The 72,089-nt window shown below is 41.3% G+C and overlaps 2 protein-coding genes across 2 annotated transcripts; one reads left to right on the top strand and one right to left on the bottom strand.

Annotated features, from left to right (window-relative positions):
• The first annotated feature begins 25,288 nt into the window (after positions 1–25,288).
• LOC306868858 (protein NLRC3-like) lies at positions 25,289–28,063 on the top strand. The gene has a single exon (XM_079415274.1). It carries the CDS (start codon positions 26,196–26,198, stop codon positions 27,681–27,683), a length of 1,488 nt encoding a protein of 495 aa, XP_079271400.1. The 5' UTR covers positions 25,289–26,195; the 3' UTR covers positions 27,684–28,063.
• Positions 28,064–38,925: 10,862 nt separating this feature from the next.
• On the bottom strand, positions 38,926–53,072 carry LOC306868856 (SEC14-like protein 1). Its single transcript, XM_079415272.1, has 16 exons — positions 52,928–53,072; positions 52,054–52,140; positions 47,266–47,415; positions 46,860–46,991; positions 46,632–46,760; positions 45,112–45,283; positions 44,614–44,723; positions 44,108–44,297; positions 43,796–43,884; positions 42,025–42,095; positions 41,623–41,794; positions 41,193–41,327; positions 40,658–40,792; positions 40,043–40,294; positions 39,775–39,953; positions 38,926–39,614 (listed from the first exon to the last, which is right to left on the bottom strand). Exons 2-16 carry the CDS (start codon positions 52,114–52,116, stop codon positions 39,518–39,520), a joined length of 2,076 nt encoding a protein of 691 aa, XP_079271398.1. The 5' UTR covers positions 52,117–52,140; positions 52,928–53,072; the 3' UTR covers positions 38,926–39,517.
• Positions 53,073–72,089: the final 19,017 nt, after the last annotated feature.

The following is a 72,089-nucleotide window of genomic DNA, read 5'->3' as shown; positions in this document are numbered from 1 at the left end:
GCCATCAGGCTCCTAAACTCTAACTCTGTCATAACATCACATGACTCCATGTAAATATCACCATATCAATAAGCTATTCATAATTTTTTCTACCTCATATTGCTGATATTTAAAAATGCTGTACAACTTTTTGCACATTCCTCTTTATTACTATCTAAGTGAACAACATACTGACCTGCACATTTATATTTATATTTTTATCTTTTATTTTATTATTTAATTTTTTCTACTTTTCTTTTTCTTTATATTTGTATACTTTATAATTGCACTGTCCTTGGAGTGGACCTGACCTACATTTCACAGCTGGTTATACTCTGTATAATTGTGTATGTGACAAATCAAAAACTTGAATCTTGAAACTAGTTGGGTGAGAGCAGAAGATTTCAAAAGTTCAAAAATAATGGCCACCATACTCTGTATATACTGTATATTTTTGTGTATGATGGACTGATCTGTGGAGTTCTGCATATGTGTAGGCCTAGTCACAGGAGGTGGTGTGAGTAGTGGACTACATGTGACTAATCAGGCTTCAGCTGATGTCCAATTGCCAGTGATCAGTCTTTAGTAGCCTTTGGCTCTGTTTCAGTGCCTTTTAATCAGAGCCAACATGCTGTGATATCATCCATTGATCACACCTAGATATCTGATTGTCAGTATCAGTGCTGGCCATTAAAAAAAAAAGAAAAAAAAGAAAAACATATTGGGCAACTAATTGGATGCTAATTGCTTACAAAAAAATACACACACAAACATGACAGATTGTACAGGGTGTTGTTGAAAATAACTAGTTTTCACTGATAGATGATGAAGCTCTCATGGAACACTGGACTAATCAGGCTATGAGCGATTTGCTTTCATCCCTGTTTATCCTCTTTTTCCTCTCTTTGTAGATGTGATAGCTAGAGGAGCAAATCCTTCATGGTTAATTACAAACAAATGACAGGAATAAGACTGTTGCATCTTCCATGCACATTCTTTTGCCTAAAATTTCTTGTAAATCATGCTGCAAGCTGTCATGTAGAATAAGAGCACAACAATAATACAAAGGCTTTAGTTGTTTAATTTTTCTGGAAGAAATGCTAAAACTTGCTCATGTTCATAGCTCAACCCAAAAGGCAATACTATGAACTTTAATATACCGTATATGTAAAATAACGCCTGACTCCACATGAAACTCAGTCGGAACTAAAATAAACCTAAATGGTTTGCTTAGCACTGTGTGAAGAAGAGACACATGACTTGCTTGAATATTGGAGAAAGAGCTCATACGATTACAAACGCAGGACTGAGCCGTCGCAGCTCTCCAAAAGTAGTTACGGAAAAATTACATTTGAGGTGTGCTGTATCCCTTTCGGAAATATTACAATGAAATTTGGGACATTTTTCACCTACGCCTTAGGCAGCACAAATAATTAATTTTTATTGTTCTGCACAGACAATCCGCTCTGAATCTAGTGGAGGCTGGAAGCTTTTTAATCTCCATCTTCATTTCCTATCGCAGTAACCATTTAGAAAAGTTCCTCACAGCTTTGTGATCACGTTACAACCCCGGGGAAGCGAGCAAGCGATAGCGCTGCGCTGTAATAATGAATTATTATTTCAAGACTGTGCATTTCTACACAGCAAGTGGACTTTTTCAGGGTAACAAAGGGGTTTTTACATCAGATAATTTGGTTTTCCTCTCTCCTCGGCTTTGGAAAACGTTCCCCAGACTAATCAGGTTAAGCAAGGAAAATCCCCGCCTTGGCAACACCTACAACCTCTGATCCTTCTTGAAAACATTCTTGAACCGCTGAGCCACAGTCACTGGCCTTTGATCTGCAGCGTAAACTGCAAATGCAATCTGAAATTTAGATTCCTCCAGTGTTTGATCTGATTCCAGCAGCTACTGATGTGACTGACACTATGATAAATGTGATATCGGCGCAAGAGGTCCTTAGATTTGCCCTCATAGGTTAAGAAGGGAGCAGCGGTGTTGATACAATTGGTTTGATTCCCTAGAGAAAATGAGAACTAGTTGATGAGCTAGTTTTGCCCCACTAAAGGGTTCCAGTAAAGAACATCCCACTGTCCAACTTTTGATCCTTGGTTTTGAACCAACCTACCATGTATGCTGAAATCTTGTTCTCTTCTCTCAGTGATATTTCACTCATCAATGAAGAAAGAAAGATAGATGACAGACTGAACAGCTGCCTCTGACTTTTCTCTCTCATTCCCTGTCACAGATTACAATGGCTCAATTGTCAGCAAATCAATATGAAACCCACCAAAATAAGAACAAGAGCCCTGTGCATAAATAACTGTAATAGACTGAAAAATATGTGATTTATTAAGTAACTTTATTGTCAAAAGAGTTTCAGAGCTTTAGTGAACAAGACCAAAATAAACAGACAGTTCTGCCTCTGAAAACCGACTAGTACAACACCGAATTATAAACAACGATAATTAGATATTTTTGTTCAAATCATGATTCTAAACTGATGCAGGACATAACTTGACGACATACCTTTGCCATCGCAAGTCTTAAGGTGTTTCAGAGAAGACTTAAAATCAACATTATTTACAACCCATTTTACTTATGTACATAATGCATATTTCAGAGTGAAAAAAACTTTTATCCATCAGTTCAATTCCAGAAGTCAGTTGTATGTAATGGAGTGCACTGAGCAGCCGCCCATTTGTACATAGTGTATACTGTACAGTGAAACAGTGCAGCCAGGTGGCAGGAGCTTATCCTACATGCATTAAGCTAATTACATGTACTGGTTAAAAACTGTCAATATATCTAAGGGTTAAATTAATGTCATTAAACTTATGTCATTTCAAAGCTGTATGACTGGATCATGAAAAAAAGACTCTTTACATGTCTTTCAAGCTTTAAAAAGACTGCATTCCAAATCAGTTTCATCAAAATAATTTTATTAGCTAAATCAAGTTTCATTAAATATATTTGACTCAAAAGGTCAAAGGTGAGCCAAGCCAGACGTCAAGATTTCCAGTTACAGACTATATAAATTTAAATTAATTCCTGATTGTAATGGAACGGGTCGGACACAGAAGGTAAGTGAAATCACAAGGTGTTTATTTACAAGGTGAACAGCAATCAGCAATCGTGCAGATTCTTCGGACTTGGTGAGTATCAATTCGTGAGGTTGAAGTAAGAGGAATGTCAGTCACAATCAGTCTCTCTGTCTTGACAGATCCTGGAGATTGGCAGCGTCAGAGCGGCAGAGACATACGAGGATTCAACCAAGCCACCGGGGACAGACGAGGAGGGTGACTGGAAGAGGACAAGGCAGAAGGTAAATAAGGACAGGTAAGTATTCACAGGTATCTATACTCAGCTTATAGGGAAGCAGAGACGGCCCATGTAGCAATCCTGAGATCGGACAACTGGTGACTCTGGTGACTGAGCTTATATGTGGCTGGTGATAATGAGGTGCAGGTGCAGGTGATTAAAACTCAGGTGAAGTGGATCGGGGTAACTGGCTCTGGGAGGAGCCTGGTCCTTCTGTTACACTGATATTGTTATAATATGACTTCAAAAGACTTGACATACAGAGTCATATGGATTATTTATGATACTTTTTTATGATTATATTAAATCCTTTTTAAAATTGAAACCTATAGCATGCATCAGTTGCATGGTGACCGGTGACTGAACTATAAGAGCATTTTATAGTGGAAATGATTTATTCCTTTAAGATTTCGAAGACTGGGATATTCATATGTTTGGAGGTGATCATGATTCTGCAGTGAACTGACTGGATCATTTACATACAGAATGAAGTGATGGATAAACAAAGTGCTGCTGATATTTCCTTCTTTAAATCAAAGGTATCAAAACGCTGTTCCAGCCCAATTTCACTCTTGCATATTTAGGATTACCATCATTGCTTTTCAGTGAATAAGACTCTGTGAGTCAGATTCATTTTATATTCTGCTCACAAGTTGAATAAAGACCACTGCTATTTGCTGAATACCAATTCTGATCGATGTGCTCTGTATGCAAATGATATGACTAATGCAACTGGTTTTGCTTCAAGACACCGATTTTACATTGGATGCCAAGTGGCAACCCAATCCAATACCATAATTGTTGTACAAAACTGAACAAAATGTTTTTGAAATCAAAGATTGAGACACAGCTTTACATTGATCCAACGTTGTTGTTTCTTCCCCTCAAATTACACTGAATATTACGGTGGCCGAGAGAGCTCAACGCGCTGCAACTTCAGAAAACACATGAAAATAGACAAAACACCAGCAAATCAAGAAAACATCTTCATCATTTTGACAACACATGCGCACCAAATGCTCACAACACATGCAAATTGAGAAACGCTGCAAATGCTCACAACACATGCAAATTGAGAAACGCTGCAAATCCTAACAACACATGCAAATTGAGAAACGCTGCAAATCCTCACAACACATGCAAATTGAGAAACGCTGCAAATGCTCACAACACATGCAAATTGACAAACGCTGCAAATGCTCACAACACATGCAAATTGAGAAACGCTGCAAATCCTCACAACACATGCAAATTGAGAAACACTGCAAATCCTCACAACAGTAAGAATAATATTTTAAAATTCATTCAGGCCCTTTTAGTAGGCTAATGAAAGAAAGGACATTTGCATGTGTTGTGAGGATTTGCAGCGTTTCTGAATTTGCATGTGTTGTGAGGATTTGCAGCGTTTCTCAATTTGCATGTGTTGTGAGGATTTGCAGCGTTTCTCAATTTGCATGTGTTGTGAGCATTTGCAGCGTTTCTCAATTTGCATGTGTTGTGAGCATTTGCAGCGTTTCTCAATTTGCATGTGTTGTGAGGATTTGCAGCGTTTCTCAATTTGCATGTGTTGTGAGCATTTGCAGCGTTTCTCAATTTGCATGTGTTGTGAGCATTTGCAGCGTTTCTCAATTTGCATGTGTTGTGAGCATTTGCAGCGTTTCTCAATTTGCATGTGTTGTGAGCATTTGCAGCGTATGTGTTGTCAAAATGATGAAGATGTTTTCTTGATTTGCTGGTGTCTTGTCTATTTGCATGTGTTTTCTGAAGTTGCAGCGCGTTGAGCTCTCTCGGCCACCGTAGAATATGGAATTTTGATGGTTTAATTCTCCCGGTAGCCAATTATTCAGGACCCAAACAATGCAAAACAACCAAAAAACGATTTAGTTGTATTTTCCTTTATGTTCATGGTTTTAGAGTATGAAGATATGTCAATCAACATATACATGTTAGCATATGCCTGGTTTGACTAGCTATAGTCACAGATGAATTTCGGCCTAAATACCATCAGGTTTGTTTGGACAAACAACTTTTGTACAGTATGTCATTGAAAGGGAGTGTTTTCTCCACCAGTTTTGGGTCGTGACCCACCAAGTCTAATGGAGACTGTTTAATCGCATATAGCTGATGATTTTCTGTTTATTGACAGGATACAAAGCAATAGCTACAAAGTGTTTCCATTCTCAAGGTCAGTTCAGTGCTTCCCACATCTGAGTTTAATATGGCTTTAAATGGAAACATTGAATCAGTATCCCTCCTCTGAATGTATAAATCAGATGTTAGACTATGCATTTGCACTGCCATCATCCCCCAAATCCTGAAAATGGTTGGCTGGCTGTAAATCGGGTCAAATAAAAGGTCTATATTCTGAATGACAACAAGGCACAGAGAGTTACAGCCATTTGGTTAATGAACTCCGTTCAGAGTGTGCTTCTGTGTCATACTGACGATGATAGAGAGAAAGAAATCTGCTTCTTTCCTCTGAAACTTCCCACGTTTCAAGGGTGTGGAATGAAATTAGATTTTAATTGAATGGCAATAAAAAGAGGAAACGTAGTTAATGTAAATTACTCATCCCTTGCTCACCAAGTGCTTGTTGCTGCTAATATGGCTGTGAAGTGGTCGAATGATTGGAGTGACTCTAGCAACAGTTAAGTGAAGCTGTAACATTTGATCACCCTCAAATCTTACTTTACTTTATTTTGAGGCTTTTGCATCATTCCAAAGACAGCCAAAATAAAGAATGACATGAATGGAAATTGTTTGGGAGAGAGGAGGAAAATGGGATTAGGACATATCACAAAATCAGATTTGACCCTGTGTTACCCATATGAGCACCACAGCTCAATATGTCAGTACCACACACATTAAAAAGAACAGTAGTTCTGCACTTCACAATGACCATGGCTGCTAAAATGGCTCTACAATATAAAAACATCATTAATAATGGTTAATATGGCAATACGATAACTTGAAATAAAAATCAAGTTCATTGCAGTTACCTATCAATGGTTGCTGCTGCAGGTATGAAATTATTTTTCAAGTAACACACAGCTAAAGTAGTTTCACACAGGTCTTGACCCATTACAGTTCAAATAGTTTAGTTATTTCAAAGACACTTGAACAACCAAACCAGCAATCAACCAAAAGACACTGAACAAGAAAACAACTCAAATCACTCAAGTGATTAGCTCAAAAAGTGTTTCCAGATCTGGGCACTCATGTGCAACACCCGGTAGCACACTTTCAGGGTTGTTTGCATGGTAATGAATGGGAATGCTAACAGCTAGCCCTCTCCAGGTACTAGAGATCATCTCTGAAAGTGTTGCTAAGGTTGTTTCAGGTCAGGGTTTTTTTTTTTCTTTTTTTTTTCATCCAGTACATTTCCCAAGACCCCTTAATCCGTCATGATTACGTCATGATCATATAAATCTGATCATGTAAGTCTATGTGTTTATGTAAGCATGTCTTCACCTGACATGACACCAATGCAGAAGTTCATTTAAGGACGGCAAAGCCATTTTCTGTGGTACAAGTATACTTACCCATGTAACTATCAGAGAGGATTGTCGAGAAGCGTCTCGCTGCAGCCTACAAGATCCAGGGGTCGTGGTTGGATCCATATCCAACTCCTCCCACCTTACATATAACTAAACCTACCCATCTCCACCCCCTGATCCCTAAACCCACCCCATCTACACCCCTAAACCTACCCATCTCCACCCCTAAACCTACCAATCTCCACCCCTTAGATGTGGATCCAACCACGCCCCCTGGATGTTGTGGACTGCAGCGAGCCCTACTTGGGATTGTCTAGCACATAACAAGTGCATAACGGGATTAGAAGATCTACACAACTTAACGATCGCAGATCCATGGTCTTATCCTTCTCTTAGGGGCTAATGCTTGGGCCCATTTAGACAAACACAAATCGGCCTATCCATGACATTCCGACCATGTGGGTGTCCACAATCCTTGAATGAAACGGTTTCACATCCAGTTCAACTTTTGTGGCTAGTGTCTTTTTTCACTTTTTTCAATGACAGTGATTTATTCCCACTTGTCTGTACGTTACCATGGCAACCACTATTTGAAGGTTGCTGGAAAAGCATGTTACAAAACACTCCTGCAATGTCACACAAGACCAGGGTTATGGAGACCAGCTATTTTGGCCAAAATAGAACAACTAGTTTGACACTGTACAGAGATAATCATGTTACGATGTGTCCCTGAATTTCTAAGAATGTTTGGGAACTATATGCAAATTAATTATGGAAGACTTATTATCCATGTGTTATGAATGTTATGATCTTTTTGTTTGTGTTGGTTTGTGAATAGAAAATAAATAATAAAATGAGATTAACTATTTTCTAATTGTAAACTACTAAATTCACTGAACTGTTAATGAATGAAAATTTGCTGAAAATTATTCACCCTCAGGCCGTCCAAGATGTAGATGAGTCTGTTTCTTCATTAGATTTGGAAACATCTTTTAAATGTAAAGTCGGCAACACCAAATCTCCAAAAGTATCAAAAAATGTATTTAAAAAACTTTCGCATAGTGTGTGACGTTTCGAGCGCGCAGGCTATTCATCAGAAAAATGAACAACACTTATGTGCCACTCTTTATACCTCCAGGTGATCAAATGTCACATCTCCAGTCCACTTTAAATTTAAAAGATGTTTCTACTTTTTTTTAGTTGAGCACCCATTTGAGATCGATGTGCATGCTGTTGCTTGCACTTCATCAGATTTGGAGAAATGTAGCATCACATCACTTGCTCACAAATGGATCCTCTGCAGTGAATGGGTGCTGTCAGAATGAGTCCAAACAGCTGATAAAACATCACAATAATCTAATCCACACCACTCCAGTCCATTCATTAACATCAGTGAACAAGCAGCATGTTTGTAAGAAACAAATCCACAATTGAAGCATTTTATCTTGTTCAGCTGTGCTTTTTTAAGAAATGTTCAACCGTTTTTTAATAGTGAACTTATTTTTGGATCATTAGTCATCAAAACTCGATAAACACTGCAGGAGTCACGGAGATGTACCTTTATTTTAACCAAACTGACTGCTCACAAAAAACAAACAAAAAAAAAAACACCTACATACGTCATGTTTTGTAGTCATTTCAGGTTTGAATGTGACAGATATTAAGTTGTGATATCTAAGTGGGTGAGTTGTTTACTTATCTTTTAATTAGTCTTTCCATTTACACCATTCATTAATTCAAACCACTTTGCGGATGTGGAATGTGCACAAACATGAGAGGTGAGAATTATCACATGAACATCATGATAGGCCAGTCATAGTACAATGGAGGCACGGCCTCCTCTCACATAATTTCCCTCTATTCATTCTCAATTACCTCCAACTAAAACCATGGCTTGCTTTAGGGGGCCTGTTAAAACTCAATGGGCTCAGTGGAGGCTTCTACTTGAACTTCAACCGCTGATGTCACTTTAGAAAAACAAACATTTTATACACACTCTAATGCTTTATTTAATAATATTTGAATTGTTTTATTTTTATACTGTAGATTATTTTAATTGTCAATGAAGTCATTGGAGGAAATGGCCTTGCTATTTACTTATATACATTTATTCATACATACAGTGACTCTCTAACAAACGTTTTTATCATATTGCCCACCCGTACTCTCCACGGTGAATCAAAATCTTTTTTTTCTTCTTCTTTTTTCTTATCTATCCATTTCCCAAACCATTTATCCAATGTAGCGTTGTGGGAAGGAAAACCCTGTTTAATTATTTGGTTTTCATGAATGTATTACCGATAAATGACTTTTGAGATGTGTCGTACTTTCCTGCACAGACTGAGAGAATAAGAAAAACCCAAGTCACTGGAGCAGGACCTGGGAGCACTGCGGACGGTGATTCGCATAGGGATTGCTCCAGGCACAGTCATTACCTGAGGCTATGACAGCGAGAGCGACTCACTAGAGACTGGCTTCGGTTTCATCACACTCAGAAACTCCAAAGGGTTCATGTTCCAGAGGGAACAGCAGCAGCCTCTACTCAATCGTTAAACTCTTCCTCTCCGTTAATTTGTCATCATCTCTGTCATCTCAAAACTGTGCTTTGCAGCTGTAGTTTTAGCTAAGGGTGCTAATACTTAAGAGTGGACGATATACTGGTTAAATATACTGGTAAGTTAGTAATTCAGGAAATTAAATGGTCAAATCAGTCGAAACAAAGTTTCCACTACTGGACTATGACAAAATAAATTAAATTTTATTCAAGTTAGCACTTTAATTTACTTATGTAACAAAAAAACAAAATGTATTTTGTTATAAATTGAGTACATATTCTAAACTCCATAAAGAGTTTACATATTGTAATAACATAAAGTAATGTTTACATAAAGTATGGAGTGCCACAAGAATCTGTACAAGGTCCTCTGCTATTTTCAATATATATGTTACCCCTTGGTAATATTATTAAAAAATACAGGATGGTTTAGTTTTCATTGTTATGCTGATGATACTCAACTATATATCTCAACAAGACCTTCTAACTTCTAAATTATCTAAGATAACAGAGTGTGTTAAAACTGTAAAAGATTGGATGACCAATATTTTTCTCCTATTACAATTTGCAACTAGACGGATGCACTGCTACTTCCTTTACAGTCAAACATTTGAGTGTTATATTAGACAGCAACTTGTCCTTTGAAAATCACATTTCCCATGTTACAAAAACAGCATTCTTCCATCTTAGAAACATTGCCAAGCTTCGAACCATGTTACCTGTTTCTGATGCAGAAAAGCTAGTTCATGCATTCATGACCTCTAGACTGGACTATTGTAATGCACTGCTAGGTGGTTGTCTTGGATCTTCAATAAACAAGCTACAGGTGGACCAAAATGCGAAAATATGATCATATTACCCCAATTTTACAGTCTCTGCACTGCTAACTATTAAGTTCCATATCAGTTAAAAAATATTATTACTTACCTATAAGGCCCTTAATGGTTTAGCTCCTGCGTACTTAATCTAGTCTTCTAGTTCGCTACAATCCATCACACTCCCTAAGGTCGCAAAACGTCTCGGTTACGTATGTAACCCCGGTTCCCTGGAGGGAACGAGACGCTGCGTCGAAGCGCTAGGGGAACGCCCACAGCGTGACCGCGCTCTGAATCAAAGTGTAACGTGTCCAATGGAAGGGCGAGACGTCATAGGCGGGTGACGTCACTGACCGGAAAGCATATAAGCACATGCGGTGGAGCCGGCGTTTGCTTCCAGGAATGAAGCAACCGCCCGCAGGGATACAGGAAGTATGGCTTCGAGATGCAGCGTCTCGTTCCCTTCAGGGAACCGGGGTTACATACGTAACCGAGATGTTCCCTTCCAGGAACTCGAGCTGCGTCAAAGCGCTAGGGGAACGAGATGCCCACGCCTCCAGACTTCCAAAATACCTGCCCTGTGTGTATCACTGGGAGCACAGCGAGGGCGAGAAAGAAGAGCCGAGAGTGGCCGTAAGATCAAGGTGATAGAACCGAACAAAGGTGAGGGGCGTGGACCAACCCGCAGCATTGCAGATATCCTGCATCGAAACCCCTGCCAGAAAGGCCTTGGAGGCCGCCATACTCCTAGTTGAATGGGCCTTAAGCCCCAGAGGCGAAGGGATGCCTGAAGATTCATAGGCCAAGGAAATAGTATAACAGACCCCGCTTAGGAGGACCGAAGCAAACTAGCAATTGGTCCGTCCTTCTCCACAAGGCAGCTCTGTGGACGTATGCGTCCAGTGCTCGCACTGGACACACACAGTTATGCTTTCGCTGGTCAGGCTCCCGAAAGGGAGGAGGACTGAGGGCCTGCAGCATGACAGGCCGTGGTATAGAAGAGGGGATCTAGGAAATAACCCGCTCGAGGGTAGAAAAACGCTTTGGCCAGACCAGGGGCAAAGACGAGATAAGAAGGGGCCATGAAAGGCCTAGAAATCCCCACTCTCTTAAGAGACCACAGCCAGGTCCCTGTAGGGACACGTCGTACAGGAGGCCTCAGCCTCAGCGCACCGTGGAGGAAACCTGTAAGCAGGGGGTGTCGACCCACTGTAAGGCCACCGAGAAGGGCGTGGTAGGCCGATAAAGCCGCCATGTAAACCTTCAGGGTGGAGTGAGTTACCCCTGCGGAGAAACGGGCCTGCAGGACCTGCAGCACTGTACCAAACGGGCAGTTAACTGGGTCAAGGTGGCGGTCTCCGCACCAAGAAGTGAAATATTTTCACTTCAGGGCATACAGTTTCCTCGTAGAGGGAGCTCTGGATTGGAAGATGGTCTCAGCAACCTTGGTTGAGAGACCGGAAGCTATGAGCTGCGCCCCCTCAGAGGCCAGAACTTCCACACGTAATGCGCGCGTCGCCTCGGCAACGTGCGCTGCAACAGCGAGCACTCACTCAGAGGGGGAAGAACCGCACACGCGGGCTTCCACGAGCGAGAGCGCTAGATCTGGGGAATGCAGGAGGAGATAGGGCGAACCCGTCTCCAACCTGTTCACCAGATCCCTGTTGCCATCCAGAACTCCTGGGAGCAGAGTGATCGGGGAAAAACCGTACAGACAAAGCCTCGGCCAGGTCTGTACCAAGCGTCCAGTCCAAAGGAGCTGGAGGAACTAGAGGGGCATAGCGCTGACTCTCGAGTCGCACAGCCAAAAACCTCCATATCTGCTTCACCACCTCGGAGGCATCCATTCCCCGGGCCTCAGCCCCTGCCTCGACAGGATGTCTGCTCCCACATTGAGATACCCAGGGATATCGATGGCTCTGAGCGAGCGAAGTTTGCCCTGGGACCACACAAGGATCTGGTGCGCCAACTTGTACAAGGGGCGCGAACCCAGACCTCCCTGGTGGTTGATGTAAGAGACCACCGCTGTGCTGTCGGTGCGCACCAACACATGGTGATCTCTTAGGTCCGGGAGAAAGTGCTTGAGTGCACAAAACACGGCCAACATTTCCAAACAATTGCTATGCCACATTAGATGGCGACCGCTCCACAGACCGCGGGCAGGGTGGCCACTCATGACCGCTCCCCAACCGGTGAGGGATGCGTCCGTCGCTAGCATTACGCGGCGACAGGAGGCTCCCAGCACCGGGCCCTGAGACAAGAACCAAGCTTGGCTCCACATGTCTAAGGCACGTAGGCATCGCCGCGTGACCTTGATCATGCGAAGCGGGTTTCCCCTCGGGGAGAACCCCTTGGTCTTGAGCCACCACTGTAGGAGTCTCATGTACAGGAGGCCAAAAGTAATCACGTTGGACGCAGCTGCCATGAGCCCCAGCAGTTTCTGAAACTGCCTGACAGTGAGTGACTGGCCCTCTTTCACTCTCTTGACTGAGGTGAGGATCGACTCGCTCCGAGCAGGAGACATACGTGCCTGCATCGTGGTCGAATCCCACACCACGCCTAGATAAGTGGTTCTCTATACTGGAGAAATCACACTTTCTTGGCGTTCAGTCTCAACCCCTTCATGTGCGCGAGAACGACATCTCGATGCCGAGTCGCCACCTGCTCTGATCGAGCTAGAATCAACTAATCGTTGATGTAAAATGCGGGGTACGAGTGCAGGGCCAACGGGAAGAACCCAATATCGGTAAGCTTTGCCCCTAAAAGCAAACCTGAGGGACTTCCCTTGAGAGGGAAGGATGGAGACGTGAAATCTGCGTCCTTAGATCCATCGTGACAAACCAGTCCTCGGACTTGGTCTGAGACACGACTGATGAGTGTAAGCACCCTGAACTTCAGTCACATGACTGAGCGGTTCAACTGACGCAGATCTACCATCCATCCTTGGAACAATGAAGTACCGGCTGTAGAACCCGGACTCTCTTCCGTGAGGAGGGACCACCTCGATGGCCTCCTTCCCCAAGAGAGTCTACTTCCTGTTCCATGATCAGAGCCTGCTGGGGGCCCACGCACGTGGGAATCACCCCGTTGAAAGGCGGTGGCGGAGCGCCGAACTGAATACAAAAGGCCTTTCTCTACAGTACGCAGGACCCAATGAGATCCATTTGGCAGTAGTTTCCACGCTGCCTAAATGGTCTACTAAGGGAACCAGTCTCTCGAGACTGGCCTCTGATGTACCCAGAGCTGCTGGCACGGTGCCCTGAAGCGGAGGACCGGCAGGAGACGGCCGAACCAGGAGCTCTAGGGACCCCCGCAGGGGTGGCGAGCTTCTCAGCTCCGCTACACTTCGGGGCGGAAGAAACTGAGAACACCGCTCGCTGGAGACAGCTGCGCCCTGGAACTCTGGCAGGGTTGGCAGACTGCTCTCCCGAGGGCACTGGGGGAGACGGACACCCGATCTGCCCCAGAGGGGTCTGCCCTCGTAAGTCCTGGGCACAGCACCAGGACTGCCTCAGCCTCAGCCTCCTAATGAACGACGGTCCTCAGACCCGCGTCATTTCTAGGAAGACCAAGCTGAAGAACCAGACCCTGCAAGGCAGGACCCAAAGAGACACATCGGCAGTAGTTCCCACGCTGCCCGATGGTCTCCTAAGGGAACCAGTCTCTCGAGACTGGCCTCTGGCGTGCCTAGAGCTGCTGGCTCGGTGCCCTGAAGCGGAGGACCGGCAGGAGACGGCCGAACCAGAAGCTCTAGAGACCCCCGCAGGGGTGGCGAGCTTCTCAGCTCCGCTACACTTCGGGGCGGACGAACTGAGAACATTGCTCGCTGGAGCCAGCTGCGCCCTGGAACTCTGGCAGGGTTGGCAGACTGATCTCCCACGCCCGTAGGCTTCTTGGCCGAGAACCCCCTTAGACTTAAGAACGGTCCGCAGATCCGGCTTAGCCTTAGAGGTCCCCGACCCAGAGGGTTAGCCGCCACAGCCCCACCTCGTTGGGGTGCGAGTAGCCACGCTCTGTTTTGCACCTCTCTAAAGAGGGGCTGGCACGTGGCGAGGGCTGCTCCCGCCCAGCAGCCCCCTGAGCTAGAGACTGGTGAGGGAGAAACCGCTGAAACGCCGCCGCTTGTCTACGAGCCTCCTGGTACCGGTTGACGACGTAATTGACGGCGTCGCCGAACAGGCCAGAAGGCGCAAGCGCGGCGTCCATGAGGAAAACCCTATCTTCTCCTTCATGTCAGATAGGGTCGACCACAGACAGCGTTTCTAGGGAGCTCAGAGATCAACTTATATTTCAATCAAGTTGAGCCCCAATCCCTCATCCAGCTCTCTAAGCAGGTACGTCAGCTTGGTGCGCCTGCTACACTCTCTTTCTTTTTTTTTTTCTTTTTTTCGGTGTGCAGACACGCACCAGCCTGACCTGCAGCCGCGAGCCTTCAGAGACAACGCCACGCAAGGGGACAGATAGCTTGCGAGCGTCTGTTCCACTCGGGGCATCGCTCTGATATGAATGAGAATACGTAACGCACGCGTCGTCTCGGCAACGCGCGCTGCGATCCCTGCACTCACACTCGCCGCCGTGCCTCAGCAGCGGCGGGAATGCGAGATGTACAGCGGAGAGAAACACAATCAGCCCCCTTTCTCCTTTTGTTAGAGCTGACTGCGCGCCGTTCTCATTCATAATATGCTTGTGCAAGCACTGTTTCATTGATGCGTCCACCTCCTCGGAGGAAGACAGGTCTAGGGAAGGGAAGAGGATAGGGGCTCGCCCGCCTTCCTACAGCGCTAGTGAAACTCACTCCTCTCTTTTTTCTTTTTTTTTTTAAGAGAGCCTTCAGAGAGCGGGCGTAAGAAATGAAAAAAGCTCACAAACGGGCAGTCAGCTCCCTCGAGAGCTGAATCTGCGCGCTCTGCTCTCAAGCAGACCACACACAGACTGCGTGTATCCCAAGCAGTAATATAATGTGTGCAGGGAGGAACACACAGCCCGAATGCGATCTGCTATCGCCCCAGTGCTTGCACATAGTGCTGGAGCCTATTCAAGTGATTGTGCAGGACAAACAACACTAAATAAGACTCACAACATGCAAAGACAGTACACACAGACAGAGAAGCGGTTGCTGAATGACGAAAAGTAAACGCCGGCTCCACCGCACGTGCTTATATGCTTTCCGGTCAGTGACGTCACCCGCCTATGACGTCTCGCCCTTCCATTGGACACGTTACACTTTGATTCAGAGCGCGGTCACGCTGTGGGCGTTCCCCTAGCGCTTCGACGCAGCTCGAGTTCCTGGAAGGGAACTCTGGACTTTTGGTAGTACCTAGAATAGCAAAGTCCACTAAAGGAGGTAGAGCTTTTTGGCACTTGTCTCCAAAACTCTGGAATAGCCTTCCTGATAACGTTCGGGGTTCAGACACACTCTCTCTGTTTAAATCTAGATTAGAGACACATCTCTTTAGTCAAGCATTCACATAATGCATCTCATAATCTTGTACTGCAGTTATATCTGATCAAATGTACATTTATTATTATTCTTTAGCTTAGGTTGAACAAATCATTTTTACTTGGTTGGAACAGCAGCTACAATAATTATGTCTCTATTTGTTTCTCTGTTTCTGCTTAGGAATTACACAAGCTTCAGTCTGGATCCAACCCTTAAATGATCTGAGATGACCGAACACATGAGAAGAGATGATGCCAACCACTCAGAGGATCTCAGATGATGCTAACCCTGAAACAACACATAGAACTACCAAATTTTGCTATAGGTTTGATTGCAACATGTAATCATTGCTGTTAATAGTGTTCATTGTCTTTTTGATTACGTCATTAACCGAGTTTTACCGTACATTTCTGCCATATGTACATCAACTTGACATAGACACCACTGATAAGCTACTACTAAATATATTGGAGAAACTCAATTTCTTGTAAAGCTGCTTTGCAATGATTTGTATCGTGAAAAGCCTTATACAAATAAACTTGAATTTAATTGAATTGAATTGAATACATATCAACCACTCACTCTTCAACATTACTGTCACAAACACAGGCACGTGACCAAAATGAATAGAGGGTGGAATTTTCTTGGGCGCACGACAGAAAATAACAAAGAGAAACTGAAAAACTATTAAAATGAGGATTGCAATAATATATAAACAGAGATACAGTATATTAGTGAGTAAAAATGACGAAATGAGCAAATGAGTGATCCTCTGCAGCCATCTTCTGGTTATAGTGCTTATATAATGTCATTTTAATTTTAAAAGTGTTTATTTATCACTAGGTGGCACAATCTTCCACTTAACCATGAATTTTCATGAATTTTTCACATTTTTCATGAATAGTCTCCATGAACTAATTGAAAAATCCTGATCTTCTTTAAAGTGAATTTTACATATAATGTTCCCATTTTCTATACAAATATACAAAATGTGAATAATTTTGAGGCAAATAATTATAATAATAATAAATGTTCTACTGTCTGGGGTCAACAGCCAGGTTAAAGGGGTGTTTTACAACATATTTTTTTATTTTAATTTAACAGTATTTTAATGTAAAATTAACCATAGTAAAGGAACTTTCCGCTAACCAATTAACATATTTTTACTGTACCATTTTCATAGCCTCTATGAATTGTAATATAGTTTCATAACATCACAATTTTACCCACTTATATTCTTGCTAATCTCTATAATCTTCAGCTGGCAGTAATGGAGGTCTGCAAGGTAACTGCTGCAAGCTCTTTGAATGGCACAGTCCACGATTACAATTGAAACGTGGATAATTGAAATGTGTCTGAATAGCAGTTAGGGTAAAACTTATGCCCTCTTTGTTATTCAAGTGTCAAGGTATGGGAGGAATTTTCAATTAAACTTTGTGGATTGTGGCCAACAAACGGGAGAAGACTTCAAGGCTAACTACAGGCCTGACACTTGTCTGAGGTGGGAAGATTGATGGCGGCACTTTTAACATTTTAGAAGGGGCTCACCCTCCGTTAAAAAGGGGGCACTGACGGAAATGTCACCGAATGAAAGCAGTCAGCTCAGAAATTCTCAATGGAACAACAGCAACGTCGATCCTACAAACTCAGGAAAACAAGAGTGGGCATAGAAAAGCCAAAGATAAACACAAGGGACCCTAAGTCTCTGGAATTAAATCGAGGCTCAAATAATAATGCTTTTACAGCCTTAAACACAGAGCCATTAGCAACATCACAGCTCTAATCCAAAACCTGCTCTTGTGTAGCCAGACCTTTGACTAAACAGCAAAAGGACTGGTCAACTTTGCAGCTTATTTTGGCCAAGAACCGCCCACTTAAACAGGAAGAGATGGTCTATAAAGCAAAAAAAAAAAAAGAGATGGTCTATAAAGCAAATATCCACACTGCATTTGTTTTTTGTTTTTTACCAGCTATGTAGATGTGCCCTTGTGAAAAAGAAATACACTTTTGGAATAGACTTTGCATCACATCAGCCTGCTAAATCTGCTAATTCTGAACCAGGAGCAAGTCATGTTAAAGCCAAAGGATGAAAGTACAATTTTCAAATCAATAACAGCTCTAGAAACCAGATAGTAGGCTACAAAACTAGATCACTTCCATTATAATTAATTAATCAATACATTTAACTCTTCAAAAACCCAATGCCCCTATATGGAGGTTTAGATCCTGCGGCCGAGCAGCACTAACAGCACTGTTTTGGAGGTAAAAGGGTAATTGTGTTTCTGTAACAGGGCGACAGTGCAGAGGTGCTGTTTACAAGCATCTGAGGAGCTGAACTACATCCTCAAGACAGATCAGATATACAGACTACAGCAGCAGAGACAAGTGCATGATCCAGCATCATTCTCCTCTCAGCACAACACTCATTAAACATCCACAAATCAATAGCAATGGCTTCTGGAGGTTTGTCTGGAGACCAGGGTCATCCTGTGTGTCAGGGGCAGTCTTCCTCAATTACCTGCTCTTTAATTCATTCATGTTATATGTCATCTCCTATATCCCACTGCCAATGCAACTGTGTCGTTTTACTAGTCACAATTACTATTACTAGCCAGTGATATCGTTTCTGTCAAACTCCATGTTTAGATATACCAAGGTATAAGCATCCTTCAGCCGATGAGTTTATGGAAATGACTCTCATTGCTATATGGAGATGAGAGACATGCAGAACAACACATTTGAGCACAAGTGAACTCACAGATGCCATAAGAGATGACTTCATTATCATAACTTATTAGTTTATCTTTGCACATAATTCACAAAGAGTGTAAACTAGAGGTGAAAAGTGGATATTTATGCAGTCACCATAAGAAGATTATCTGAGATATGCTTTTATCTGCATCCACATTGTATATTAAGGAAGTAATTTGATAATATTCGGCACAGTCCAAAGCTCATGTTTTTTGAAACCTGCTACACTCACTTCTGTGATTTTATGGTTGTGCCGTGAATCCCAAGCAACGTGGCGCTATCTAGTGGAAAATGCGAATAAGAACACTTTGGCAACACAAGAACTAGTTCACACAAAACTGATCATTCTGTCATTATTTACACCATAGCGTTGTTCCAACACATTATTCTTTTGTGAAGAATCTAAACATAGCATAGAAAGACGTTAAATCATCTGTGCTCTTCTCATAAAACAATAGAATCATTTAGAGATGTAGGGTTCGCAGAGGTCATTAGTGTATCTTACTGAGCACAGTGTCTACATTTATTTATGGATGTATGGATTTATTTAACAGCAGCAGCAGTACATGATACTAAATTTTACTTCACTTTGAGACATATTTCACTCAACCAAGTGAACATTCATTTATTGTAGGAAATTAAATGAAACTTGGAAACATCTGTTGAAAATAGGTTTGGCACTGAACTCACCTCAGTTTTAATAACTTCACTCAACATAAATTAGATTAAAAATAATAATGGGCACCAGTTTTCCAATCATAATATATTATATATGTAAACTTTCTGCTAAATTGCTAAGATAGATAGATAGATAGATAGTTAGATAGGCAGAACAAAAGTAACATCCACATACTAAACAGTTAAATCCTTGCTGCAAACCAAATAAATGCATCTTTTGTATTGAGCTGACACCAGACCAGAAAACCTCCAGTGTCCCCCAGTGGTAAGGATTGTAATAACAAGCGAGAAAGCAATTGCACACTCAAATTGTTTTAATAATACCTTTAAATGTGTTTCACTTCAATTATTTTACCCTCATTGTTAACCCTCAAGCATCCTTCATTTATTAGCCCTTAATTTGTCCTTCGTGGAGAAATTTGGGCACAAAGGTCTCAGGTGTGATCCAATTTATTTATTTATTTATTTATTTTAAATAAATGTCAAGTAATATCACTAGCTTTAATAAAAAAAAAAAAAAAAACATGCAATTTTTGGTGTTTTTATTTTATTTATTAACCTCCAAAAGTACCATATTTTATTTAATGTACTTAAAAAAATAATAATAATAATAATAATAATTTCAGACTACAGAGCCCGGCACGTCACCTGTAGGAGAAAAAAAAACAAAAAAACAAAACAATCCGTGGCGATGGTTTTGCAATCCGTCCCTCAGTTTATAAACCATACTCACGAATTGCAAAAGCAATAGCAGGCAAATAAGCTAATAACCAGCTGCTGTGATGTCTATTAATCCAAGAACAAAAGAAAAAAGAGGAAATCAATAACTTTTATAGCTTTAATGGTTCATATATAATTAATTTATAATTTAGTGTTTGGTAACTATTTATTTTCTGTATATTTCCGCTGAAGGCCACAGGTAGCTAAATATGTCATTTATTATAATGGGTTCGTGTGAAGATTGTTTTAAGTTCACTTAAATTAGAAGTTAAATCTAATAAATGTTAAAATTGATAGCTCTCAATTATACTGTAATGCTGGGATGGCTATAGTCAATAGTTAAATATTCAGGGGGAAAAACTATTTTATAGAGACATAGTATTGATATCAGTGATGCTGGCCTTCAATCATAAAAAGATGCAATTAAAAAATATTAAACATATACACTCTTTATGTTGTTTGTACATTTGAAGATTGAATGTGAAATTATTGCAATATGAAAGTATATTTAAAAACTTTAATATTAGGTGGGATTAATCGCGATTAATTTTAGAAAAATGTGCAATTAATTAGTTAATTTTATTTAATCGATTGACAGCACTAATTAATATTAATATTTAGTATTCATACTGTTTTACGGGGCAGCAGAGTTGCACCCTGACGGTAAAGAGCAATCACAGAAGATTGCTGAATAGTAATTTAACATAAATTATAGGAAGTTGTAGTCTGACCAGTCTGAAGGATTTGTGAGATATCGTTAACTTGTAGAGCCTTCTTACTGTATTATCAACACAAGGAAGACACAAGTGTAAAGGGATTTTATTAACAAAGGGATAGACAAGAGTAACTAACAACTACTAAATAATGGATAAAGTGCAAAAGATTGTTAAATGCAAGTGACTGAGTTGGATGTTACTATATCTTAAGGAAAGATAAACTAAAGTTTCCTGGAAGTTATAGGCCTACGTTCATTTCGTTCATCCTACATTCATCAATTGAGAGATTATTTGTTATTAACTGAACACCAAGCACTGGTGCAGGAGAAAGGATTGCTGACTGCTGCTTTTTGAAAAGGCTTTAAATAAAGAAAGAGCTCATGTCAAAATGATAATTGATTAATAAATGATTACATGTATTTTATCTGTTACGGTACATGTAGAGTTCAGCAACATCATATTTGGTGTAATTTGTTGTGGCACTGTTTGTTTTTAGTGGGACTCACCTGTTTGTCTCATAAAGTACCTGCACGTGAAGAAATAAAGGGTAGAATAAAGTAATCAAAAACTAGCTAAACGGGCAATAACACATATTAATATTGAAGTTCAAAATCCATTGGATAAAACAAAGATAAAAGGAAAAACGATTAATCATTTACTGAGGTATCTTATTCTTAAAATCAGACATTAGTAAATTACTGTATAAAGAAAAGCCGGGAGACAATTTTGTAAAAATATTCAATGCTGTACTGTGTCCCAGTAAAATTATTTAATGATCAGAGGAAGTTGGTAGATTTATGCAAATGCCCAAGATAGAGCTAATTCAGAGATTTCTAGAGCTGTTTTGTCATATGAATTAACATTCTTGCTAATAATAATAATAATAAAAGATTACTAGTTAAACTCGCAGATGCCTGCTGGCAAACACCCACAATTGCCTCCTGGCAAACACCCGTTCCAATCCCAAGACTTAATCTTCAAATTACATACAGTAAGATATTTTTAAAGAAACTGTTCTGTCCCTTCATTGAAAGTCCACACAACCAAGACTTTGAATATCTAAAAACATAAAAGGGCATTAAATGGAGGTGAACTGTCCTTTAAGGACTTCTGAGCAGCATTCACATAATACCCATATTTTGGTGCTGCACGAGCTTCATTAGTCCATTGGGACATCTTTAGAAGAGCCTGATGAGAGCATCTTAAAACTTGTTTACACCAGCAACATTTAGAAGTTTTGCACTCTGTGGCGGGAGGAGCAAACGAAAATTCTTCATACATACATGATTCTGTTGTATTTCTAATTGTTTAATTATTTTAACTATTTGGTATATTAATGTATTTGGTTTATAAACATTATTTTAAACATTATGCAGTTTTTTCAAAGAGTTATTTTATTGCTTTGAATAAATGTGCATTAGTAATATTTTGCTCAATGCTACCTCTTGTGGCCTCAGGAGAGAAGCCAAAAGCTTTTTTCCCCCTAATTGAAATGATGTCCTGTAAAGAGGTTGTCAACTGTTGCATGTAGCGCCCCAGCCCATGCTGGAGGCATCTGTTGTGACAACAACATGCCGGGACACTTGTCCTAAGAGCAACCCTGCCCGTAGGAACGCAAGGTCCGACCAGGGGCTGAAAGAGCGGCGACACGACTGCGTGATGGTCTGTCGACAGACACAGTGGGCGTGGCATCAGGCCTCGGAGAGGTTTTTATTAAACAAAAAGATATTAAAATAAAGTGTCCAAAGGGGGAAAAGTGTCCAAAATAAACAGGGATCTGGTGTCCTCGTTGTCCTGCGGGGCTTGTGAAGGAGGACAGTGTTCAGGAGCGAAGGGTCCAGGTAAGGGGCGGAGTCCGGTGACCCTCCTGGTCCGGGGCGCGAGGGGCGGCGGCTTCTGCTCGAGGCTTCGTCCTCTGCTGGCTGCGGCACTTCTGGGGGACTCTACGGCCCGGCATCCTGGCCCGTCGGCCGTATCACGAGTGCGGCGTCATCTGGACTGCGGGTCCGGCGGCTCGCGTCTCTGGCGGCGGCAGGAAATCCCTCAACGCTCCCTTCCTGGACCCACGAGGACACCAGTGTGCATGTACGGGGGAAGAGACCGGTCTCCCGAGGAGAGGCGCGCTCGGCATTTAAACGGCGGCGGTGATGAGGCTCTATTCTGTGGATGCTGAAGCCATGTAACCTAACATCTTTTGGTACTGACGAACAGTGCGATCTTGACCTAGCCTGACTTTGCTCATGGTCTGCCGAATGGTCTCGATACGAGCGGGAGACAGTTGTGCCCGCATCGTGATCGAATCCGAAATGATCCCGAGATAAGTCGTTCTCTGGGTAGGAGAAAGAACACTTTTCTTGGTGTTGAGTCTCAACCCTAGAGAAACTAGATGAGCTAACACGATGTCTCTGTGTTGGAGCGCCATCTCTCGCGATTGTGCTAATATTAACCAATCGTCGATGTAATTCGAAATGCGAATGCCCTGGAGTCGTAATGGAGCCAGTGCTGCATCCATGCATTTTGTGTATGTGCGGGGTGACAAGGCTAGGCCGAATGGAAGAACCCGAAATTGGTATGCTTCACCCCCGAAAGCGAACCTCAGGAATTTCCTGTGTTGTGACAATATTTCTATGTGAAAATATGCGTCCTCCAGATCGATCGTGACGAACCAAACGTGAATTTGCGTCACGACCGTCTTGACGGTTAACATCTTGAACTTGAGCGCTTTGACTGCACGGTTTAAGCCTTGAAGAACTAAGATTGGACGCACCCCCCCATCCTTTTTGGGAACCAGGAAGTATCTGCTGTAATAGCCCAACTCTCTCTCTGGAAGAGGAACATGTTCTATGGCCTCTTTGCTCAGAAGAGTTTGCAGCTCTTGTGACAGTACGTGCATCAGCTCCGGTTTCACAGAAGTGAAAACCACGCCGTTGAAACGGGGAGGACGACGAATAAAGTGGATTCTGTATCCTATCTGCACTGTACTTAATACCCACGCAGAAATGCCTGGCAGAAGTTTCCACGCTGCCAGACTCTCTGAGAGTGGTATTAATTTTAATACTTCCTTTTGAGGGGATGTTAGATGTTCCGCGTCCGGAATGACAGCCGGAAACAACGGAACATCTAACATTTCGCTGGAAACCGCTGCCCCCTGAAGCATGTGAGGTGGCGGGGATGGAGTGGTTTTGTGAGGGTAGCGGGAAGGGGCGAAGAGATCTTGAACGCGCCCCATCCCGCGGGGGACTACCCCCACCAGATTGGGCGCCAGACCATCAGGACTTTCGCTTCTTGTTAATAATAGTCCTGAGGTCTGGCTTGGGAGGTTGCTGAGCGCGGCGAGCCTGTCCCCAGTCTCTACGAGGGGGAGCACGCTCCGCCACACTCTGCTTTTTAACCTCCCTAGCTTTTGAAGGTGCGGGGCTGGGTGGCAGACGGCCCCTCCCCTTGAGTGCGGCGAGGAAGGAACTGAACGAATGCTTCTTCGTGCTTCTTCACCTCTTTAAATCTGGCCACTACGGTGTTCACGGAGTCGCCAAACAAACCAGAGGGAGAAACAGGGGAGTCTAACAGAAACAAACAATCTTTCTCTTTAATATCTGTCAGATTCAGCCACAGGTGCCTCTCCGTGCTGACTAAAGCACTCATTGAACGGCCGATGGCACGGGCCGTTTGCTTGGTCGCAAGGAGAGACAGATCTGTGGCTCGACGAAGCTCAGAGAACGCCTCCTCGTCGATGGTACTGCCCATACTCAAATCCTTCCCACCGGACAGAAACCTATCCTCTAGCTTACTACGTTTGGGGGTCTCTTGTTCACGTGGCCAGTCAATCTGTAACCTGGCCACCGCGCGAGTAACCACCTCTAGCAATTCCTCAACAGATTTCTTTTCGCGAGAGAAATGCTCAGAGGCTGGCTGCTCGTGATCTGAAGAACCAAGAGATCTATCATCCCCCTCCTGAACCGAAGAAGCACCGGAGCGCACTTCGAGATCACGAGAAGGGATGTTAGGATCTGGTGACGCAGCAAGCGAAAGGGACGGACCCGTCTCTTGCTCGTCATGCAGATCCATATGAGAGCCCCGCGATGGTAATGCGGGTGCGGACTGGAAATAGCTCAGACGGGAGCGAAGCATCTTAACTGTGAGCTGGTCACAATGCTCGCACCCGCCTTTCTCTATAGCCAGAACCGCGTGCTCTTCCCCCAAACAAACAAAACAATAATCGTGTGTATCCAGCTCAGACATGGGAGGGGAGCATGGAGGAACACAACGCTTACTGATTTGTTGGCTCATTTCTCTTTGTTGTAACATGAGAGAAAAAAGATTTGCAAACCTGCCAGAATGTTTCTTCGACGCACACATGCACTGAATGGTCTGAAGACAAAAGACCTGATGATGCACCTGTGGCTCATCTTTTTATAGCCTCGTGTTGCGGGCGTGCGCCGATGACGTCATCGACCGAGGCTATATTACCTCCGGATCAATTCTATCGACGTGTTACACACACATATTCACAGCTGGTCACGACTGAAGGCGTTACCAATGCGCTGAGCAGCGCAGCATCGATTGTAGCTTTCGAAAGGGAACAAAAACAGTTGCAGGATGATGTTTAAATTTTTTTTTTTTTATCTGACTAGAATGTAATTAATCTCTCTCTATTAAAAATGTTGTGGTTGATACAAATAATTACATTGAATTCTGATAGGGTAGCGTGGGATTTAACCTGAGCACTCAGATAACATTGTGCATAAATAATGTACCAGAGCCTCTGTGTTTTGCCAAGCAGAAGATACCTCAGAGTTTTAGAGTTGAACAGACAAGGGTCTAAATGTGTTTATTTGTAATTGACTTCTACAGTGATTATGATTAATGAGCGAACATAAGTTACAATCACTTTAGCTTATAACACTTATCAACAACAAAACAAAAATGATTACAATGTATTTAAGCAAGAAGAGAAAAAATATGTATTAAATTACCACCAAGTAACGACAAAAAAAGTTACAAACATTACCCTGCAAATTTTTCATTTTATACCCTTGGCATAGTATTGATATTCATCAAAGACTGGGCCATCATAACAGGATCATAAACACCAAATGGGTCATTCTGTTTGTCCTCAGTGTGCATAGCAAAGAGTCCTTTGTTGGCATGCAATGCAGATAAGGAGCATTGTTCTATTTTTACTATATGTGTGCTGTCTCAATGTCCTGTTTTACCATGTGTACGGTATTCAGATGTTCAATAATCATTTAAATACAATGCAGGTCATTATCTGCCTTCAAATACATGCTGTACATTAATAAACTACAATGCATATAAAACAATATTGGTACTTCAACAGAACACTGAGGAACTCCATTTGTGATGTCCGAAAGTAAACTGGCCACAATAGACAGACATTGTGTTATAATTACAAGGAGTCTATTAAATGATCAATTGTAAATGTAGTATACATTTTTAAATAAAATAATTTAATATTAGAGGCATTTAAATATTTTATCTATTTTGATAAAGGTATTTTATGGTTGTTTTTGAGTTTCTATTCTTCTAAATGTCTTTTCAGTCGTGGGAGAGCTGACCAGATCAGATATGTGTCCTGTCAGACCAGCACATCCTCCTACAGTCAGACACACATCAGTCATCATGACACAGAAGCAGCTCTGCAGCTCGATTCTCACCAAGCAGTGTATGATGATCTGCAGAGAGTCAAAGACCAGCACAAAACCAGCATGAAGAACAAGTATGAGAGCTTATTTGAGGGAATCAAACTACAAGAGAATCAAACCCTCCTGAACCAGATTTACTCACAGCTGTACATCATAGAGGGAGAGAGTGAAGGGGTGAATGAAGAACATGAGGTGCTACAGATGGAGAAAAGTTACAGGACACTCCAAGACACTCCAATCAACTGCAATGACATCTTTAATCCTTTATCTGAACCAGGATATGAGGAGAAGAGAACAGAGAAGAAAGACAAAATAAAGACAGTTCTTACTAAAGGCATCGCTGGAATCGGAAAAACTGTCTCTGTGCAGAAGTTCATTCTGGACTGGGCCGAGGGAAAAGCCAATCAGGATGTAGATTTCATGTTTGTGCTTACATTTCGAGAGCTGAACTTGATTAAAGATCATCAGTACAGTCTTCACAGACTTCTGCTTGACTTTCATCCTGAACTTCAACATCTGGACTCAAATATTTATGATAAATGTAAAGTTGTGTTCATCTTTGATGGTCTGGATGAAAACAGAATTTCACTGATGTTTTCAGACAGTCAGAAAGTTTCTGATGTGACTGAGATTTCATCAGTGATGATGTCAAACCTCCTGAGACGAGATCTGCTTCCCTCTACTCTAATCTGGATCACCACCAGACCAGCAGCAGCCAATCAGATCCCCTCTAACTACATCAACCGTGTGACAGAAATTCAGGGATTCAATGACCCTCAGAAGGAGGAATATTTCAGGAAGAGAATCAGTGACGAGCATCAAGCCAGCAGAATCATCTCACACATCAGAAGAGCAAGAAGCCTCCACATCATGTGCCACATACCCGTCTTCTGCTGGATCTCAGCCACTGTGCTTCAGAACATCCTGAAACAAGATCTCAGTGCAGAAATCCCTCAAACGCTGACTGAAATGTTCATCTACTTCTTGCTCATTCAAACAAATATGAGAAACCAGAAATATGAGGAGAGATATCCAGAGAAACTCCTGCAGTCCAACAGAGAAGTGATTGTGAAACTTGCTGAACTGGCTTTCAATCAGCTGATGAAGGGCAATGTGATGTTTTATGAGGAGGACCTGAGAGAGAGCGGCATAGACGTCACTGATGCCTCAGTGTATTCTGGGATTTGCACTGAGATCTTTGAGGAATCTGTGATTCATCACAGGAAGGTTTACAGCTTTGTACATCTGAGCTTTCAGGAGTTTTTTGCAGCACTGCATGTGTTTTACTGCTGTTTACACAAGAACAGTGAGGCTCTGAAAATGTTCCTGACAGGAAAGTCCAGAACTCAGTGTGAGAATGTTACTCTGGATGTGTTTCTGAAAGGAGCAATGAATAAAGCCTTGAAGAGTAAAAACGGACACCTGGATCTTTTCCTTCGATTTCTTCATGGCATCTCACTGGAGTCCAATCAGAGACTCTTACAGGATGTACTGATACACACAGAAAACAACCCAGAGAGCATCAAGAATATAATCCACAACCTCAAATGAGGTCAAAAAAACAATGTCAGTCCTGACAGATGGATAAATCTGTCACACTGCTTGATTGAGATGAAGGATAATTCTGTTGTTAAAGAAATGCAGGCATTTTTAAATTCTAAAACAAAAAGAAAAACGCTATCTCTTGCACAATGCTCAACTTTGGCAAACATAATCCTGATGTCAGAGGAGGTGCTGGATGAGTTTGATCTAAAAAAATTCACCACCAAATCAAAAGATGGGAGACGGAGACTGTTACCTGCTGTGAGGAACTGCAGAAAAGTAAGTGTGAAAATACGAACATACAGTAGTTACATTTGACAAAAATTGATGGTGGTGAATAGGATATTCAGAGTTCCCTATCAAGGGAACGAGACACTGCGTCCTCTAGAGGTCGCTATGGGGAACTCCATCTACGTGACCCGTGTCTGAAGCATATATACAAAAACACCAAATATTGGCCGGCGACAGCCTATGACGTCACTCCCGGTGCGCCACAGTATAAAGGGGCGCCGGGAGAAAGCATCGTCCTCTTCTTCGTCTTCAATGACTGTTTTGTTTGAAGCGTGCATCTTACGAGGTAAGTATGCTTTACCTTTGTAATGGCGAGCACTAGCAAGGCGTTTGAGAGATGTGTGCATCCGTGTCCACGTTATCGGATGCTTGATGACTCACATGATCTTTGCGTCTTTGGTTTGCGCGCTGCATGTACTGCGAGCGTTTTTCTAAAAGCTCCGCTCTCGTCTGTCTCTCTTTCCGAGGAGAAAGGGGCAGCCGTCTGCTTCCCGCGGTTCAGGACCCTCCGCTGCTGAAGCACGGAGGAAAATGAGCTCATGGGGTTTGCAGGTGGTTCTCGCCAACGAGTTATAGAAGGGATTTTCCTTCTCGCGCTCGTCTGCCGCGAGCGAGGGCGAGCTGTCGGATGACAATGACGCGATTTTGCTGACGTCATCTGAGGAAAAGAAAAACGCTGGAATGTGATACATACGCAGCAGCAGGTCAGGCTGTCGCCTCATTACACACTATGGCAGTGTTTCAGGCTGATCTGTTGAAAGACCTGGATAAAAGTCAGGGTTTGTAAAAAAATTTTAATTTTTACCTGACGAGGTTGCTGAGCTGTGCCGCACCACTGATTTAGCTCTTTGAACCATTTAAGCATAGATTAATTCTATGGCGACCATGGTGGTCACGAAGAGACATCGGTGGGTGAACCTGGCAGATATTGAGAAGAGAGAGAGAGAGAAAAAAAAAGGGCTTTCTTCTCAGTGCCCCGGTTTCGCCTTCCGTACTTTTTGGTACCTCCGTCGAGTCGGTGGTTGAAAGGTTTAGGGAGGCGAAGGCGCATTCAGCGGCTTTTTAAACCTTCATTTAAACGAGAAGGTCCAGGTCTGAGTTCAAACAGCGCAGGGGTCCTGGCCCATCCCGATCTGAGGATCAGAAATGGGCACAGAAGGCTAGTGTCGCGACTCGCGCCCTTCCCCGCCTGCGGGTAGGGCTTCAGGGTGGCGCGGGTCAAAGAGAGGTAGCAAGACCTGAGGGAGGTGGTCCGGACGAGGCGTTGTGATGCTCTCGCCCAGGCCAGGGTAGAGTTGAACATCTCTCCTTCCCTCAGGGGGCCTGTAAAGCCCTCATCTTCCCCTCTCTAATTCCCCTGAAACCTCGGTTTTCTTTTTCTACCACCTGGCCGAGGTTAGGTGAGCACCTCCTGCGCTCTTATTCACTGGTCCCTACACTGGACCGTTCTTCTGCGCGGGATCCATGGATGGGTGAGTACGATCCAATTTTATCAGATTCGCTGGTATGTGTGTTTTATACCATTCGAACTAACCTAAAATAAACCAGTACTACAGGCTGGTATCAGGTGTAGTGCTGAGCAACTTTATGACAATGCTTTGGTTCTGAGGAGCAGCATTCTCTAGTCTGGCCCTTTTGTTCTTCAAACGAGGCCATGATGGGTGCATAGAGGTTTAGGTTAGAACTGCTCACCCTTATTAGGGTTTTAAGTAGCAGTTTCCCTGACCCCTTGTTGCCTTCTGTTCAGCTACCTTACCCTGATACTATTTCCAGCAGCCTGTTCGGGTTGTTAGGTATCCCTAAAACTGTTTGTAGGTCGAGCTAGCTTTGCTCCCCTCGCCTAGAATGTGGAGGGTTATTTATGAGCATGCCGCTCCCTCCTGAGTGTTTGAAACCCTTTTGCTGTAAGTAGAGTTTCCGCTCCCAGAGCTTTGTTACTTAACAACCTGATCCTGGTTGCTGCTGTACTCCTCCAAGCTCTACCCTGTTGGTCGAGTTGGCACTGCTCCCCTCACTTAGAGGGTTGCCTATGAGCATGCCGCTCCCTGCTGAGCGTCAGAGTTTCCTCTCATATGAGAGTCGAGTCTCCGCCCTCAGAGCTCCGTTATTCAGAAACTTCAGCCCGTCAGGCTTTTCTCTAGGCCTCCTTGTCAGGTTGCTCTCATAGTTGGTCGAGCTAGCATTGCTCTCCTCACTTTAGAGGGTTATTTATGAGCATGTTGCTCCCTTTCTGAGCTCTCTTTGTTGGGTGAGCTGGCATCGCTCCCCTTATTCTAGAGGGTCTCTTATGAGCGTGTTGCTCCCTTCTGAGTGTCTGAGTTCCCTCTCATGTTGAGAGTTGAGTTCTCCGCTCTCCAGAGCTCTTTCTTGGTAGAGTTAGCATTGTTCCCCTCACTTAGAGGGTCATCTATGAACATGCTGCTCCCTCCAGAGAGCATCTGACAATACGGTTTCTGAAATCCATATTTGGTAAGTGCGCACGCTAGTCTCTGTGCACTTTTCTAAAAACCACGCTGTGGTAAGATCGCACACCGAGTGTCTTGTGGTCTTTCTAAAAATCCTGTATGGTATGGGTTACGCGCTGAGGCTTCGTCCCATTCTTTGAGTCGGTTAGGCCCCGGTTTTCACCTTGGGCCCCACTCTACTTATATATGTGCTGAGTATCCTCTCTGTCTTGGTAGAGCTAGCATTGCTCCCCTCATTTAGAGGGTCGCCTATGAGCATGCTGCTCCCTCAGGAGCTCTCTTTGCTGGTCGAGATAGCATTGCTCCCCTCTCTTAGAGGGTCACTTTGACTACGAGCATGCTGCTCCCTCCAGAGAGCATCTGATAGAGAGTAACGTTGTTTAAAGCTAGAGCATTTGGAGAATAGAAATCTCAAATCCATCATGATGGTAAGTGCGCACGCTAGTCTCTGGGCACTTTCTGAAATCCACGATGTGGTAAGATCGCACACCGAGTGTCTTGTGGTCTTTCTAAAAATCCTGTATGGTATGGGGTACGCGCTGAGGCTTCGTCCCATTCTTTGAGTTGGTTAGGCCCCGGTCTCCTTGGGCCCCACTCTACTCATGTATGTGCTAATATCCTCTCATGAACTGAGAGTTAAGTTCTCCGCTCGCTGGAGCTCGGTCTGGGTAGAGCTGGCATTGCTGCCTATGAGCATGCCGCTCCCTGCTGAGCGTCTGAGTTTTCCCCTCTTATGTGAATCGAGTCTCCGCTCTCAGAGCTCCGTTATTCAGGAATTTCAGCACGTCAGGCCTTTCTTTAGGCCTCCTTGTCATCTGACAATACGGTTTTTAAAATCCATATTTGGTAAGTGCGCACGCTAGTCTCTGTGCACTTTCTAAAAACCACGCTGTGGTAAGATCGCACACCGAGTGTCTTGTGGTCTTTTCTAAAAATCCTGGATGGTATGGGTTACGCGCTGAGGCTTCGTCCCATTCTTTGAGTTGGTTAGGCCCCGGTCTCCTTGGGCCCCACTCTACTCATGTGCGTGCTAGTATCCTCTCATGAACTGAGAGTTAAGTTCTCTGCTCTCTGGAGCTCTGTCTTGGTAGAGCTGGCATTGGTCCCCTCGTTAGAGGGTTGCCTATAAGCATGCCGCTCCCTGCTGAGCGTCTGAGTTTCCCCTCTTATGAGAGTCAAGTCTCCGCTCTCAGAGCTCCGTTATTCAGAAATTTCAGCACGTCAGGCCTTTCTTTAGGCCTCCTTGTCATCTGACAGTACGATTTCTAAAATCCATGTTTGGTAAGTGCGCACGCTAGTCTCTGTGCACTTTTCTAAAAACCACGCTGTGGTAAGATCGCACACCGAGTGTCTTGTGGTCTTTTCTAAAAATCCTGTATGGTATGGGTTACGCGCCGAGGCTTCGTCCCATTCTTTGAGTTGGTTAGGCCCCGGTCTCCTTGGGCCCCACTCTACTCATGTACGTGCTAGTATCCTCTCATGAACTGAGAGTTAAGTTCTCCGCTCTCTGGAGCTCTGTCGTGGTAGAGCTGGCATTGCTCCCCTCGCTATAGAGGGTTATCGATGAGCTTGCTGCTCCCTCACGAGCTCTCCTGGTTGGTCGAGCCGGCACTGCTCCCCTCGCTATAGAGGGTTATCTATGAGCTTGCTGCTCCCTCCAGAGCATATGAAAAGAACGATGTCTAAATCCATGTTATGGTAAGTGCGCACGCTAGTCTTTGTTCACTTTCTGAAAGCCACGCTGTGGTAAGATCGCACACCGAGTGTCTTGTGGTCTTTTCTAAAAATCCTGTATGGTATGGGTTACGCGCTGAGGCTTCGTCCCATTCTTTGAGTCGGTTAGGCCCCGGTCTCCTTGGGCCCCACTCTACCTATGTATCCCCAGTGATACCATTTGCACGGGGGCTACTACTAAGGATCTGTTGATACAGTTCCTTCAGCGAGCTCCTGTAGGAGCAAGCAGTAGCCCCTGGGTGACAGGCCAGGCTTAGTTACTATCCTAAGCGCTTGGTCGTATCCCCTTAAAGGAATCCTTCTTTCTGATTCCAAGCCTTGAGTTTTACCCTAGGTCCACGAGGTCCGGCCTCTGTCAGGTAAGTCCGGGGTATGAAACTCAGGCCTTTGGCCGAAGGGGATAATGTCACTGACAGCCATCAATTCATCCCAGGGACAACTCCTTTATCATTGATAAGAGTTGATGCTTAGTGCTCGCCTTTGGAATGGCATGCACTTCCCTCAGCATGGCGGCGTGGGTATATCGTTCCCCATAGCGACCTCTAGAGGACGCAGTTCGAAGTTCCCTTGATAGGGAACGTCTCAGGTTACGTATGTAACCATGGTTCCCTGAGAGGGAACGAGACACTGCGTCCTCTAGACTTCAGGCCATGCTTCGGATGCAGCTTCAGACGAAGAAGCGGACGATGCTTTCTCCCGGCGCCCCTTTATACTGTGGCGCACCGGGAGTGACGTCATAGGCTGTCGCCGGCCAATATTTGGTGTTTTTGTATATATGCTTCAGACACGGGTCACGTAGATGGAGTTCCCCATAGCGACCTCTAGAGGACGCAGTGTCTCGTTCCCTCTCAGGGAACCATGGTTACATACGTAACCTGAGACGTTTTTTCACAAGCATACAATGTAAATTATTGCAGTTAAGTGTTGTTGTTTTTTGTTCTTTACCAAATTAATACAATAAATATATTTTATAAATAAATGATACAAAGTTTAGACTTTGTAAACATAGTCAAGCTATGAGTAGAACTATTACAATTGTAAGGCAGCTGTTAATGTGAATAAATAAATGACCCCCCCCCCCCAAATAAATATAAAAAATATATATAATTATAAGCAAACATTTATTACAGATTGTTTTGGCATATCATTTATGCAGAAAAAGGCCCAAAATGAGCATTTTGCTGATATGTTTTGTCAGGAAGATGAAACAATCAATCAATTTGCTGCCAAAAATGCAGAGATGCTTATTTTTGTTTTACCTACCTGCTTTATAAGAACTAGACCATTGTTAGTTTTTTAGCAATGCTCATTAGTTTTATTTTTACAGTTTAAAGAAGCTACAGTATGACTTTGTTTTTGAATTGATTTAGTTAATATCCTTAAATCAGAAAATAAGGTTGTCCAATAGCCAGACAAGTTTCAATCCTTCCTCTCCGGCAACCTGTCACTCATGAAACGGTCACATTAATCAGTAAATATCAATGATAAAATCAAATCACTTCCCAAAGGACAAAACCAAGTCCCACATTTTTCTCATTCAATAAGCTGTTTCACTCAGGTGTGTCACAATAGGGAGGACAATCACAATTTCTGCTGCATGCAGACTTTGAAGTTAAAATTACAGTGTTTTTGGGGATTCTGTGCATCTTGGCCAAGTCAGCTCATTCATTCTTTAAGTTTGTCCAGCCTTGGCTTATGATTCTCTAAATATATATATTCAGCTGAAGTGCTGAATGTCACTGAACTAGTCAGTAAAAATATTTACATTTGTTTAAAAAAATCTATCCAAAGTATTTATTTTGAAATATATAAATAAACACCCAGACTACACAACTCCATAGAGAGCCAAAACAAGGGCACATTATCTGAAATTGTATAATCATATAATATGTATTGACACATAAGGTCTGCTACACAAGGAAATTTGACAGTCTTGCAATCTCATGGAAACACCAGCTCACCAACATGTGCTCCCTGTTTTCAGATTGACAGACTGTGATCTCACTGATCAGCACTGTGAAATTGTAGCTTCAGTTTTACAAACACCAAACTCCCTGAGAGAACTGGATCTGAGTAACAATCATCTGCTGCATTCAGGAGTGGAGTTACTCTGTACTGGATTGAAGAGTCCAAACTGTCAACTCAACATGCTGAGGTTTTACACTGATTCAGATTTTAATAAAAAATGATGTGTGATTTTATATATATATATATATATATATATATATATATATATATATATATATATATATATATATATATATATATATATATTTGAGTTTTATATATACAGCTAGCATACTGAAAGCTAACTATTGAAAGACATGAATAAAACAGTATGATAATGTGGTCATTGTTCATGCAATTCTATTGTATATGTGCAACAGCATGTCTGTAGATGTATTGGCAATAGTAAGTCAGGCCATGACTTATTCAGTTGCAGAACGTCTTTACGAGCACATCAAACAGGAGACGTTTTAGACGCACACTTCAACTTCACTTCAGCATCAGGAGTCAAACGAGAGCGGAAACTGTACCAAGGTGCCGGCGCATGCATAGCCTGTATCATTTCATATCAAATTGCGAAAGAAACTATCGTGGTCAGTTAAGTCATGAAGTTACCAAAAAGGCGATTAAAGCTGCCATAAAACTGTGCGTGCATGAGTTACATGTCTCTGAAATGGTTTTCAAAACTGTCCTGGAGCATCCTAGCACTGTCTCCCTCACCTAACACACCCGATTCAACTCGACAGTTCATTGGTAGAGACTGAAATGGGTCTGAAAAGGTAGAGTTGAGAGAAAATACGATGCGTGTCAGATCCGTATCATGTTCGGTAGCGGCAGCTCGTAAAGAAATAGAAGCCAAAAACAACCTAATAACCAGCTGCTGTGATGTTTGCTCATCAAGAAAAAAAATGTAAAATAGGAAATCAATAACTTTTATAGTTTTAAGGATTCATTTGCATTTAATTTAGAATTTAGTGTTTGATAACTTTATTCAATTTCTGTATATTTCTTCTGAGGGGCACAGGTAGATACATATGACATTTATTATAATGGATTTATGTGAAGATTGTTTTAAGTTCGCTTAAATTAGAAGATATTTTTAAAGTCTAATAAATGTTAAAATTGATAGCTCTAAATGATAATATAATGTTGAATGGCTATAGTCAATGGTTAATTGTTAGGGGGGGACATTTTTTATAGGGAAATCAGTATTAATTGGTATTAGTGATACTGGCCTTCAGTCATAAAAATAAAGATGCCATTAAATAATAATCAATTACTCCACATATGAGTTTCATAATTCCTTTCATACAATATAAGTGAGAATCACAATGGGATGTAACCTTCACATTCATGTTCATGGGACGGAGTCCAGGGAGTGAATTTCAAAGGGGAATGGCGCTCCACTTCCAACTGGTTAGATTTTTTTTTTTTTAACTAAATAAATTTCTATATTGTATCCATTCATAGCCTAAGAAAGCGATCCAAGTTTCACACATAAATGTGGTAAAACATAGTGGGATATTTTTGTCTATGGTTAGCTGCGCAATGTCGGCTTTTGTGATTGGCCATAATACCTGCAGGTTGCAGCCAATGGAAATGCTTCTCTTTCAGTATGCTTTCTACTCCTAATAGAAGAGATAACGAAAGCAGACTGCTTCAGGTAAATTATGAACTATGATTTTTGCCAAACATCTGAACAACAGATGAGATAATTTGATATAAAGCTGCAATTAACGTACCTGAAATGATCCAGGTTTTTATGTAAAATCTGTCTAAAAATAATGTTGTCTAGCAAAAAAGAGCTTGCATGAACTTAGATAGTCACATCTTTGAATGATTATAAAGAGAGTTTATGTGATGTTGCTTTTATACAGCAGTTCAATAAACAAGAAGTTAGTATTAAAGGGGTCCTATGCCTTTTCACTTTTTGAATTTTAGTCAGTATTAATTGGTATTAGTATGTTTGGGCATAAAATGATCTACAAAGTTACAAATCTCAAAGTCCACTCCAAAGGGAGATATTTGTTTTTAAAAAATCCTTTTTCAAAAACTACAACGAATGGCTCGTTTGGACTACAAAGTTGTTTTCCTGTATTTATGACATCACAAATTCTAAATCCCGCCTACAGAAATTTGAATGATTGGGGGCTGAGGAGCACTGCACGTTTCAAAATCAAAATCCAGTGCGGGTGTTTTTATATCATCGTATTTCTGATGGAAACCAACTATTTTCAGAAAATTTTGGATGTCATTTTCATTTAATGTTGCATATAATGTCTGATAAAGCAGCGTTTGTGAGCGGAGCTCTGTTTTGTGCACAGCGTTACTGGGGAAACCTCGCTCTCTTCCATTCCAACAGCGCCTCCCGCTTGCAGAGAATTAATTTGCATATATATGCAACCACAAATAGTCTGTGGAACTATGGTATAAATAAATTCAGCTGTATAACAGTTTCAGTGCAATTCATGTTATAATATTAGAATTAAAGAACAATAAACATAATACATATTACCGTTGCACTGTACATAGTCAATGCAGTAATTTTTAAGCTGTTGTTGACATCCTATCTAAAACGTGATTTAGCCAAAAAAAAAAACAACAACAACAACAATAACATTACCACTTTAATATGTCTTGCAATGTCTGTGCGTGCAAAGGTTCTGCGCTATCCTCAATATTCTCAGAGTCTAAACTGATATGGCAATATTGACGAACTTGCTGTTTTGGCAAGGGGCGGGGCAATACTGAAACGCCGTCTAAGCTGTTTACCAATCACAACTCACTGGGACAGCTAACCAATCTCAACACATTTCGTTTTTCGGAAGGCGGGACTTCATCAAACCCGGAACTAATCGAGTCGTTTGTGGCAGGTTGGGGAGAAAGGTATTGTAATAATGTAAATTATGTGAAAAAATGCGATTTTCGAACCACCAAGCATGAGAGCATGTTCTAGTACACCCCCAAAACAAAATCAAGACTTTGTAAAAGAGCATAATAGGACCCCTTTAAATGACTTACATTTTAGGAATACTATTGTCTGATTTTGCTCGATTTCGTCAATGGAAATAGCTACAAACAAAGTCACAACTAAACCGCTGCTCATTTCCATGCAAATACAGTGGTGTTTCAATTATGAATAAAATGTGTGTTTTTGAACAAATCTAGTGAGTAAGTGATTTAATCACCCATTTACAAGGACAATCACTTGCTTCATTCCAGAATGAATCAGCCGTTTAAATTCATAACAGTGAATAAAACTGAATTAAGCAAAATAATTACAAGTAGAAACGTAAATTTAACTCCAATCTCTTGGAAAGAACTGCACTAGCAAATAAATTATCACTGCATCAGCAACTCCACAGTTATTGCCTTTAAATAAAGCAACAAACAGCATAATATCAACATTTCTCTGCTCCTCCTTGACTTAAACACAGGCTCTATTCTTCAGTACAAACGTAACCCACAAAACTCAGACAAACTGAAACCATTTAAATCCCATCAGAACAGAACATTAAACACTAAAAGATGTCCCCTTTATCATTATGTGCAAACACATAATGAAATAACATTTGATTTTATCATTTACTCTCCTTTAATTGAGTTCACTTTTTTTCTATTATGTGCAATGTGAATTCACAATAATGTTACAGTAAACCACTGGCAGCAGCTTTACCAATATAACACTGTTTTGATCTCAGCATAGGATTAAACAACTCCACAAACAGCATTACCAGCTTCACACGTTACTAACCAGGGGTTTGTTTCTCAAAAGCATTGTTGGCAAACTGTGGTCGCGAGTTCCATTGAACTCAATTGGCAACAACAGAACTTGTGACCACAGTTGGCTCTGGGAAATGCACCCCCACTTTATTTCTGTCAGACATCTACAGAAGCTCTTAGAATGCATTTGCACTGGCACAAAAAAATAAATTTTTTTGCTCACATCTAGAAATCAGTGGTTAAGTTGTATTTACAACACTGTTCCAGAACAGTACATCACAAATATTCGAGTGTGTGCAGCACATTTTACGGAGGACTATTTCCAGAACTTGGAAGATACAATGTACAAAGGCTGTTTCTATAAAGTGGGGCAATGTTGATAAACATAAACACACACGCACACACACACACACACACACACACACACACACACACACACACACACACACACACACACACACACACACACACACACACACACACACACACACACACACACACACACACACACAGAGTTTAGTTGTTAGTAGTTTAGTGTGTAATGTGTGTGTGTTGTGTTCAGATGGCTGTGATCTCACTCTGGATCCAAACACAACACAACACAACACACACACACACACACACACACACCTGACTGACTGACTGACACACACACACACACACACATTAGTGCACACAGTCTGTAATGATGTGAAAGTGTGTGTTTTAATCTGAATCTCAGGAAGTTGAATCTCATCAGTTTCCTGTTTCAGATCATCAGGAGGAAGATGTTTCAGAGACACTTTCTGTGCTTCTGTCAGTCACACAATAATCACACACTAACAGACAAATATACTAGTGTTTGTGTCAAATAATGCCATATTTACTCTCTACATAATATTAAGAGTGTTTATGTATTTGAACTTTAGACTGTATTTGAGTGTATTTTGACTCCTGAAGCACAAACATTATTAACCCTCTGAGCCTCTTCATATTTGGGTCAATTTTCATTAGTTATTTTTACCATTAAAATTAATTAATATATTTTTGTTCAATAATATTTTCTGATTGTTATTTTGAATTCTGAGCAGATTTTATGATACTATGCAATATTTATGCAGTTTGTATTAGTTATTTTTACCATTAAAATTAATTAAACTCTGAGAAACTTCATTTTTGGGTCACACTTGGTTCTTGAAATGAAAGTTTTTACTTTTTTCCAGGAAAATCATAATAATATACTTTTGTTCAATAATATTTATTTATTATTACTTACAATTCTGAGGAGATTTTATGATACTATGCAATATTTATGCCATTCTCTTTAGTTATTTTTACCATTAAAATTAATTAAACTGAGAAACTTCATTTTTGGGTCAAACTTGGTTCTTGAAATGTAAGGTTTTTTTTGTTTGTTTATTTGTTTTTTTTAACAACATTTACAAATGTATTTGTACCAATATACAGAAAACTTGCATATAATTTACAGAAAGCCTGCAGTTTATGATGAAAATGTTTAGCACTCATACAGACGTTTGTTGTGGTTTGATGTGCACCCCTGTTTTACTGTGTCACATGATCATTCGTCATTTCCTGCCGAGCTAAAGTCACAGAAGAGTCTTGTTTTCCGTCTGGATGAAGGTGCTATCTTGAGATGGCTGACTCTGTCTGTGATTGGTTGGATGAGGTGGTGAGCAGAGAGAAACCGCTTTGACTCGACTCCAGGCTGCTCATGGAGCCCCTGATACAAACACAACCACACACACCTTTAGAGAAAACATTTGGATGTCCAGATGGTATTTTTTAATTTAGTAACAACATTCAGATGGTGTGCTTTTTAAGTTTACCATGTTTCATTCATATTTTTTAAGATAAGCACTTTGCCATGTAATCATACAGACCTGAAGTCAGTGGAGTGCAGCACCTCTGTGAAATACATGACTCTGCATTTGTGTGAGGAGACCTGCAGAGAGGCCAGAACATCATCTACACGCGGCCGGCTAGATGAAGTGCATGATGGGCTGCTGTAAAGACGCCACTGCAGGACGTAGAATCCAGGCCAGCGCGTCACATGAGATCCCTGACGGGACAGCAGAAAGAAGTTTGTCTCATCTTCTGATCAGCGTGTTTTGTAGTAAAATATGATCTATGCATGCACGATTCTCTCACCTGTACGCTCTCTCCCTCTCGGCAGGTCAGGGCCGTCTCCACCATGCTGTAGTCTTGTCCGAGCATCCAGGATCTGTCGATTAGCTGGACGTTGTTTCCGGCGGGACAGGCGAGGTTGTGTGCGCTCAGACCGTCTCTTTTAATTGGCTGAGGAGCTCTTCTCGAGTGATAGATATTGAAGATCACGTCGCCTTTACACACATCAAAGTCCCACGTAATGACAGACGATACTTCTGTAATCTCTATCAGCACCTGGAAATTAATAGTGATTTATCTATATTTCATAATTCATAACACACAGCACTGAGCTCAATTCAGAATTTGATTTCAAACAGGATGCAAAACTATATTTAAAACAAGAAGTTACATGAGGAACACTAGATGATATTATTATTCAGTATTTGAAGTGCCACAGATACTTGTTTAAATGGGCATCATTAACTAAACGACTAAGCAGAACTAGGCTAACAGTATGTGACTTTCACGCTGCATGGCTTCTTATAACCAACAGATGGCGCTAATCATCAACATACAGTGTGTGTAATGAACTTTGAACAGCTGAAGTAAACAGCAGCAGCTGTGTGTTGTTGAGTATTGTCTGTGGATGAGCTGTACCTCATGTGGAGCTCCCTTCAGTACACTCGCGCTCTTGTAGATGGTTTCATTCCACAGTTTAACCTCCTCATTTTCCAGCTCCTCAGCCGTACGGTACAGAGACTTGGGAACCAGACCACCCTCAGGAACATCACACTGAATTAAACAAGAGAAACACAGTTAGATTAGAGCGACATTAGATTGTTTTCATGTCTGTCTGAATACATATTGTACAGCCACATGTGTCCTGAAAGTATATTCTTTTACAATATATAATTTGCATAATAAGTACTCTTTTTAAAATTAAAACACAAACTACTATGTGGTTTCCATGACAAATATGCACACTCAAAACAATATTTAAATATAATTATGCAAGCAATTGTTTGAGAATGACTTGCTGGTCTAAGAAAGTCACGTGATATGTCCTATCACTTTAAACAAATGATGCACAGATCTGCCTGACGTTCCAGCTTGGTGACCCCACTGGTATCAGAACCTGTCTCAACCAATCAAAGAGTTTAAACATGTCAGATCGCACCAACAACAGACTCACCAGAGCATCTCCTCCTAAGAAGTCAGGGATGAAGTCTCTGTTAATGTAGTCCACCAGACCTCCAGGCCCCTGGTAGTCATTCCCAGCATAGATGAGAAACTTCTTCCGTGTGTTTTCGTCGATGAATGGACTCACCTGACAGCAGAACAGGGTGCAACAGAAATCAGCGGGTCATTTTTCATTAGCACTGCTAACAAAGGCCCAGGCAAGCATGACATTTGCAGAAGGATGGCAATTAAGAAAGGCACCACGCTAACATGACATTTAACTCTGATGGGTCAATGTGTAGATAGAACAATTTACAACCATAAAATGAATACTGAGTGTGTGCTTATCTCAGTCTTTCCCAATATTGGGAACTATTTGTTAACTTTCTTTTATGTCCCAAGTGTGTCACAATGTGAAATCCTATGTTTGTGTGTGTGTTTACCAAAGTCCAGAGTACAGGAAACACTCTGGGTGCTCTTAGTATGAGGAGACGGCCCAGTGTTTCAGGGTAGTTGGCTTCTACAAGCTCTATCGTCCTCAGCAAGGCTTTGATTCCTGGTCTCCACAGATGCCTCATATTTAACCCCTCAAGATCCACCAGACACGTCCAACAACTTCAGAACACAAACACAGAAGCAATTATTACTTATCAGAGTAGATGCATCACATAAAACACATAATATGTGTGACCACCAAGAACTGATTCTTATTCACATCAGTTCCATTTAGAAGTTTGATAAGTGGAGTTGGGATTGGAACCAAAGTCATAAAATTCATTTTGATCCCATTCTTTATACCAACGGTACATACATGACTGGTTTGGACATGTAATTGATATAAGTACCTGATTGGTTTTCCAAATATTTTGGTGTTCTCTTCACAGTGTCTGAGACCTTCCTCATTGATGGACAGCACCTGAAGGTTGAACCAAAGGTAAAGGGGGTCAGTGAATATAATAATTATATTTAGCCAGATGTTAACTGGCTTCATTGGTGTAGTCGCCGCCTTTACTTCTATAGTGCTTCATACAATAAGGATTGATTCAAAGTAGCGTTACAGTGATATACAAGAAAATAGCAATTCAACGTCACAAACAGAACAATTCGGTCACACTTTATTTTAAAGGGTTAGTTCACCGCAAAATGAAAATTCTGTCATTAATTACTCACCCTCACGTCGTTCCAAACCCGTAAAAGCTTCGTTCATATTTTTGAGGAAATCTGAGCTCTCAGACCCTCCATAGACAGCAACTCAACTGAAATGTTCCCAGGTCCAGAAACGTAGTAAATACGTTGGTAAAACAGTCCATGTGACATCAGTGGCTCAACTTCAGTTTTGCGACGCTACGAGAATACTTTTTCTTGCGCAAAGAAAACAAAAATAGCATAATTTACGTCAAATGCGTTCTTGGATACTCTCCAAAATGGCGGAAGACGTAGCTCGGGGGAGAAGAACGGTTGAGGAAATAGTTATTTTTGTTTTCTTTGCGCAAAAAAAGGATCTTAATTTGTGTTCTGAAGAAGAACAAAGGTCTTATGGGTTTGGAATGAGGGTGAGTTATTAATGACAGAATTTTCATTTTGGGGTGAACTAACCATTTAAGGTCCAATTCTTGCTATTAACAAACCATTAACTACAACTTTTGCCTCAAACTCAAAATTTGTAATTAATAGTTAGTAAGGTAGTTGTTAAATTTAGGTACTGGGTAGGATTAGGGATATAGAATATGGTCATGCAGAATATGTGTTTTATAAGTATTAATAAACAGCCAATATGTTAATAATAGGCATGCTAATAAGCAACTAGTTAATAGTGAGAATTGGTCCTTATACTAAAGTGTTACCATCAATTTTGCTGTAAAGCAGCTCTAAAAATACAATAGTAAACAGTCCGTTTGTGTAGTATGGTTTCTCCCGAGGTTTCACCAAATTTGAATTTTTCATTCCTTGCAACAATCGCCCAGGCTTGCTCACTGTGGGATTAAAGCATTATGTATTGACTTTCAATCACAGAAAGTAACAATATAATACGTCTGTCTAAAATTGGAGATGTTACTAAGTGAGATTAAAGCCATACATTACTGAACATTGTCAGTTAAATGACTAATAAAACTGGGAAAATGTTAAACTCATCAAATGACAACAGCCTATTTTTCACCTAAGACAACGACTGAATCTTCACTGGTGCTTTTTGAGAATTGATTGTGCTGGCTTAGAAACTTTAGAAACAAAACTAACCTATATTTCAGTCTGTTTGCCTTCAAATGCTCAGGTGTGTGCCCGATCTTCAGACTTTTCAACAAATCATATCATCATTAATGCTTTTAAGAATTTGTTTTACTCTTGCTTAGAACAAAACAGACCAACATTTACATCTCTTAATTGCCTTTGAACGTTCAGATGTGTGCCTTAGAACCTGTGGCACTGATATGTTGGACAACACTAGCTGGATCTAATTTCGAAGGATTACTTGTATGGTTGTTATATATTGTCATATCGCCCTGAGCTAAGACTTGCTCTATGGTAAAGCACTAAGGCGTTACAAACATAACAGTATGACTTTCTGTATAGCTGCTTTGTATTGTAAAGAGTGATATGAATTAGTCAAACTCTTACATGTCTCAGAAGTCTCTCTTCTCCCAGCACCCGCACTAAACCTTTGGTGTCCATTTGTCCAAGTCGAAGGATATAAAGAGGACGTCCATCTACAAAATACATACAAAAGCAAGCACATAACCACACAGATTTCTGCTTCTTTAATATTAATACATCCTTGTTGAAAACACCTCCCTCAGATACATTTTTGATCAGTTTCAAATTGTTCAAAGCACAGGACTAACACAGATCCTGGATTAAGAGGCTCTCCATTAGTTCTATGTCACACACAGCCATGTTTAAATTCAATTTAAACATATAGTAAAGACAGACCTTTATCATGGTGGTGCCAGCCTCCTGTGTAGTAGTCCTGCAGTAGCTGTGGACACTGCCATGTGTCCAACAGGAAGTCTATTTGATACTGCTTCCTCCACGTCAGTGTCTGGCACAAAGCCTCTTTGGCCTTTTCCAGATTAAAGTCCCGTGAACGCAGGAAACGCAGCACATGCTGGTCTTTAGGGATCTAAATATAATTAAGTAATATATCCATTAAAACCCTCTATCGGTTTGGTAATTTGTGTTTTTTTAAAAGTCAAATGTAATCTATTCTATCACTCCAGTCTTCAGTGTCACATGATCCTTCAGAAATCAGTCTAATATGCTGATTAGCAGCTCAAGAAACACTTATTATTCTTATCAATGTTGAAAACAGTTGTGCTCCTTGAGTTTTACAACAGTGTAAAATAGAAATATTTTGTAACTTTTGATAAATTTAATGCATCCTTGCTGAATAAAAAAATATGAATTTCTTTCCGTTTCATTTTAGATATTGCACTTACTTTGCCTTTGTGTGTTTCCTGCAGCCACTGTCGTAGGCGAATGAGACAGCTCTCTTGGAAAGGGGTCAGCTTTCCCAGATAACGGGAGATGTAGTCTGCATCTAACTTATCTGTGAACAACACACAACCAACACAGTTGAGAAACGTGTCAGAGATCACTGGCTCTGTTACAAAACTCTGTTATTTTTTATGCTTGGTGTATAAGGGAATTAGATTAGCAACATGCTAACACAAATCTATTTTGAAATCAATAGTGATTTGATTCCCCTGTGCGGTTTGTGTGAGGATTACGGTGTAGAGCTGCAAATAAGTCATAATAACCTAAGAGGTTTCTTTCAGGGTGCAGTTAGGGCACTGCTTTTGAAAGTGGCCTACTTTGAAAGGCAGTAGACAGCAAGGCAGCTCACTAGATTTTGTTGATGCACAATATCTTTTCATTCCTCCTCCACATTATTATATTTATGAGCACATGCTAGTGAGCACTATGATTCATCTCACCATCCGGAGAGCCTGGCAGGACGTCCGTGGAGCCGGAGTGAGCTCTGCTGCTGCATGCTGGGATAGCTCTGGCGTGTGATGGGGTGGGGGCAGGAGGAGGTGCCCAGCGGGGCACTTGGGTAATGCCCTCCTCCTCCAGCTGTTTGAGGTGAAATTCAATAATCTCTTTTCCCTATGGAGAGAGAGAGGGAGAGAGAGAGAGAGAAACAAGCAAATATTGGCTTTAGCTACACAAACGCATGAAAACACATTCTTACACGCAAGCCAGCTACAACTAGTGCACTACAGCAAAACTGATCCTGATAATAATCATAAAGCAATCAGGAAGCAGGAAGGGGAGCCTTGAAAATAAAGCAGTAAGAAATTTGGCAGTCCAGTTACTGACTGTCTGGATGTAGATTAAGTAAATATTTATTCAGTGAAATAATAAAAAAAAGAATGTTCCAAATGTTTAAGTGTTAACGCTTACTTGTTCTTGACTAAACTGCTCAAGCTGTCCAGATCTTTTTGTACAAAGAGAATAGGGTGATGGAAAAGATTTTGCAATTCTTTTTTTTCCTCACTGCTTTTGCGTTTGCTTGCAAAATTTTACAGTGATGTAAATACTATGAAATGGGTAAAAGTATATTCCAATGCTTTTTCAGGGGTTTCTCAGGGGTATGAAAACTTTTGCAATTGAACGCAAAGTTTCTGGAATATATTACTATGGGAAATATATAATAAATATATATATTTAGATGCAAAAGCATTGGAAGTTTATCAGGGAACAGAATACTTTTGTGAAAGAACACAAAAGTTTTGTGAGTGGATGCAAAGTTTCTCAGGGGAATGCAAAAGCTTTGCAAGTGAACGCTTATTTACTTGTTCTTGACAAAGCTGTTTTGTTTTGTATGGAGACCCTGAAAGGTCAAGGTAATGGAACACAATGCTATGGGGTAAAAAAAAATAATAATAATAAAATAAAAAATATGTTTTTGCAATTCTTTTTTTTTTTCAATGCTTTTGCATTCGCTTGCAAAAGTTTTGCATTCCTCAGAGTAACTTTTGAACTCTTGCAAAACTTTTTGCAAGATGTAAAGAACTTCATTCCACTTACACAGTTTCTCAAAGAATGCGATGTTTTTTAGAACACAATTTTTCTTTGTGAGACACAAAACATAGCAAACCAGGAGAAAATTGAGGTGTGGACATCAAAATAAGAGTTTTTGGGAACAGAGACGTGACACAGAAACGTTTTGCAAGTGAACACAAAGTTTCTCTGGCGAATGCAATAGTTTTGCAAGTAAATTTTCTGGTGGGAAATGCAAAAGCATTGATTTTTTCATGTATATTTGTCATGTTTTTCCATCACCTTGGTCCAGGGGTTCCATATTTTTATTGCTCAAAGAAAATGAAGCATATTTTTTGAACCATTACTTTTTGTGTTTGTGTATTTTGTCTTTGCTATTGTGATAATTGTGAAACATTTTTTACTAACAAAATGTATCTTCATTTGAAAAAAAAAAAAAATGTACACACACCTTTTTAATACTGGTGGCGTATTGCTTCATTGCAATTTTCTCTGCTGTGCTTTCAAACCCGAAAAAGGATTTGATGTCCATGCTGGAAGACTGTTCAAAACAGGTCCAGTCTTCATTCTCCGGGTGAACCTGAAGAGGGAATGTATAAATATCAGGATCCCTCGTAAACCAGCTAACACATAAACGTGTCCATAAGTGAGAGAGAAATAGCAGCATATGGCTTCAGACCGTGTAGCAGCAGTGCTCATAGACATTGACTCTGCTGGAGAAGGACTCATTATAGGCCTCTATGTGCAGAGTTCTCTCTCTTCGGTTCAACGAGTTCTTCTGGATGAAATACATGTACTCCACTCCTGCCATCTGAACACAGAGTCATGTGTCATAATCATCACAAAGTACCTAATATTGGTAAGTTTTAATGGCTTATTGTGCTAGTTCATGCAAAAATGATAATTCTGTCATCATTTACTCCATCTCATGTTGTCCCAAACCCATGAGACTTTTGTTTCTTCTTCAGAACAAAACTGAAGATAGTTTGATCCATTTAAAGTCTAAATAATCAACGTTTTTAAGTACAGCAAATGATGGAATTTGGCATTAATATGGTATTTTGGGTTTGTAAAAGATGTAATACCCTCTTTAGAAGCCGAGGGGCCTCAACATCCACGGTACATCTGCGCTCAATCACTTGGGTCGCCCCATCCTCACTATGACAGTCCCTGATAATGACACTGTTCACAAACATGGGTATCAGCGGACAGTTTGGGAATCTTCTCTCATAGGCCTATAGAAGAAAAAAGATGAGACGCATGTAAGTGTGAGAAAGGAAAAAAACGGTGAAAGAAATTCAAATTACATGTACACATGTAAACAATTTTTGCACACAATGCAGTGTTCTTGAAAATATGGTTTTTCCATTTCACCTTGTGTAAATTACCCTCATATAGCTTATGTGTGTTCTTGAAAACAGTACACAGGTCTTGTGATATGTTATTGTTTTAGTTGACTCAGCAGCTCACATGACCGGATTACCAAGTACAATATATCACATGAAGTCTTAAGTCAACAGTACAAATTAACCACAGGTACGTCTGTCAATATTTACTCCTTAATCTCTCACTTTGTGAGGTTCTCACTGTGAGAAGTCATAGGACATTATACTAAAACATATACAAATGATCTATATTGAAAGGTTTGCATCTTATTGTTAAATTGGGAAGGATTCATACCTCCAGAACAATTCTATTGTGCTCTGTTTAATTTAGAGTCACATTACACACTTTAAATTGCATCTACGTCAGTGCATTAGCCATCAGTGCAAATATGCTGAGCAGTGATCCAGCGCTTTCCAGTATATTTGTTTTAGTATGTTCTCTGCTATTCCAGAGAGAGAGAGCGAGAGTCACGTAGATTAAATAGCAACAAGATCCTGCCAAAAGTCAAACAACACTATATACACAAGTGCAAAATGTAAATGATCTATAGAATGTCTTCAGAATAGTAAATGGAGTGCCTTAACGGACTGAAATGGAATACATTATGAAACAGAATATATTATAGAATAGTAGTATGCTACATTTTTGTCACGTGATCTGACAAAAAAATTAATCTGTAATGCATTTTGGCACAAAGAGTTGTCACGCTGGAATGAAAGATCATGTCGAGCATAATGCACAGCTGGATACAATATTCCATGCAGTGTTGTTTACTGCACATTCTGATCAGTGTAGTAGGTCATATAAAGAAACCCTACAAACTGTGTACAGTACACAAACAAGTGCTTTACTCTAAAAGTATGGTAGCCTCTTTAAAATGCCGGCAATATCTCAACCTTTGTGTTAAATCAATAAAGGGATGATGTCCATAGACGTCATCCATTAAAGCGATTGATCAAACAATGAAATGTTTTCTCTGGACTGTACACAATAACAGAGTTTATGTAAGAGATGAAGCATTATACATTATTTTCTGCTCTCAGGAACAGAAAAGGCTACAGCAGTTATCTTTAACTAAAAAGCCCTTTAATATTCATATTTAATTACTGAATTTCAATAGAATTATAATGAAACTGAACTGAATTATAATTAAATAACAATTCTGCCCAATGTACAAAATTATGGTAATTTGAATTTAAGAATAATTAGAATTAGAATAAAATTCAAAGAAATATACACAACTGCTTTCAGTGTTTAATGCAATTTAATGTAATATCTATTTAATGAGCTAAACTAAATTTATATTGCATTTGATGTATTTTTATATCCTAAAATGTCCACATCAGCGGAACAATATGCATTCACAAGCAGTAAAAATAATCAGAATATTGCTCTTCATGTGATCATAAAAATCAACTTTGGTAACACTTTATTTTTAGACATTCTACTAATAGTTAGTAACTTTGCAACTACATGTCAACTAGCAGTCATTAGAGTATTAGTAGACTGTCTGCTTAATAACTTCAGACTTTATTTTGATGGGTCCACAACATACAACATGAGAAACTTTGCAAGTACATGTCAACTTTTTCTACTAACCCTAAACCTACCCTAACAGTCTACTCTTGAGAGTTAGTAGACATGTAGTTGCAAATGAATGAGAATTAGTTGACATATAGTTGACATGTACTTACAAAGTTATTTACAGTTTGTAGAATGTCTAAAGTGGACTATCAAAATAAAGTGTAACCTAAACTTTTCATGAGACGTGTGACCAATTCAATTCAAATTCGAATTAAACTGAATGCCAATGCTTAAATTGTACATTTTACTCAAACCCAAAATCTAAAACAATCCCTGAAGTTTTTCCCTATTCTAACATGATTACTTGTTGAAGTGGGTTTTATATTGTGTGCAACAAGCCTTTTATAAAATCCAAACCTCGGCCACAGCTGTTTCATAAGCACAATAATACTGTAAGCCTTATTTGTGGCATAAACCCCAGAGGAGGTTTGATTGACACAAGTGTTTGAGTGCACACACTGAATGATTCTTGTGAAGTGTGAGCAGTGGCCCATGCTGACTAAACTATGACATCAAACCGCGCACTCAGCAAATCTGAAAAAACCAATACACAATAATAGCATTGATAAGAGCAAGTGATTAGTACTTTCACCAGGGGAAATTATGTCATTGTGGGGGTGGAGTGGATCAATGCCTGTGAACTGTTACCTAATTACCCAGCTGATCAATCATGCCTTGAGATTTCACGATGCTCATTCCTGCCAGAATTAATACAGCTACAGATTCACTCTAGACACAAAATACAACGACATTCAGACCATGATTATTATATGACCCAGATAGCTATTTTTAGCACTCTACATATAATAAAACAATCTATTATATCTATTGTCTTATCACTGACACTTGCTTTGATATTTTAAATATTGAAATGTTAATTACAATTATGGCTCTTTCCCTTATGAAAAGTGTATTTAATGTGCACTTTTAGTGTACTTCAAATCTTAAAAGTAGATATTTTAAAACAACTGTTAATAATGTAATATTAATGAAATAACATGCCACAACTGTTTTTAAAGAGAGTTCAGCAATGACTGTTTCTTAACACACTTAAGTACAATTTTTAATATTGTTAAAGTACATTTTAAAATTAGTTTGTCATGCTTTAAAGATGTACACATATTTTGATGTGAGTTCAGTAATGACTGCTTCTTAACACACTTTAGTACAATTTTTAATATTGTTAAATTAAAGTACATTTTAAAATTAGTTTGTCATGCTTTAAAGATGTACACATATTTTGATGTGAGTTCAGTAATGACTGCTTCTTAACACACTTAAGTACAATTTTTAATATTGTTAAATTAAAGTACATTTTAAAATTAGTTTGTCATGCTTTAAAGATGTACACATATTTTGATGTGAGTTCAGTAATGACTGCTTCTTAACCCACTTAAGTACAATTTTTAATATTGTTCAATTAAAGTACATTTTAAAATGAGTTTTCGTTAAGGAAGTACACTTATTTTGATGTGTTGACTAACACATGAAAGCACATGCAAACTTGATTATAATTTGAGTGTGTTATTTAATACTACATTTAAAGTTAACATTTTTTTAAATAAACTAAATTGCAACTTAATTACAGATATGCAATTACTAATGTATTTAAACACAACATACATTTTTTTTTTTTTAAAGGAATCACATTAAAGTATATTTTAGTTTAGCACATTTGGCAGAATGAAATTGCATATAAAAATGCACTTATGTTAGGGTTAGGGTTATATACTGTAAGTGCATCATAAAGCACACTTATTAAACTAATATGCCTTGTAATAAAAGGCCTTGTCATTTAATGCAATTAACAGTCATTAAATGGTCTGAAAGCATTACATTAAATTCACACTTAAGTGTATTCCTGTAAAGTAAACCCTATTATATATGTAATACATACTCTTTTGTATGCTGATGTATTTTCACATTGGTGCTCAGGTGATGGTAAGTGATAATGATTGTGTAAAGGGTGTGATAACATTAACCGGTCACGAGAGTTGTGAAAGGATTTAATTATGTATTGGAGTGCTGATGTTAAGTGCTCTTATCAGCTTTATCGGATCAGCTGGTGATGTGGAGATGGGCAACTGAGATACTCCAAAGATCTACTGTTAGTTTTGCATAAGAGGCACCACAGGAATAAAGTGAAAAGTGAAAAGTTGTATTCTTATTACTATTAACTGATCACATCTGTTAAATAAAACTGACATTTTCATTTGGCATACACTGCAAAATAATTGACTTCACTAAAAAAAAAACACTTAAAACCAAATGTTACGGTGATTTTACCATATAGGTAGATATTAATAATACATCCAAAAATCTTACATTTTAATAATGGTTCTCCTAAGATTAATAGTTAATTGGCTTAACAATATGCCATTTATAGTTGCAATTTGCCACAATAATTCAGTCACACGCGTGTGTTTATCTGCATTTTACAACAGCTTCTAAAGCAGAAATTTAATCAGAATTTATAAGCATCTAAATCTTAACCATCTAAAATGTTAACTATCCATTATATAATGCTTAGCACATGAAATGCTGGTTCAGTTCAAACCACAAATGCTATTAATGCAATAAAGCAATAGAGACTTGTGCTCTGTGAGGTTAAAGATTTACCCGTATTTGAGCTGACAACCCATTTAAAAGTTTAGTGAACTCTAGAGCAAAGCCGCTTTGAGACAGAGTACAGCTGACTAGACAAACTTTGAGAACATTACTAAACAAAAGTAATTCTACATTAATTCTTAATTGTTTCAACTATGCGGCAGGTATGATTTAAAAAGACAAAACTGGAAAAAATGAACAAATATAAAAGGTATAACCAACTATAGACAGACTTTTAAAGAATATGATTTGGCATGCACACTCTCTCATGTGCATACATTTTTTTAAAAACTCACCACCATTATGAGCTCAAAAGGGTACTTGTAAACCCTCACAGGGGACTGATATTTCTGCACCATCGCTGCACCTCAAATGAAAAGCCCCTTAAAAAAATGAAATAAATAAATAAAATGGATGAACAGCGTTATGATCAGAAACACAAAATTGATCCAACAGCATAAAAGTTCACTGCAAAAAATGCTTTTCTTACTTAGATTTTTTTTTTTGTCTTGTTTCCAACCCATATAACAAAAAATTCTTAAATCAAAAGGTTTTTCAAGACAAGTAAAAATGATTATTTCTGTTTGAAAAAAAGATTATTTTGCTTACCCTATTTGCAGATTATTTTGCTTGTTCTAAGCGAAAACTCACTTAGTTTTGACTTATTTTGTTCTGAAAACAAGACAATAACTTTTACTTGTCTTGAAAATCCTTCTTGATTTAAGTTTTATTTATTTATTTGTTTAGATATGTTTGCTTGAAACAAGACAAAAAATTAAGTAAGAAAAGTATTTTTTGCAGCATTGAGATATTGAAACACCATCATATATTATGTATTATTATATCTTCAGGCTGGTAACAAATTTCTCATTATCGGTATAATCTTCAGCAAAAATTGTATTCTTTACTGTAGTCACCATTTAATGTAAATGTATGAATGTTTAAAAAAGAAAAGGGACAGATACAGCCCCAGGTTCAAACTAAAAATAATGATCACCGTGTACAATCAATGACCCAAAAGAGGCCTGTAGTCTTTATTCATTCTTCATATTCATTGTTGTCCACCGGCATAGGCAGGTGAAACACAAGTGCAGTAACCAGTAAACAAAGACTGACTCCAAATGCAATCATAAGGTAAACGTTCAGGACAGCTGTGAAATTAACTCTTACCCCTTATCTTTGAAGTTAAAGGCGCAGAGAATGTAGTTTAATGGAAGTCTTGATAAACTCTGATGTGAAATAGGAAGAATCCAGTCTGGGTTGCTTTAGTTATTCTGCTCCATGCTGCTAGGGAAGTGAAAGCCGTGGCTGTGTCAGATGAGGTTACATAACCCACGTCACTCAAACAAACTCCGCCTCAAAATTCCAGGCCAGTCCAGGCCAGTCCACTTGTTTAGTTAGAAGAGGTGAAAAACAGAGCATTTCACTTTATAGTTTTTAGTTGAATTTATATTTAGCATAAACTGATTTTTACAAGTATTTCATTATATGTGCAAGAAATATCAAACTAAACTAGAAAATGAAGTTATGTAATGTTGTTTAATGTTCAAAGTCCAGCTTTGATGACTACTTGACAAAGACTCGTCTAAAAGGTTTTCGGAGTAGTTGCTTGGTGCTAAATGTGGTTATCTGGCTAGACAGACAGACAGACAGACAGACAGACAGACAGACAGATAGATAGATAGATAGATAGATAGATAGATAGATAGATAGATAGATAGATAGATAGATAGATAGATAGATAGATAGATAGATAGATAGATAGATAGATAGATAGATAATGTTTCATTTTTAAAGTTTAATTTAATGTTTCTTTGTAATTATCTCTGAAACTTCCTAGCAATTCTTTCAGTAAAAATGGATTCTATGTCAAGTCAGTATTATTTGTATAGCACTTTTAATAATGCTAATTGTGTCAAAGCAGATTTACATCGACTTGATATAAAGCTGGGTGGATTTATATCAGCTTTACAGTATTTAGACGGGGAAATAGTTTGTCGAAATAATGTCATCCTCATCTGGCCAGAAATCAGCAGTTTAAATCTAGGCTAAAGCAGAATCAGATTGTGCAAAGGACTCATCTGGTTCCTGTGGTCTTGTCCTGATGGCCGTCTTGGAGACAGGGTCTTCACTGGGGATCAGTCTCTGGGGCTCATCTAGGTGTCCTGGCTGTAGAGGTCATCTCTAGGTGCTGATCCACCATCTGATCTGCATACAGTCTGGATCTGGGTGGCTACGGTGACCTCGGAATAAGAAAGAAACAGAGTAATATTAGCGTAGATGCCATTCTTCTAACAATGTAACAAGTACATCAGGTGTTTTGTTTGGGAAGTGTTGCCGGTTCCGGTTGACCTAATTAATGCAGCCTAACAATCCTTTAATGGATTTGAATTATAGAAATGCGATAGTGTATTATGTGTAAACCAGATTAAAGAGATTTTAATCTAGATTTAGACTGACAGAGTGTGTCTGCTTCCCGAACAGTGTTAGGTAGATTGTTCCAGAGTTATCCTAATTATCGTAACTTATCCTAATTACAATGATGAGTTAATAATATTCAGAAGAGGATCTATTACTCCTGGAAGCACCTCTTTTAGGAGCTTAGATGGAACAGGGTCTAAAATACAGGTCCCCTATCTGTCGGTCACTACGAGTTATGTCGTGTCGACATAGGGGATTTACTTGGAAGCCCCAATCATCTCTGACTTAAGAGAAAACACCAATGAATATTGGTCAGTGGATTTTGAATACTTGAGCCACTCCCCATGCATATGGGTCGACAGGTACATCCACTCATCAGATTTTTGCTTCGGAGCCGAGTGGATGAAAGTGTTTATCTCCACAAAGCCATTCATCATCTGTCTGGAAGCTGTTCTGGTTGGCGTCACGGTGCGAACAGCGGTGTTCTGTCTGCAGCGATTCCCCTGGGCACTTCAACTAAAAGAGCAGATTTCCTCAAAGAGCAAATCATGGTCGGTTCGCGTCTTTTTAAAGACGCTGTTCCGGCCGTGTCCTCTTGGTTGCGGTCGTTTCCTGTCCTCTGTCAACAGCCACGACCGTTGTCTTCAGTGTCTGGGCATCCAGCACGCTGAAGCTGCGTTCGTGGATGGTTTTTGCGTTCATTTGAGCATGTAACCATGGCAGCGCTGCGATCGCGCCTCTCTCTCCTCACAGGGATGGGAGGGGCTCCCTCTGTCACTACCCGCGCTGGCTTCTCTGCCACGAGCAGACAACCATCGGCTAGTGCTCTGGGCGATCTGAGGGTTACAGTGAGAGCCTTTCCGCCGGGCCAGTCCCCACGGACCTTTCACTCCTCCCGCAGTAGCTGTTCTGTGCGGCTCCCCGGTGATTCTGCTGTGCCGTCTTACGGCTTGCCCAGCATTTCATTCGGCGCGCCGATAGAGGATTAGATGTCAATCACGGCATCGGGGGATGGGCAATCGTCCTCTGAGGATTAAGATTCGGCGCAACTGCCCCCTCCTGTGTTCCCCTGAGCTGCTCCGCCTCGTGCCGGTGCGTCGAGCCTCTTGGTTCACACAACAGGTGGCGCCCCCCCGTGTTCCAGCTGGCCCCAATATCGTCAATAAAACTGCCCTGACAAGGGCAACCCAGAGATGTGGAAAGCTGCTCTATCTCAAGAGATGGCGAGGACAGCGCCACTCCTTCCCCCTAAGGAGGGCAGGGGGAGAATCATTTCATTCTGTTCCGCCGCTGGCTCAAGGGCCAGCGGTAACCACATTGTCAAAAGAAAGAGCAATTTCCCTTTCCTCCGGGTTCTCAGGTTTGCGGGCTGACAGTGTGTGACGCGCTGCCTTCTCACTCTCACCCGCGACCCATCTTGCCAGTGCCAAGAGAGTGCGGTTCGGGAACGCAGTGCCTCCTCTAGCCAGTCCCCCTCAGGGACTCAGGGAGTTTGGCGGGGATGAGTCAGAACGCACCACCTTCTATACCATCCAGCTCTACTCCCCTGTGCTGCACCACCGCGGGTACGTCGATTGTGCCGCTGGAGCCACTTGTACGGCGTCTGGAAGCGTGGCTTGCGCTACCTAGCCCGTCTCGTTGGCTCACGTGGACAATTCGACTCGGCTACGCGATTCAGTTCGCCAGGCGACCTCCCAAGTTCAGCGGCATTCTCAAGACCTCGGTGGCAGCTCGGAACGCTCCTGTCTTGCGCGAGGAGATTGCTGTCCTCCTGGCAAAGGATGCAATCGAGCCGGTCCCTCCAGCCGAGATGAGGCAGGGGTTTTACAGCTCTTACTTCATCGTACCCAAGACAGGCGGTGATCATCGACCAATCCTGGATTTGCAAGTCTTGAACCGGGTCCTGCACAGGCTCCCGTTCAAGATGTTGACGCACAGGCGCATGATCAGGTGCATCCAGCCCCAGGACTGGTTTGCAGCATTCAACCTGAATGATGCTTACTTTCATATTTCGATCCTTCCGCAACACAGACCGTTCCTACGGTTTGCGTTCGAAGGTCGGGCATGGCAGTACAAGATCCTCCCCTTCGGGCTCTCCCTGTCTCCCCGTGTCTTCACGAAGGTCGTAGAGGGCGCCCTTGCCCCGTTACGGGAAGTGGGCGTCAGGATCCTCAACTATCTCGACAACTGGCTCATTCTGGCCCAGTCCTGAGAACAGTTGTGCGATCACAGGGATCTGGTGTAACGGCACCTCAGCCAGTTGGGGCTTCGGGTCAACTGGGAAAAGAGCAAGCTCTCCCCTGTGCAGAGAATCTCTTTTATCGGTGTGGAGTTAGACTCGGTGAGTATGACGGCGCACCTCACGGACGAGCGCACCCAATCAGTGCTGAACCGCCTGAGTTCCTTCAGAGGCAGGACTGTGGTTCCACTGAAACAGTTTCAGAGGCTCCTGGGGCATATGGCATCGGCAGCTGCAGTCACGGCGCTCGGGTTGCTTCAGACCACTTCAGCACTGGTTGCACTCCCGAGTCCCGAGGTGGGCATGGAGCCTCGGTTCACTTCGGGTGAATATCACATGGGAGTGTCACCGCTCCTTCAGCCCCTGGATGGACCTTGCCTTTCTATGGGCTGGGGTGCCCTTAGAACAAGTGTCCCGGCATGTTGTTGTCACAACAGATGCCTCCAGCACGGGATGGGGTTCTACATGCAACGGGCAGGCAGCCTCGGGGTTCTGGACGGTGCCTCGACTGCTTAGGCACATCAACTGCCTGGAGCTGTTGGCAGTGCATCTGGCCTTGCGGCAGTTTCGGCCACTGCTGTTAGGCAAGCATGTGTTGGTCCATACAGACAACACTGCGGCTGTCTCGTACATCAACCGGCTGGGAAGTATACGATCACGCTGCATGTCACAGCTCGCCCGCCATCTCCTCCTCTGGAGTCACACGCAGCTCAGATCGCTGCACGCTGTCCACATTCCGGGGGAGCTCAATCGTGCGGCCGATGCGCTCTCACGACAGCTCACTTTCCCCGGAGAGTGGCGACTCCATCCCGAGATGATCCGGCTGATCTGGAGTCGATTCGGGGAAGCTCAGGTAGACCTGTTTGCTTGCCGCGAGTCCTCCCACTGCCAGCTGTATTCTCCCTGGCCGAGGGTCCCCTCGGCATGGATGCATTGGCACACAGCTGGCCTCGGGCTTTATGCAAGTATGCGTTTCCCCCAGTGAGCCTGCTCGCACAGATACTGTGCAAGGTCAGGGAGGACGAGGAGCAGGTCCTGTTGGTCGCAGCATATTGGCCCACCTGGACCTGGTTTCCCGAACTCATTCTCCTCGCGACAGCCCCTCCCTGGTGCATTCCTCTGAGGAAGGAACTCCTTTCTCAGGGGCTCGGCACCATATGGCACCCACGTCCAGATCTGTGGAACCTTCATGTGTGGCTCCTGGATGGGACGTGGCAAACTTAAGTGGTCTACCACAGGCTGTGGTAGAGACCATCACTCAGGCTAGAGCTCCTTCAACAAGGCAAGCCTATGCACTGAAGTGGAGTCTGTTCGTGAACTGGTGTTCTTCTCACCTGGAAGACCCCCGAAGATGCACGATTGGAGTAGTGCTTTCTTTCCTGCAAGAAAGGTTGGAGCGTAGGCTGAATGATGAAGTGGACGGCCGGTCCCTGGGAAAGCATGATCTCATTGTGAGGTTCCTGAGGGGCGCCAGGAGGTTGAATCCCCCTAGGTCACCCCTGATGCCCTCCTGGGGCATCTCTATCGTCCTGGCTGGACTTAAGAGAGGTCCCTTTGAGCCGCTAGACTCAGTCGAGCTGAAATTCCTGTCGGCTAAGACAGTGCTCCTGACCGCGCCCACTTCCATTAAAAGAGTCGGGGACCTCCAAGCGTTTTCGGTGAGCGAAGAGTGTCTTGTGTTCGGGCCGGACTACTCTCACATTGTCCTGAGACCCCGGCCTGGATACGTGCTCAAGGTTCCGACACCGAACACCTTCGCGAGATTTACAGTCTCCGCGTCGAGCCAGTTTCTTCCCGTGTGTTGGGTAACAGGTAAGTGGCGGGAAGAGTTGGCTGGTGTCACGCTTGCTGCGCCATTCCCCCTCACCCGGGGATACGAGTGCCTTTTTCCTCCTCCAGTTCAATTCCCCGGACGGCGAAACCTGGTGGAGTTCCTCCAGCACCCCCGGCAGTCAGACTGGGCAGAGCAGTCTGACGCCAGGCCCAGTACTGGTGCTAGCTCGCCCGGGTCTCCGGTCAGCCCCTGTACTCGGCTAGATGTCCGTATGGCCTGATTCCCTTCGGGTAATCCCACACGTGTATTCGTCCATGGTAAGGTTTGCCTCACGGTAAACCCGTGTCTTCCCTTTGACAGAGCTCTCTGTCAGGCCCTGCTGGCAGCCGTCCTCCCTACTCCTAGGTAGGATCTGTCCCAGGGTCCAGTCGTATGTAGTACAGCCCCAGGCCTGGGTCAGTCCATATCAGTCTCTCCACGTTACCTCCCTTCGGGCAGGATGTGGCCTCCGTAGTGCCCTTCTCCGGGAAGGCTCGCTTCCCCGTCATTACTGCCAAGCTGTAACAATAAACAGGAACGACTTGAAGCTATCTTTCATTGAAGGTCGAAATCCCTTCTAAATTCTGTGGTGAAAGGAACAGCGGCTTGACTATCTCTAGCAGCAATGTACTCAGTGGTTCCTGCGGGCACCAAGGTTAACGAATTTGCGCTGGGGCGATGGGAAGGTTGCGACCTTCGCATGGCATTTGTCTGTCACGCGCTAGCTTGTCAAAATTTGCATGCCACAAGGTCGTGACGGGGTTCAGGTTGTGGCGCTTTCCATAGGACCCTTATGTCGTCACGACATAACTCGTAGTGACCGACAGATAGGGAACGTCTCGGTTACGTACATAACCCTCGTTCCCTGATGGAGGGAACGGAGACGTTATGTCCCCATGCCACAATCTTGAATCATCGCTGGTTGCCAGGGACACGTTCTCGACTCCTCAGCGGAAAACCTGATGAGTGGATGCACCTGACGTCCTTTTATACCCGTATGCACGGGGAGTGGCTCAGGTATGCAAAATCCACTAGCCAATATTCATTGGCGTTTTCTCTTAAGTCAGAGATGATTGGGGCTTCCAAGTAAATCCCCAATGTCGTCACGACATAACATCTCCGTTCCCTCCATCAGGGAATGAGGGTTACGTACGTAACCGAGACGTTGTTGGTGTAGATGATTTAACAAGTTTATACAATTCTTAATTTCCAATGGAAGAGAATAAGTGGAATTGTTCCTCAGGGGATCTATAGTGCACAGATATAGTGCATAGATCTGATGCGATACTGTGGCTGACAGCTGCATGGTTACAATTTTATCTCTAATAGTTTCGATCTTGGAAATAAAGTAGTTCATAAAGTCATTACTACTGTGCTGCTGGGTAATGTCTGCACCTGCTGATGTTATTTTTTTTGTTAATTTAGCCACTGTATTAAATAAATACTTGGGGTTGTGTTTGTTTTCTTCTAAAAGAGACGTAAAGTAAGCAGATCTAGCTGTTTTTAATGCTTTTCTGTAGGATAGAGTACTTTCCCGCCAAGCAATACGAAATACTTCTGATTGTGTTTTTCTCCAGCTGCGCTCCGTTTTCCGGTTGTTCTCTTTAGGGCCCGAGTGTGCTTATTATACCACGGTGTTGGACTCTTTTCCTTAATCTTCCTTAAGCGTAAAGGAGCAACCGTATCTAAAGTGCTAGAAAAGTGAGAGTCAATAGTTTCTTTTACATCATCAAGTTGTTTTGAGCTATTGGATATGCTGAGGAATTGAGATAAGTCAGGAAGATTATTTATAAAGTAGTCTTTTGTGGTAGAAGTGATGGTTCTACCATATTCGTAACAAGGAGTTGGCTTTACAGCTTTAGCTATATGGAATATACAAAAAACTAGTTAATGATCTGAGATATCATTGCTGCAATATTTCAACGCCGCAGACATCAATTCCATGTGACAGTATTAAAGCTAGAGTATGATTTCGACAATGAGTAGGTCCTGAAACGTGTTGTTTAACACCAATGGAGTTTAGAATGTCTATAAATGCTGATCCCAACGAATCTCTTTCATTATCAACATGGATATTAAAATCACCAGCAATTAGGACTTTATCTGCAGCCAGCACTACCTCAGATAGAAAATCAGCAAATTCTTTAATAAAGTCTGTATGGTGCCCTGGTGGCCTGTATAGAGTAGCCAGTACAAACATTGCAGGGGATTTATCTCGTTCAAAGTAGACTCGTTCAAAGTAATGTAGTCATCTGGTTTTAGCCAGGTTTCTGTCAAACAAAGCACATCTAGTTTATGATCAGTGATCATATCATTTACAAAAAGTGCTTTTTAGAAAGGGATCTAATATTCAATAAGCCAAGCTTTATCATTTGTTTATCTGTATTATATCTGTTTTTAATTTGTTGAACATCAATTAAATTGTTACTCTTACATTGGTTTAGATGTTTTCTGTATTTTCTAGTTCGGGGAACAGACACAGTCTCTATAGTGTGATATCTAGGTGAAAGAGTCTCTATGTGCTGAGAATTAAATGACTATGCCATTTTATAGATAGATAGATAGATAGATAGATAGATTTCAGTGTTAAACTAGGTTATCGAAAACACATCACCTTTAACTTGATTGCATTTAATGTTTTTACAGTTTCACAGTTTTAATATACTTTTATAATTATATTATAAATCTGTACCTATGTCTGCTCATTTACAGTTTTGTTTTTATATTTCAAATTTTAGTAGCAATCACAATTAGCCAGAAGATGGTGCTGTTGACTATTTTTAAAACTGAGAAACTGAGCTAGACTGCCTGCAACACTGCACTGTACTGTCCTCTACTTCACGAATCTATCTAGTGATGCTGACTTAACTTTAAAAAAATGTCTTAAAATTATTAAGTAAATAATAATAATAAAAAAGAGTAATGTGACAATTGACAATTCACTTAACTTATACTTTTTTATTATTAATTACTTAATAATTTTAAGGCAACTTACATTTTTTTAAGTTAAATCGACTTATCACTTTTTACAGTGATAAGAAGCCTATTTATGAAATATTGTGTGCCATCAAGCAGCACGCAGACCAGAGTAGTTTCACAAAAGTAAAATATTTCATTGTGTTTGGGGCAAATATCTGCACTCCTCGAATGCTGAATTTGGGGTCTGTAGCTAACTGCTGTAATCACTGTAAACATTTTAAAATAATAAAATAATTTGTTACACCCCTGACTTAAAATGATTAAAATGTGCTATTTAAAAGTGTATCCACTGGTGTAAGTCAAGTCAAGTCAAGTCACCTTTATTTATATAGCGCTTTTTACAATGCAAATTGTGTCAAAGCACTGCACAATATCAAAAAAGGAAAATAATGTGTCAATAAGTTTAAATAGTGTCTTTGCAATCAGGTCGACGATATCGCTGGAAATGAAGCGTCCCCAACTAAGCAAGCCAGAGGCGACAGCGGCAAGGAACCAAAACTCCATCGGTGACAGAATGGAGAAAAAAACCTTGGGAGAACCAGGCTCAGTCGGGGGGCCAATTCTCCTCTGGCCAAACAAACCAGCAGTTCAGTTCCAAACTGCAGCAAGTCAGATTGAATGGGCTCAGCTGGTTCCAGTGGTCTTTTCCGATGGCTGTCTAAGTGGCGGGGTCCTCAATGGGGATCTGTCTCTGGCGTTCATCCAGGTGTCTGGCCTCTGCCTACGATCAGGGACACATACGTCATCTCCCGGCGCTGATCCTCGATCTCAGGTGTTAGGTCATCTCAGATCATGTAATGGTTGGATCCAGACTGAAGTTCTGTAATTCCTAGCAGAAACGGAGAGACAAGCAGAGACATCATTAGCGTAGCTGCTGTTCCATCTAAGCAAAAATAAATTGTTCAACCCAAGCTAAAGAATAATAATAATGTACGTCTGATCAGATATAACTGCAGTACAAGATTATAAGATGCATTATGTGAATGCTTGGCTAAAGAGATGTGTCTTTAATCTAGATTTAAACAGAGAGAGTGTATCTGAACCCCGAATGTCATCAGGAAGGCTATTCCAGAGTTTGGGAGCCAAATGTGAAAAAGCTCTACCTCCTTTAGTGGACTTTGCTATCCTAGGTACTACCAAAAGTCCAGAGTTTTGCGACCTTAGAGAGCGGGTTGGATTATAGCGTGGTAGAAGACAAGTTAGGTACGCAGGTGCTAATCCATTTAGGGCCTTATAGGCAAGTAATAATAATTTGTAAATGATACGGAACTTAATAGGTAGCCAGTGCAGAGACTGTAAAATTGGAGTAATATGATCATATTTTCTTGATCTGGTAAGAACTCTAGCCGCTGCATTTTGGACTATCTGTAGCTTGTTTATTGAAGATGCAGGACAACCACTTAGCAGTGCATTACAATAGTCCAGTCTAGAGGTCATGAATGCATGAACTAGCTTTTCTGCATCAGAAACAGGTAGCATGTTTCAAAGCTTAGCAATGTTCCTGAGATGGAAGAATGCTGTTTTTGTAATATGGGAAATATGATTTTCAAAGGACAAGTTGCTGTCTAAAATAACACCCAGATTTTTGACTTTAGAGGACGTAACAGTGCATCCGTCTAGTTGCAAATTATAATCCACGAGATTTTGTGTACTGTTTTTTGGTCCAATAAGTAATATCTCTGTCTTATCTGAATTTAGTAGGAGGAAATTATTGGTCATCCAATCTTTTACACTTTTTACACAATCTATTAGCTTAGATAGTTGAGAAGTTTCATCTGGTCTTGTTGAGATATATAATTGAGTATCATCAGCATAGCAATGAAAACTTATCCCGTGTTTTCTAATAATATTTCCAAGGGGCAACATGTAAATTGAAAATAGCAGAGGACCTAGGACAGATCCTTGTGTAACGGGCAAGTAATCCGATAGTACACAGAACTTGGAGATAAGGTGGTTTAGGGTGAGAGCGTTGGTGATATGGCTTAGGTGTGGTTCCAGTGAGTTGCATAAATCAATAAGGACTTCTCTGGGCAACCTAAAGCGACTGAACAGCCATTCGTCACTCTCAGCAAACATATCTGTGCGCTCTCTAAAGACTCGCTCTCTTCTTAGAGCACGTGCCGCAATGTCTTCAAGAAGTGCCTCCAAACACAAGGTGAGACATAATAATCACCGTTTATATAAGGATAGATCAGGTGATTTGTTGTTTGGACCTCTAATTATATATATATTTAGAATAAATACATTTAGAATACATTTTAGTACGAAAGTTTTTGATGAATCATGATTTATTAGTGAAAATGTCTGTACAAAAATTTGTGCGTACGCATTTTTAGTGAATGAGACCCATTGTTTTGTAAAGACATGTTCAGGTTGCAAGGGATTTGGAGGAGGTGTTGATGTAGACTCAAAACTGGGATATTGTCCTTCCTGGATGTAGACTTCACTGTAGATGTCATATTTACCACACACTGTTATAGACAGAGGCCTAAACAAGTGACTGGCTAATTTAATGGCCAATTCACACAGCACCAACAAACACCAGAACAACACAGCAACAGCAACAGACTCTGACGGGCTAACACACTGATCAGACAAAATCTGATGAATGTTTCAGCTGCCGTGTATTAGTAGGCTGTTAGGTTAAGATTAGGTTAGTAGAATAAATTGAAATTGCAAAGTTACATTTAAAGTCAGTCCAATGTCTGTTGGTTGAATACCAGAGAGACCATAGTAAACTATATGTCAAAATTTGATTGATGATGGGGGTCATAAAATGCAGAGCCGTGCACACGCTGCGCTGTCAAACTCAGAATGGTAACATCCGGTCCCAGTCAAACCACAACTTCTTCTTCTTCTTCTTTTAGGATTACTGACAGTTGGCAAGCCAATTTAAAAGGTGCATTCCCGCCACCTACTGGAAAGGAGTGTGAAGCGCACAATGAATAGGAAGTTTAGAAACAAGAGCTACTTAAAAAACAAACAAAAAGACAAGAAAGAAACCGGTATCCTAAATCCTATTAATCAATCCTGTTTCCTTTAAGTAAACAACTAATTTGCGATATATTCTTGATTGTTTAGGTCCATCACCTAACAAAACCTGGATTGACATATCATTTATTTCCAAATATCGTAAAGCTTGACTTAATTGGAAATGTTCTCTTTCATAAGCTTCACATTTTATCAGTACATGTTCTACAATTTCTGTTAACCCACATTTGTCACACTTTCAATTCTCATGTTTTCCTATTCTATGTAAGCACTGATTTAATAAACAATGTTCAATACGCATTCTTGCTATTAAAACGTCCTCTTTCCTCTTTCCAAATCTTCTTCTCTCTGAACCAACTTTTTCTTGTACGCAGTATAAATGTCTATCTTTTGTTCCTTCTTTCCATTCATTCTGCCATATTTCCTGTACTTCTTTTGCTATTATCGCTTTTATTTCTGATTTACTTTATGTCACTTCAATGTCTATTTATGAATGATTTAATGCCTGTTTAGCCAGATGATCAGCCTCCTCATTTCCGTTCATACCCATATGTGATGGTACCCACACAAAGTTTACCAGAAGTCCATACTGTCTTATTCTAAAAAGACTTCATTTATCATGTCTTGTCTTGCTAATGATTTCCCACTTGACAAACTGTTTAGTGCTGAAAGAGAATCCATGCATATTGCTGCCTTTGTTGTTTGTATTTCTTCTATACACAGAAGTGCCAATAACATTGCTATTAGTTCTGCAGTAAATACAGAAATATGATCTGAAGTTCTTTATGACATTTTAATTTTGAATAGGGGAATATATACTGCTACAGCTATTTTCTCAAAGTCTGGATGCTTTGAACCATCAGTGTATACTACGCTATAATATGTAAGATCTATATATTTCTGTACAACTAAACTTTCTAATACACTTGTTTCATTATTATGTTTTTCTTTATGCAATTGGTTATCAATCAAATGCATTGAGAAAAGCCAAGGAGGAATTGCTAACCTAGCCACAGTAGGGGCAATATGTATGTCACTTAAACCCATTTTCTGTGCTTCCTCATTGGCCTTTCATCAAAAGCTTGATAACTTTTTATATTCATATTCCCAACAGTCCTTCAACACCATTTGAATGGGATGACTATCCGAATGTCCCTTTATACTTATCCAGTACCTCATCCTTAACTTAAGCCTACAAATTTCTTGAGGCATCTCATCCATCCAACTGGTCAAAGGATGTGTGACCTATTGAACCTTTTTTATGACACATCTGATGAAGTTAAAGTTGAGAATTGAGTATTTATAATGAATTTATCATGTATTCAAACTGATGTTCAGGATGAGATGAGACAGATATCGATAACAACAAACTTAAATAAATAGAGGCCCCAAAGATGATTGTGTAAGAAAAAGTGAAGAGGACTTTGAAGATCTTGATGAAGTTTATTGCAGCATAGCAGTGACAAAGTTCATGTAGTACCTTGGGCTCAACGGAGTCAGAATGCACCCCTTACATCCTAAGTTAAAACATTTTATACTGTATTACTGTCACGGATCTGTCTGTACAATTCACTCACGCACCTGGTTCCACCTAGCAACTGATCACACGCACCTGCACATCATCTGTTCCACTCATCAGCAACGCCATAAATACACACACCTCCAAGCACCCAGTGTCTGGTCTCGTTCACTCAAAGAGGACTGCCTATCTGTCACAGACTTATCTCCTTGTCTACTTACCCTCAGTGTTTCCTCCCGAGTGTGTTCTCCGATGTTCTCCAGTCAGTCTGCTCCCGTGCTCCTTCCAAGTCTGCAATCCGTGTGAGGTGTGTGTCGTCCCAAGTTCCCATCGTCCTGTTGTAAGAAGATTATAAAGTTAACCATTCTACCATCACCTAAGTCCTTCAAGATCAACACTCACCTGTCTCACTCCTTGTCTCCCAGCCTAGTTGTCAATAAATACCTGTCAATTAATCCATCTCTCTGTCCGAGTCCTACATCCCATAACAATTACGTTCATCTTCCCGCTCGACATTTAAATGAAGTTTTGTTTTAAATGTTAATTGCGGATAACCATGTAAGTGATAGCCTTCCGTTCCCACATCTCTGGTAGACTTTCAGGTGGGAACGACCAAATGTTAAGGTAATAAGATCAAATAGAATCCCTATCAATTGTTTCCCGTACCCTTTTGGTCAGCAGATGGTTCTCGATGGCCTACTGCCGTTCCCATGCTATAAGTGACAAATTATCACTCCGGAGATACTATTCACATATTTCAACGGAAAGAACTACCCCTAAGTTAATTAAACGCTTTGTAGGGAAAGGGGTATGGTTTACACCATTTGCAGTGGAAGCTGGGTCGAGGCAGACTATAATTTCTTACAGTCCCCTCTTTGATGCTCTTGGCCCAAAAGAAGCATCACATCCGCTCTACACAGATTACACCTCCCTTCCTGGGTAGGTGCCCAGCGGCGGCGAAGCCCTGCCTTAGGTTGTTCCCCTCTGGCCAAAGGAAAATCTTACCCGTCATTAGGTCAACACCTCATGCACACTGGTTACAACTCCGTTTCATTTGAGCAAAATTATCCCATTTATTTTTTATAAACAAGTTTGTTTAAATTCGAAAAATATTTCTAGGGTTGGAAGAGGTAATCGACAACCATCCCAATCAATATCAATGTCCATCATTGATTATTGAACTATCTGCAATTTGACATTTGACATTGAACACATACAGAATAACATAATACATTGACACATAATTAGGAAGATACAAACACAAACAGCAGTTTCAAAAGTTACACCCCAAATCAATCCAGAGTATGCAATAACTAAGTCTCCATCATGCATTTGTTTAGTTAAAGCTTTATCCTTTTCATCAAGACCTTGTTGAGCTTTAACCATATGGATATCTTTCCTTTGCATTAAAGACATTAGCATGTCATCCAGTTTTGGTAACTGAAAATCAAATTCAGGGATCTCTTCTACCAAGCCCAATTGTTCCTCCGACTTTACTGACGATGCCTGCTGGGTGGTGTTTACATATGGAAAATTATAATTTCCTATAGACCAGGTTGACTCGGGAGTTATACAAAATGAAGTATCATTAATTGGACATAATGTCTGGTTATTATTGACAAAGATGGAGAAGTGATTTAAAGTTGTTGTAATACATGTTTTCTTGTCTGAAACTATTACCCTAGTGAAATTATTGTGAAGATGGGTTAGGTTGATTTCACATGATTCATAGTTTGTCTGGGGTGCTCCACACAATGGTTGTTTTTGCAAGACATCACACTCACAGATAAACCCAAATTGAGTTTTGTCACAGCATTCAGCATCTATTTCCCGCCATTCTCCTGATGGCAACTGAGTGACAAATCTGGGTAGGTCCTTCCATTCCTTCAACACATTCTCTTGTAATACACCCAGATTTTCCACACTTAGAATCTTTTCAAACACCTGTTCCTTTTGAAAAACTGGTACTGACACAGTTAACAGCATAGCATACATCTGTCTCATAAAACAACCAAATCTATCAAAACTATTCCTGGCAGAACAGGCCCAAGAAGTGTCCTTTGGTTTATTGATCACAGTCTCATTCCACCACCTCAAAATTTGAATGGGCGGGATTCTGTTGGTGGATTTTGGTGGTTGTCCCCCATGACAAGTGAAAGGTAAGTGTATACCTTCCATTAAAGGACCATAGTCCAGAGGGCTGTAAAATCCAGCAGGAATATGGTGTGAAGAAATTTTAGCCATTTGTACGATGTAGCTGTAAGGGATGGGTAATTTGCATTTTCCCAGTCTATCCATAAAACGTTTTAAGTTGTCTGATGATGGATTAAAGCAGTCTTTCAATCCAAACCACTTCATAATGACTTTCTCTGTGAAAAGTGTTGACGGAACCTTACCGGCCAACACTTCCTCCAAAATACGAGCTATTTCCTGATATTTAATGGAGGCAAAATGTGCACAGTATATTTGTTTCTGCATAGTGTTGAAAGCTTTTTTAGTTTGTCGAGCTATAATGGAGAGGGCAGATGCAATCGTGTGGACATCCTGTACAGTTTCTCTTTCTTCACTTAGTCCCTCTTGCAAATATGCATCTGTTTGCAGAACCTGTTGCCCGACAAGGGCTTTGAGTTTAAGTTCATTCTTAAGGTCCTTGGCACTGATCCAGTTGGATATGCCTAAACCTGTTCTGGTGGCTCCAAGCATGCTGTCAACAAATCCTAACAGCTTCCGTCCGGAAGAGGTTCTCTCGGAGCGATCCTTTGAGTGTTTTCCTGACAGCTGATCTATGCAGCAACTGATCCATGGTATCTCAGGAACGCTGTTGTCAAAAGATCCTTGTACATCTCTTTCACACTCTCCTCTCGACATCACTCATCCAGATCTGGAGACCATGCTGTCAGATTTACTAGAACTGGAACGTGAATCCATTGGATGTTGTTGATCAGCACCCCTTGATATGGTTTCGTCATCACGCCAGAAGGGAGTGCTGGTTGCAGTTCTGGGCACTCTTGCATCATCGCCATCATCGGCAGGACCACTGTTAGGACCCATTGCCACATCTTTATATCTCTTGGTTAAGAATTTCTGAAAGACACATGTAAACATAAAGAGTTACCCCCCCCTTTTTTTTTTCTTTTGTTCCACATAGCACAGCAAACAATATACTGATAGAATGAAAACACACATACACACTTTTATTTACACACTATTATTTTTTTATATACACACTGCTGTGTATGATTGCCTTCTGAATGTTTGTAGGATTTCATTTGATCAATGTGGAACCATTTCTTCACCTGATTTCTGTTTTTAGATTTATGACAGATCTTGTAGACTGCATCTCCACATTTATCAATCACTGTGTATGGTCCCACCCTGTTAGCGGTCCATGGACATTCATGGTGGTAGTTCTTTACCATGACCTCATCACCAAGCTCGAATTTATGATCATGCACATCCTGATCATAATACATCTTGTTGTATTTTTGAATGAGTCCAATTTGTTGAGCCGCTTGGTAATAAATGGCTGGTAAAGAGCTACACAGATTCTTGAGATATGTTTCAGTCGTCCACCCTTCAATCATGGGCTTGGGGACTTCAAAAAGAAGGTGTTCAGGTAATCTAATTTTCCTTCCTGTCATTAATTCGTGGGGGCTGTAACCTGTGCTTTTGTGAACAATTCCCCTAACTGACATTAATATACTTGGAAGGTTTTGAAGTGAAGTGAAGTGACATACATACGGCCAAGTATGGTGACCCATACTCGGAATTCGTGCTCTGCATTTAACCCATCCAAAGTGCACACACACAGCTGTGAACACACACACACCGTGAACACACACCCGGAGCAGTGGGCAGCCATTTATGCTGCGGCGATGGGGAGCAGTTGGGGGTTCGGTGCCTTGCTCAAGGGCACCTCAGTCGTGGTATTGAGGGTGGAGAGAGCGCTGGACATTCACTCCCCCCACCTACAATCCCTGCCGGCCCGAGACTCGAACTCGCAACCTTTAGATTACGAGTCAGACTCTCTAACCATTAGGCCACAACTTCCCCGTTGTATACAGTTTTCAAATTTTTAGACCCTAATTCTAACGTCCACCTGCTTAGTCTGGCAGTGGACACTCCCTTCACCTTCCTGTTTAAAAGAAGCTGCAAAGGTGTGTGCGGAGTATGTAATGTTACTTCATTGAAACCATAAATGTATTCAAAATGTGACATTACCCAGTGGACAGACAGGAGGTGACTTGTACAGGAGTCAAAAGCTTTTTCAACTGGGGAAAATACTCGAGAAGCATATGCAATAGGACACAGATCTTCTTGAAGGAGGACAGCTGAAAGAGCTTCCTCCGTTGCAGCTGTCTGCAAAATAAATGGCTGTGTTCTGTCTGGATTGCGCAAGGCTGGAGCTTCAATCAGTGCCACTTTCAATTTTTCAAAGGCTGTCTGATGATCGGGACCCCAATCTAAAGAATATTTTTTCTTATTTTTTCCTGAAAACAGTGTTCAGTGCTTTTGCAATATCTGCAAAGCCTTCAATGAATTCTCTACAAAATCCCACTATGCCTAAAAATTACCTCAAAGCTGTTACTGATACTTGAACTGGGAGTCTCTGAATAATTTCCACCTTGTGTGGATCAGGTGTATACCCCCCTTTACTTATCAAGTCAAGTCAAGTCTGCTTTATTGTCAATTCTTCCACATGTACAGCACATACATACAGAGAATTGAAATTGCGTTACCCTCAGACCCTTGGTGTAAACAGTTAACATTAAACACGTTCAAATACAGATAATACGGTTTAAACATATGTACATACAACTCTATAGCTATACAAGTACGGACATTGTAGAAAAAAAATAAAGAAATAGATAAAGTGGCATAAGGCGCATGGCAGATAGTGCAAACCAGTTAAATAAACCAAAACTGTGCAGATATATGTGTAGTGCAAAAAGAGCTTGTCAAGTCTGAGGACATTGTAGAAAAATAAAAAAGGTAGATAAAGTGACATAAGGCACATGGCAGAATAGATAGAGTGCAAACCAGTTAAATAAAACAAAAACTGTGCAGATATGCGCGTGTAGTGCAAAAAGAGCTTGTCAGTCTGTTAAATTGACAGGAGAACAGTCTTTTTATGAGACTATCCGAGTAGGTAGTTTGCAGTCAATGCTGGATGAGGTAGTGATCAGTCCAATGCTGCACAAGTGAGAGGTGCTGGTCACAGTTTGTAAGTAGGTGGGGGTGGCTGGTCCTGGGGGTGTGGGGAGCCGTAGGGGGGGGGGGTCTCATAGTGTCAGAGTTCAGTGTTGTATGGGGTAAGAAGAGGGGAGGGGGGGCAGGGACGGGAGGGAGTTCAGCTTCCTGACAGCCTGATGTATGAAGCTGTCCTTCAGTCTGCTGGTCCTCGCCTGGAGACTCCGCAGTCTCCTCCCTGATGGCAGCAGACTGAAGAAGCTGTGTGTCGGGTGGGTGGGATCACCTGCAATGCGGAGGGCTTTGCGGGTGAGACGGGTGCTGTAGATGTCCTGGAGGAAGGGGAGAGAGACACCAATGATCTTCTCAGCTGCTCTCACTATTCGCTGAAGTGACTTGCGGCAGGATGCGTTGCAAGCGCCATACCACACAGTGATGCAGCTGGTTAGGATGCTCTCGATGGTGCCTCTGTAGAAGGTGCACATGATGGGGGTCGGGGCTCTGGCTCTTCTGAGTTTGCGGAGGAAGTAGAGACGCTGCTGTGCTTTCTTGGCCAGTGCTACAGTGTTGTTAGTCCAGGAAAGGTCCTCTGTGATGTGCACACCCAGGAACTTGGTGCTGCTCACTCTCTCCACAGTCGCACCGTTGATGGTCAGAGGGGCATGCTGAGTGTGTACTCTCCTGAAGTCAACAACAATCTCCTTCGTCTTCTCCACATTCAGAGAGAGATTGTTGTCACTGCACCACCCGGCCTAGATAAGTGCACCATCTTGATGCCTAGATAAGTGACCTCCGATTTGAGCAACTGAGCTTTTTTTGGATTCAATTTTAGTCCAGCCTCTTTTAGTAACTGAAGCAATTCTGCCAGTAAAGTGAGATGTTCTTCCCTATAGTAGCTGTCTCTAACAACAAATCATCCATATACTGAATCAGACATTCAGGCTTAGAAAACTGTTCCAGTATTTTAGCTAAACACTGGTGGAATAGTGTAGGTGAGTTCACAAAACCTTGTGGACGGACAGTTCATGTGTACTGCGTGTTTCTGAACTTAAAAGCGAATATATACTGACATTCTGGATGTAATGGAATTGACAAGAACCCATTGGCTACATTAAGGGCAGAGTAATGGCTAGCTTCTGGTAAAAGAGATGCTAACACATCGGGGGTGGAAGCCACTACA

Source organism: Barbus barbus (genome assembly GCF_936440315.1).
Source record: "Barbus barbus genome assembly, chromosome: 4".
NCBI lineage: Eukaryota > Metazoa > Chordata > Actinopteri > Cypriniformes > Cyprinidae > Barbus > Barbus barbus.
Note: the sequence above shows the minus strand (reverse complement) of the source record. Positions and strands in the feature narration are given on the sequence as shown.

What these genes read in the sequence shown, in the direction of transcription:
- LOC306868858 (XM_079415274.1), top strand. Translation starts at nt 26,196, where the DNA reads ATGAAGAACAAGTATGAGAGCTTATTTGAGGGAATCAAACTACAAGAG.
- LOC306868856 (XM_079415272.1), bottom strand. Translation starts at nt 52,116, where the DNA reads ATGGTGCAGAAATATCAGTCCCCTGTGAGGGTTTACAAGTACCCTTTT. An exon ending in CCTGCCAGGCTCTCCGGATG is followed by an intron (nt 44,724 to 45,111) that starts GTGAGATGAATC and finishes TGTTGTTCACAG; the next exon opens with ATAAGTTAGATGCAGACTAC. An exon ending in AGGAAACACACAAAGGCAAA is followed by an intron (nt 44,298 to 44,613) that starts GTAAGTGCAATA and finishes AATTATATTTAG; the next exon opens with ATCCCTAAAGACCAGCATGT.